At 36.8% G+C, this 68,089-nt stretch overlaps 1 pseudogene; it reads right to left on the bottom strand.

Moving 5' to 3' along the window:
• Positions 1-729: 729 nt before the first annotated feature.
• LOC101424471 (coenzyme Q-binding protein COQ10 homolog A, mitochondrial pseudogene) lies at positions 730-47,026 on the bottom strand (annotated as a pseudogene).
• Positions 47,027-68,089: the final 21,063 nt, after the last annotated feature.

A 68,089-nucleotide genomic window follows, 5' to 3' on the forward strand; every position in this document is an offset into this window, starting at 1 on the left:
AAATACTTTTCTTACATAGGCTCTAAATAATGAGCCACTTTAAGGTAACTCTGTATAGAATGACTTCTGTAGCAGAAGTGCATCACAGGATGTATGCTGTTAGAAATCCAAGCTTATTACTTTGATGTATCAAATGATGCTACAACTCAAAAATTCCTAAAGCTCTATCTATTTGGCATGCAATGAGGGAAGTGAGAAATAAAGACGTTCTAATATAGCCTTGTTGTCTCCATGCCAAGATGTATATAAAACAGAAAACTGCCTCCCATAAAAAATTATTTTGAGATACTTGTGTGAGCATGGGTCCTTGGGGAGATTATAAATATGTCCTTATTGCATGAGAGGTTAGCTTTAATAGAACATTAAATATTGTTAGTAAGTTATTCTGACAATGGTTACAAAGAATATAGGAGGTTGAACTGGTAAATTGAGAGGAGCAAGAGATGAAAATTTAAGACCACAGCAGTTATTTTAAATTAAGTAATAAAAAAGTAAAGGTATTAAAATATCTCTAAATAAACTAATTTAATATCTCTGGATATTAAAATATCTCTACATAAATTTTAAAATATTTTGATAACTTAATCATGAATTTTAAATAGTGAATCACCCCAAAATTCTTGGGGAGGGGAGATGGTGAGGAAATATATATGTAAATGTTTAAAAATCACCTCAACATTTTCAACTAAGAACTACAGTAAATTGAAATTGCTAAAATTCCACTTTTTTTTTTCACACTGTCACGATTGTTATTTATATTTTATAAAAACAGGCCAAATAGAAGAATAAGGTACAACTCAAGAGTATTTTGTCCAATGCCTTTTTTCTCCTCTGCCCTGTGGCACTGATGGTGAGAAAGCCCCTTGCTCTCCACTAGCCAGGTAGCATGGGAATACTCCTAGTGAGGTTATGTGTTCTGTGGGTTTCAGGGGGGCAGGTTGCCTTTTCTCCTGAGAAATCTCAGGGCAGAAGTTATTTGCCACCTAATACTTCCGTGCTAAAGGAGAAGGAAAAAGCTCAGCTGATTCAACCCTTAGAAAAGTTGCTGTCTTCCCCTGGTCAGACACTGAAGCACCATGTCTGGGTCCACAGACAACCCTACAGTCCAATTCAGTGTGAGAAGGCTGCAGGAATATGGAGCTGACCTTTTCCTAGGCATGGTCCTTCCTATACCCCTTGCTTTGTCCCTTCTTTCCACCCAGGATGTCCAGCCAGATTGGAAACCAATTTCTGGGGAATTGAGAGGACAATAATTGTACGAACACAGACTCCTCTCAGGCTGGAGCAGTAGCCAAATCAAATAAATAAGAGAACTGGGTGGGGAAAGGGAGTAGAAGAGAGGCCAGGGAACAATGCTTTGCCTCAAGTCTGGCGCACCTCATGAAACATCAATTCACGGGGGATGGCCGTTTCTGGACCAAACTTGGTGGCTGCCCGGCGCTCAAAGGCAGCGACGTTCTGTTTGACAACCTCATCAAAAAACATGGTGGCCAGCTGGGAGTGCAGCAGAGAACGAAATTCAAAGGAAATCGAAAAGTCCACAGTGCAAGTTCGGGGGTAGGCTGGAATACCAGGGCTGAATCGCCAAATGGTCTCTAAGTGGTTGAAGAGCTTGCCATCGGTGCAAACAGCCCCATGATCCTACGCTCCGAGTAAGCCTTCCGCTTGTTGGTGAAAGGGGCAGCAAAGCCCATGAAGGAACGGCTGGGAGGTAAACCAGCCTCACCCGCCAAGACCTGGGCAGCCCTGGGCAAGAGGAGGCAGCAGGCGGTCAGAAACCGGGCTAACTCCCACGTACAGCTCGCAAAAGCGTTTCCCAGGGCACACTGCCTTAGAGCCCAGCGCGCGACCGCTGCCGCCAGGCGCGCCTGCATCCCAGAGTGACAGCCCTCCTAGGCGGAATTCAGGGGTCCCGGGCCACCCCCTGCCCTCCAGAGCGGACGCCCCAAAATTCCACTTTTTAATGAAACCTGATTTAAGCAATGCTATTTGAACTGAGGTTTACACATAAATAATGTAAAATAATTTTAATTCTAACATTTTCAATAAGGAAAGCAAACTAACATAGCTAAAGGAGTGGGATAACCTAGGTTATAATATTTATTAGCTAATGGGTATTTTTTTTCTTTTTTTTCCCTTTTACTTATTTTTTTAATATTACATTAAAAAAATATGAGGTCCCCATATACCAAACCCCCTCACCCCACTCCTCCCCCCATAACAACAATCTCCTCCAGCATCATGAGACATTCATTGTATTTGGTGAATACATCTCACAGCACCGCTGCACGTCAGGGTCAATGGTCCACATCATCATCCACACTCTACCACGTTCCACCCAGTGGGCCATGGGAGGACATACAATGTCCAGTAACTGTCCCTACAGCATCACCCAGGATAATTCCAAGTCCCAAAAATGCCTCCACATCTCATCTCTTCCTCCCATTCTCTACCTCCAGCAGCCACCATGGCCACTTTCTCCACACCTATGCCACATTTTCTTCGATTACTAATCACAATAGTTCATGAATAGATTATCAGTAAGTCCACTCTTATCCATACTCTATTCTTCCATCCTGTGGACCTTGGAATGGTTGTGTCCACTCCACATCTGTAACAAGAAGGGGCTTAGATTCCACGTGGATGCTGGATGCAATCCTCCTGCTTTCAGTTGTAGGCACTCTTGGCTCCATGGTGTGGTGCTTGACCTTCTTCACCTCTGTGTTAGCTGAGTGGGGTAAGTCCAATAAACCAGAGTGTAGGAGCTGAAGTCTGTTAAGGCTCAGGGCCTGGCTATCACATGGTCAGTCCAGAGATTCAGGTCCCCTGGGTATATATTAAACCCCAGCACCAAATACAGTTCCAGTAAAAGTAAAAGGAGAGACTTGTGAAAAAAGACCACATCTGAGTCCAGTTCCATCACACAGAAACACAAACTCCAAAGTAGGGCCAACTGACATGGCACTGAACTCCATCTGCCATGACCATAGAACCTGTAGGTCTCTGTAGCACTCAGAAGAACCAATAACCGGGGTTGTATCTTCTTTATCTGTCTCTGGGTCTCTGCTGAGGTGTGCATAAGGGCATAATAACCTCCCAGCTCTTTTTGGAGACTCATAGCCATATAAACTCATTTATCTTTTCCATTTCCCCCTTGATTCAGGTCAAAAAGCATTTTTAACTCCTGGTATTATATGTAGATTGAGATATTCTGCTGGTCCAAGTTGACCCTTTTGTTCAAGGTCATTTTCTAGTTACATCATCAGCTGGTACTTGGTAGTAATCCCTTGGCACCAGGAAAGCTCACCCCTGGGAGTCATGTTCCACACTGGGGGTGGGAAGGCAACACATTTACATGCTGAGTTTGGCTTCGAGACTGGCCACATTTGAGCAACATGGAGGCTCTCAGGAGGGAACTCTTAGGCAACCTACAGCTCCATGCCTTGTTCTTATTTCAGGTGCACAGGCTCACAAGTATAGTCATTAGTATCAAGGGCTCATTGTTGGACCTTCCTTCTTTTTTGGTCTTAGCGTTGCACTTGGGGGATTGTTGCTGTTCCTTTAGGGACTGTGCTAGAGCTCCCCTGGCTAGGAACTCAGCACTCCCTCAGTTGTTGTTTTTAATAGTGCTGTGCCACGCAGGGGTGTCCCCTGCGTAGGGGAGCCCCACGCACAAGGAGTGTGCCCCATAAGGAGAACTGCCCAGCGTGAAACAAAGTGCAACCTGCCCAGGAATGGTGCCGTACACTCAGAGCGCTGACACAACAAGATGACGCAACAAAAAAAGAAACACAGTTTCCCATGCCGCTACAAAAACAGAAGCAGACAAAGACGCAGCAAATAGACACAGAGAACAGACAACCAGGGTGGGGGTGGGGGAAGGGGAGATAAATAAATAAATAAATAAATCTTTAAAAAAGAAAAGAAAAAAGAAAAGAAAGAAGGCCCATTGGAAGTCAAACCCACACAACTTCATTCTATATATTTCCATTTCAGATATTTCTTATATGACACACTTCTATCCATATACTTAATAATAACAATAATATAATGATAATATAAAAGGATAATGTTGAGGAAGAGAACCCTGAATTGAGAGAAGAGTGTTGAATTCAATCAACATACATTTGACAGAAAGATCTGGATTTTTCCAAGAGAGACTAGCTTATATTTTAAATCAGTTTTCAACATTGAGTAAATGGAAATGGCTAAATAAAATAAAACGTGTTTATCAGAAACAAACTGAATTCTGTGCTTCTTAACATCTTTGGAGTACAAAATAAGTAAATGTAAAAATATCTATGTTGCTCATTTTTTAATATTTTAAATACACAGTTTAAATAATGGAAATTTTTAAAGGGCTATTATGCTTACCAGTTTATAAATTAAAATTGAACATCACTTGAGTTATATTAATAGTTGCCCATGATTCACATAATAATTCATTTTCCTCTTGAACCATTACAAATTACTTTCTAAATCTTGATCAATGTAACATATAGGGCAGAACCCTTGGGAAAAATGGTACCAAAGTAGGGAGGGAGAAACTGCCTGAAGGGCATCTCCCAGCTCTCAGTAAATTATTGAGTATAGAGAACTTAGCGTGGAGTTTAATCACTGTCTGCTAATGAGTGAGAAATATATTTACTTATTTATCAATTCCTTTTGCAAAGAACATTTGCAGTATGTTTTGCTGCATATATCACCTGTCAGTGTGCTCTAAGCAACAGAAAAACCGGGAGTTTATGAACTTAAACCAGAATAATAGGACAGATTGAATCAAAGGTTTTAATGGATTTGAATTCCTCCTTTTCAATTAAGATATTTTGAATGACTTAACATTCTCTGTCTTCATTTGGGGGGACTTTAGTTTCTATCTTCAAAATAAAATGTCAGTAGCCATGTGGCCTTAGTTATAGCCTTAATAGCTAAGGACTCACAGATATATCCAGGGAGATAGATGAATCAATTGTCAAGTTATCTATATAGAAAATCCAAAATCAGAGTAGAATTTGGCAGTTGAAGAAAATTCTCTTTGAATTTCAAAACTTTCTATGTAAACAATATCCTTTTATCATTTGATAATGCTTGTGTTTTCATTGAAAATTACCATGTTATTATTGAAATGTTTTTGCCACAGTGAAGGAAAAAATAATTCTCTGAAAAATTCATAATTTGAGAAGGCGCAAACTATAATTACTATATCCTAATAAATCTCAACACAGTTTGCCCAATATTTTCTCTTTATATGTATAAAACAAAAGATATATAGAAATCTGTATAAAAATTAAACTGCTGGTGTATATCATTGGGGATATAGGTTCAGATGTTGAAAAATAAAAAGACATCCCTCCTAAAAATCAGTAGCTTAAATAGAGTATATTTTTTTCCTTTTACATCACCATCTGGAGATGAGTGACAGGTCAGATGACTCTGCTTCTTGAAATAAGTAGGGCACCAGGTTCCTCTTATATTTTTGTTTCACCATAGGCAAAGTATGATCTCATCTGCATTGTTGAAAGTCCATGCTATTACTATATTGTATTCTGTGGGGAGAGAAAAGCACTTCAAGCACAAGTAACTTTTGTTTAACAAGAGAGTTGGATGTGAATTCATTTTCACATTATATTGGAGGGAAAAATAGTCACAACTAGTTGCAAGGGACTGTGAAAATGTTTCGGCAATCTTGTGTCCAGGAAAAATCTACTTTAATGAAAGAATGTGCTCAGAGGAACAGAAAGTAGATGAACCAAAATATGTGTCTCCTTTCTTATTCCAAATGTAAACTCATTCCTCTATTTTATTGTAATTTTTTTATAACTTTATCATTTTTATTGTCTTTTTTGAAAAAAATACATAGATCACACAAAATGTTACATTAAATATATGAGGTTCCCATATACCCCACTCCCCACCCCACCTTCACTCCTCCCACATTACCAACCTCTTTCATCAGTGTGGCACATTCATTGCATTTGATGAATACAATTTGAAACACCACTACACCACATGGATTAAAGTTTACATTGAAATTTACATTCTCCCCCATTCCATTCAATGATTTATGGCAGGACATATAATGTCCTGCATGTGACACTGCAATATCACTCAGGACAACTCCAAGTTCCAAAAATACCCCCATATCACATCTTCTTCCCTCTCCCTGCCTTCAGCAACTCCCATGGCCACAGTCTGTACATCAATGATACAATTTCTTCCATTGCTAGAGTCACAATAATTCTATAGTAGAATACCAGTAAGTCCACTCTAATCCATATTTTATTTCTCCATCCTGAGGACACTGAGATGGCGATGTCCACTCCACTCTAAATCAAGAGGGGGCTTAGATCACCCATGGCTGATGGATAGGATTCTCCTATTTGCAGTTGTAGACTCTCTCGGTTCCCTGGTATGGTGGTTGACCATCCTCATCTCTTAGTGAAACATAGACCTTTCCATCAAGTCTAGATATAACTTTTGAAATCTGGTAATCTATAAATTAATAAATATTTTTCTGACCACCCATCACCCAATATGCCAAAGAAAAATAACTCTCTTCCATAGGCAAATTACCAGCTTTAATAGGCCAGAAATGTAGTTTGGTTTCCTTGGCAATCAAATTTCTCAAAAACAGTTTTTCACCAGGTTTTCTTACATAGTTTTTTTGGTAAAATAACCATACCCAAATATTTCTTCTAGACATACACCTCAAGGCTGCCAGTTCTTCTCTTTTATTTATTGTTTCTGGGATAGGTTCATCCACTTGCCATCGATGTAATGACAGCTAAATTGAGAAGATTCTGAAACAGTACAATTGAAAGGTGACTGCCTCAATCTGAGCTTTGCCACAAACTGACTGACTTTTCTGCTTAAAATATTTAATTTAAGGGTCTTGGAGAAAGGCTGCAAGAGGTAATCTCACCTTCATTGTTAGAATAAAAAAGCAGTTTATATTCCTCATGGTTTAAAGCTGTACATCCTTAGGAAAGAGAGTTCTTAAATTTAATCCACTCCTGCAGGTATGAACCCCTTGTATTTAGGAACTATAAGCACTGAGTGAATAAATTCCTGTGATTGAGCCAACCCATTCCATGGTATTTGCTTTGAGCAGCCTAGGAAACTAAAACGGATTTTTGCAGCATGAGAGTTTTATGGCAAATATTAATATTTGGTATAGAAAACACCAAAAATGTGGAAATGGCTTTGGAATTGGGCAAAAGGCTGGGGGAACTATGAGGTATTTGATAGAAATGACTTAGATTGCTTTGAAGAGACTGCTGGAAGAAATATGGATGCTAAAGTTACTTCCAATGAAATGAAATGGAAATGATGAATGTGTTCTTGGAAATTAGAGGAAAGGCAATCCTTGTTCTACAGTGGCAGAGAGAATTTGGCATAAGTGAGTTCTGATGTCAGATGGAAGAACTTGAGAGTGATTAACTTGGATATTTACCTGAGGAGATTTCCAAGCTAAGTATGAAAAGTGCAACGTGGTTTTTCAGGGATATGCTGAGAACTAAACTTCTGGGCACAAGGAAACCAGAAATTGATGGTTTCAAAATTTCAGAACTGGAAAGTGAGTCCTCAGAAAATAGTGCTCTATATCAGGGTTTAACTGAGCATGGAACCAGTCAGCAATTTCTGTGCAAATCAGGATTGAGATGCAGTTATTAAGAAAGGATCTGTGGAAAGTCCTACTGCCTGATGGTTTGAACTGCCATGTACTGCATGCAAAACTAATAACATATTTGCAAGATCTGTATGAATGGAGTCACTGACAATCTGGACTAAAAGGGTCAGAAAAGGGATAGAGTGAAGGAAAAATCACTCCAAGGTCAGAACCATAGAAGCTGAGGACTAGACCCAAGACATATCCAACCAAGAGAGCAATCTCACTCATGTGGAAAGGGCGAGGCTGCTCCAGCATTTGGAAAGGGCTGATCCTACACTCCCTTGTTCAGAAAGAGTCCTACCACCCCAGTGTTCTCAGAGCGTATGCCCCAGGTATTGCCGAGAGTCTGGTTGTCCTCCAGATGCTTGAAGAGGGTGGAACCTTAACCCCAGTGTTCAAGGAGAGTATGGCCACTGGACAAGCTCCTGGAAGGGGTGGGGCTGTTGCTTCATCAGGCCCAGAGGACTAAACATCATTCTGTAGATGACTTTCTGACCTTGAAATCTAAGGGAGTATGCCCTGCTACGTTTCAGAATTGTTTGGGACCTGTGACCCATGTTTTTCTTCCAATTTTTCCCTTCTAGAATGGAAATGTTTACCCTATGCTTATCCCTCCATTGTATATTGGAAGCAGAAAATTTTTTGCCTAAATTTCAGAATCACAGATGGTTGGGAATTGTGCCCCAGTGCAGAGCACACAGATAACCAATTCTGATGAGATTTTGTCCTAACAGTTGTTTCTGAAATGACTTAAGCTGTTGGGATATTGTGATGGAATGAATGTATTTTACATGTAGCAATAACATGTCTTTATGGTGTTCAAAATAGGTACAGTGTGGTGGTTTGAAGCTGTATGCCCCCCAAAAAAAATTATTCTTAAATTTTATCTTTTCCTGTGGCTATGAACTCATTGGAAACAGAACATACTGATGAGGATACATCAATTAAAGTATGACCCACATCAATCAGGATGGATCTTAATCCTCTTACTGGAATCTTTTATAAGGGAATGATATCCAGACACAGAAAGCTACAGGAAGCAAGAAGTTGAAAACAACAAAATCTTGAAGAGAAAGGAGAGAACCAGATACCACCAAGTGCCTTGCCATATGACAAAGTAGCCAAGATTTGCTGGCATCCAGACTTTGGGAAGAAAGCATTGCCTGACGATACCTTGATGTGGATATTTTCCTGGCCTCAAAACCCTGAGTCAACAAACTTCCATTGTTTAACCTGACCCATTTCATGGTATCTGCTCTGAGTAACTAGGAAACTAAATCAGAATTTTAATGTTTTTTGGGGTCCCAATTATTGGTTCTTCAGCCAGTATAATTGCAGGTTGCAGGTAGAGGTTGCCTCTCTTAGCACTTTGTTTTCTTCAATCAAAGATTGCAAAAATTGCTAGTTTTTCCCTGATCTTAGCTTTCTTTTCTAGGACATTGTTAAACAGAGTGAACAGCCAACACATATCAATAGTCTGGATTTTTCTAACAAGTTCCAATAAAGCTTGAAATTTGGTAAGCATATAGTCTGCCATCGAAGTTATCATAGGTGATAGCTTTACAAGTGTCTTACCATGTCCTAGAATGAGTCTTCACCTTTCCAATCTTACTCATGCCATCCTCTTTAGTCTTCTTAAAGCAAAGCCAGTGCCACATAATTGAGGGTTTCATTTAGTTAAACTTGAATTCCAGGTATCCTTTTCTGTATTAATTAAAGTATATTTGATTATGAATTGACCTAAAAATATATTGCCTATAATAAGACCATATGGTTTGAGGATGGTCCAGACTGGAAGGTAATATCTCTCTTTAATTTCCTTTTGATGAACTAACCCAGATTCCTTCTAGTTTGAAGCTCTTTCCTCACTCTCACCCCCAGGATATTGATTTCATATATATGGTGAGAATGAGTCTTTGTGATCCTTATTCCAGTTCTAGTGGAGCAGGAAAAATTCAGTTGAGTATAGTCAATTTCTTTTGAGTAAGGGGCTCAAATGTTGCTCAAATGATTTCTACTACTTATATTCTAATTGAGAAAACTTGATCATTTAGCCTCACATAGCTGCATTGAACGTGAGAAACATATTCTCTGGTTGGGAAGCTATATACCAAAGTATTATTTTATCATCACAGCAAAAAAGGAAAATGGATTAAGAGAAAAATCAGTGATCTGCCACAGATATAATTTAAGAATAAAATAAATCAAATGAAAGAATGAATACATCTTATTATCTATACAAAGCTATATACTAAACATTTATAGGAACCATTCTGAAAAATGAAAAATATTCAGAAAAGCATTTAATACATTTAAAGTATTTTTCAAATATAAGATATTATTAACTTTTCTTAATACCTAAAGGGAATTGTAGGAATGATTTCCTAATCTTTCACCATTTCATGTTATCATACTATAACATAAATCATTTTGCTTTTGAAATTTTAAATCGTTTCACAAACAAAAAAATAGAATATCTCAAGCAGTGTTAATCCTTATTCAGAAATATATTGAAACAGATAGCAATGGCTCTTAAAAATACTTTCATGAAACCAAAAGGACATGATCTATTACAATTCATCCTAGAGAACTATCACTGAATTTGGTTGGGATGCTTTGAAAGGAAACACAAGAAACCCTCAGGTCAGAGAATAAACTCTAAATAGACTGCAAAAAGTATTTTTACAAATATATACATATTTTTTTCCTTTCCAGTACTAATAGGTTTTTATTGTATTTATACATATTTATTGGGTCCTCTCATCCCCTGTATTGATGGGAAGGATTAAGTTCAATCATTATCTTAAGAACGCAATTTGATTTCTCTTAAGCAACCATTATATCTCACACATACTAAGTGTCATTTACTTATAATAAGTAGGACAAATGTGCAAAATGTATTATGCTTTCTTTCTAGAATTTAACTAATTTATTTAAAATGCATATTGATTACAACCTATAAAAACTATTATTGACATTGAAGTAATTTATCATGAGGCGAGATGATTGAGTTGGTAGAACAAATCATTCCCTATATTTGTTTCTTTCTAACTTCTTTACATATTTAAGCATGTGAATTCACATCCAACCACTTTCTGAAATTGTTATCTTATTTGTTTTTATAAGTAACAGCCTGTAGAAATAACGGTGTTTTTTTTAAAGGTTTCACTCTTATGGATAATGGTTTCAGTCAACTAGAAATCAAGTCTGTAAAACAAGGCACATGTGTTACACTACATTGAATATCATATCTTGGTTCCTTCATAAGTATAAATGTAACAAAGAAAAATATAAATAAGGTTAAGAAGAGGCATTTATGATAATATCTACTTTATGAAAATATCTATGTTTGAGAAAATGCATGTTTTCTTTTGTTTCCCTTAAATATTAATGAGAAGTTCTCACTTCTATGTTTAATAATCAGTGTGAAACAACAGAATTTATGTAATATTCCCATCTGATATTAATTAGAATGATACAAAGTGTTTGTTGTGCTATTGTTCACATCCATGAAGTGAAAATGAAGTTTTGCCCTTTGCAATTATAAGATTTTAAGACATAACTAAATCAGCCTTTTTTTTGTCTCCTGAATTTATCCATTCATCCATTCAAGTATTCTTTTACTCATTTGTTCTCTGATATATTACTGACCAAAAGTTCTTAAGAAGTTTTGAAAAATAAGTAATAAGATGAAATTTCTCACCTTCAAAAAGTTGTTTGTTTAATCTAGGGGACAAACACTAATAATGTTATAATATTTTATTGAAGGTTTTGTGAATCTATATTTACTTTATTGAATTAACAATTTGAATTTTCTGTTATTTAATTAATAGTACTTGGATTTTCAGGTCACATGATCTATATTTTATTTTTTGTTCTATCATTTATCAGATAAATAACTAAACAATTAAGATTAAGTCATGTAACCCTCTGAGCATAACTTTCTTCATAAGTATAACAAATAATACTTACGAATTGTCTTTGTAATTTCAGAAATGATCTAAAGATCAAATTAAGAAACAGCAGTGTTTAAATTTTTGTAAAGCAGTATGAAAACATAAGATTATAATAGCACCACATTTTACCATTCACATTGTATGTACATATATGTGTGTGTATAACTGTATCAATCACTTTCTCCAGAAAAGTACAACCAACAGTATATACACCAGAATATATATGTAAATATATTTATTTTTTCAAGGAGATTTATTTATTTAATCATGACAATAAGCATGCCATAAGTCAACCAGATACAGACAGCATCAACATATCCAAGATGGAAGTGGTACCTGTAGGATGAGTCACAAGCAGGTGCAGAGGGCAAAACCAAGCTGAGAGTTCCTGCCCTGATAAGTATCTTGGACTGCTGTTCCTGGTATACGGTCTGGTCAGGTCTTTCCATTAAACCCAACATCTCCCCTGGGTTTGTGTAATGGAAATGGCCTGAAATATCTGCATGCAATAGAAGGGGGGTGGGGGCAGTATGTGTGGGTCTGGTAAAGACTGCTGAGCATGTGTCTATGACTTTCCCAGCATCACCTTGCTTAAAGAAGTCCCTTGCAAGGGCAGCCCATATACAATGACTTATCCATGTGCAAATAAAAAGGTCTGTCTGCCTCACCAAAATTGAGGACAATTCTGAAGGCCTATTGAAGTGTCAGAGCCACTCATGGGCTTAGCCAAGAGTGACCAGGAGTGTAAATTTTCTCTCTTCCCATTTTTATTTCATCCCAGCTTCCACTGGGATTGTTGCCAAGAGCCCTGCTTAAAAAACATCCTGCATGACTGACAGAGGTAGAGGCTGGAAGATAGGTTACCAGGAGATAGAAACAGTAGATATGATGAGCCAGTATTCAATCTGAGCAGAATCTATAAAAGGTGGATGGTGGTGGCTTGGCAGTGGACAAGGGTGATGGTGGTACAATGATGTGAGTGAGGTCAATGGTGCTGGAGCATGCAGAGTGAGCAGGGTTGGGGGTGTGTGTTGGACTATCTATGGAGCTGGGGGAGAACTAGAGGAAGGAATGGGTGAACTCTGTGGAGGTTAGGGGTTGTGGTTGAGAATATAATTGTGGGAGTATTCTTTCAGCTCTATGGTGGGGGAGGATCACTGGTGCAGTGTGTCAGGGATGGGGAGATGTGTGGAGAAAAGTGCACCTCGGGTATGTCTCGATGGAATATGAATGTGTTCATGTTGTCATAATGTGTTATCTCAGTGGGTGGAGACCCACACAATAAATAACAAAATATTAAACTTTCATTATGGGGACTCCTGCTTCTTTCTCAAATAGAGAGGCAAGAATCTCTAGAGTACATGGGCAGTGCCTAATAAAAGAAAACAGATCAATATAACAAATCTTGGATACTAATGCTTGGATATTTGAACTCTCGTAAAATTGAAACAACCTAATGAAAGCTATCATCTAAAAGTTACTTCCTGAAAATCTTCTTGTTACTCAAATGTGCCCTTTCCTTAAGCCAAAATTAGCAATTAAACTTACTACTTTCCCCTAGGCATGGGACAAGACTCTTAGGGATTAGGAAATAAATGTGCTACCTTCCCCCACTCCCGCCTGGAGCATGGGACATGACTACTAGGGATGAGCCTTTCTGGCACCAAGGGATTAATACCAAGCACCAAACAGTCGTGCATTTGGAAAAAGACCTTGACCAAAAGGGGTAAATATAAAATACAAAAGAGTTTTTATGGCTAAGAGATTTCAAAGTGAGTTGGGAGTTTTTCCCAGAGATAATCCTTATGCATGCAACTGGCAGATCTCACTAACTGCCACAGTAAACAAAATCTCAAACAGGGGTGGTCTCAAGACCTCCAGAGACATCAGGACCTGAAAGGCAAGCCACATACCCTCATGAAATCAGCACACTGTTGTTGGGCCTTACCTTGGAATGGAATATATAATAACCTGTTTCCCCAGTGCAACAGAGTTTGACTCATTTATCATTTCCCTACATATGATACTTCTATCTTTTTTATATGAACCTATAATTTTTTTATTTGAACAATATACCTACTAAATATTTGTCCCAGATACTTAAATCTCCACTCTGTTCATATGCCAGGTAAGTCCTGAATCTGAGCAGATTTATAACTAATGCATACTCTCCAGTTCATCTGACTTGCCTAGGACAATGAACAAAATGATGATGATGGACAACCCCATTCAAAAAAAAAAAAAAAGTATCTACAACTACAAGCAAAACAGCTCCTTCCATCTGCCCCATAAGATCTAAGACCCCTCTCAATCTGAAGCAGAGTGGTCATCACCATCCCAAAATCCTCAAGTTTGAGGAATGAGCAAACATAAGGGAGTAATGCAACCATGGATCAAAATAGGCTTATTATTGTTATAGTAAAAAAAGAACTTGAACACTGATATAAAGATAGTGGTTACCAGAGGTTCTGAGGGTGAAAGGAGGGGAAAAGAGGTGAACATAAGGCATTTTTAGGGCATTGGAATAGTTCTGCTTGGTATTGCAGTGGGAGATACAGACCATTATATATTTTGTCAAAACCTATAGAACTGTATAGTGTAAAGTATAAACTTTAATGTACATATACTATAGACCTTAATTAGTAGCAATGCTTCAATACTTGTTCATCAAGTGTAACAAATGCACCACACTAATGTAAGATTTGTTAATAGGGGGAAATGTGAGTGGGGGAGGAAAGGGGTTTATGAGAATTCTGTATACTTTTTAAAATTATCTTTCTTTTTCTTTAAAGGTACATATATCACACACAATGTTACATTAAAAAATATAAGAGGTTCCATATACCCTCCCCCACTCCTCCCACATCAACAACTTCTTTCATTAGTGTGGCACTTTCATTGCATTTATTTGAGTTGCAATTTAAATTTTATTTTGTCATTTTTCTTTTTTTTATTAGAGAACTTAAGAGTTTACAAAATAATCTTTCATACCATTCAGGATTCCCATACATTGTCCACCACAAACAAATTGCATTGAGGTGGAACACTTGGTATAGATGATGAAAAAGCATTGTTATAATACATTCACTGCATTTGATAAATACATTTGGAGCACCACTAACTGGGGTTGTATCTACTTTGGCTGTCTCTGAGATCCTGCTGAGATGTGTGTAAGCATGACCCCTCTGATGACCTCCCGACTCATTTTGAAGTCTCTTAGCCTTTTAAACTTGTTTGTCTTTACCATTTCCCCCTTTTATTCCAGGCCTTTTTCTAGTTGCATCATAAGCCAGTGCTTGGTAGCAGTCCCTCAGTGCCTGGGAGGCTCATCCCCAGGAGTCTTGCTCCACACTGGGGAGAAGGTAATGCATCTACATGCTGAGTTTGGCTTAGAAAGTGGCCACATTTGAGCAACATGGAGTCTCCCAGGAGGTAACTCTTTGGCACCTGAAGCTCCAGGCCTAGTTCATATTTCAGGCACACAGGCTCATAAGCATAGTAATCAGTATCAAGGGCCTATCATTGGACCATTCTTCTTCACTGGTCTTTGCCCTTGTACTTTGGGGATTGTTGCTGTTCCATTGAGGAATGCAACAGACACCCCAGGGTGTGAACTCAGCACACCCTCAGTTGTTGTGTGAAACTCTACCCACTATGTCAATACCCAATGAACAGGGAAGCAAATTTGACTCAACTGATAGAGCATCTGCCTATGACATAGGAGGTCCAGGGCTCAAACCCAGGGCCTCCTAACCCTTGTGGCCCAAGTGCAGTGCTGATGTGAACAAAGAGTGCTGTGCCACACAGGGGTGTCCCCCACGTAGGGGAGCCCCACACACAAGGAGTGCACCCTGTGTAAGGAGAGACACCCTGCGTGAAAAAAGTACAGCCTAATCTATAAAACCTACATACACGCCCTGGCAAACTCTCTCCCACTCATGCATCCCCCATCAATGACACTCCCCACCAATGCTCCTCTCTTGCCATATTTGAACCCCTCTGTGATCCAAAACTCTGTGATCCTTGTGTGTGAGCCCCACACACAAGGAGTGCACCCTGTAAGGAGAGACACCCTGCATGAAAAAAGTACAGCCTAATCTATAAAACCTACATACACACCCTGGCAAACTCTCTCCCACTCATGCATCCCCCATCAATGACACTCCCCACCAATGCTCCTCCCTTGCCATATTTGAACCCCTCTGTGATCCAAAACCACTCTGTGATCTTCAATAATGAAGTCTACATATATTGCCAAATTCGGTTAACAGGAAAATGAAATAGTAATGGTAGGTTTAAAGATTAGAAATAAAATACATAATAATTTAGAAAAACTAAAATAAAGTTAAAAATAAATTGAGGTATTAAAAAATGAAAAATGTCATAAATTTTTTTGACATTTTGCCTTTCATCACTGTAATAGGTGTCCTGTATGTACAGTGACAAGGCAATCTCTTCCATTTCTTAGTGTCTTACATCTTTTTTTTATTATTATGTCTTCAAAAGAGTTTTAGGTCACAGTAAAGTCACATATAGAATAGAGGGGACTCCCATATACCCAACATCCTCCCCCTTTCCCCCCTTCCCCAGCAATGATGATTTTACTTGTGGATCTTACATTTGCTACAACTGATGTACAAATATTGACACATAGCTCCTAAATATGGTTACATTATGGTTTACATTATGGTTTACATTTTATACTATACACTTTTATAAATTTTTGGTGAAATTTAACATGGCCTGTATCCATCACTGCATGATCATGCAGAAACTTCCATTGCCCTCCAGATACCCCTCTTCCATCTATTCTATTCCTCTCTCCCCCTCCCCTCAGGGCCCACACTGACACGCAAACTTCACTGCTTGAATGAGAAGATTCATAGATACTTGAAACAATGCTGAGGGCTTGATACACTAGCCTGTCCTCACCCACTGGAAGCCACCCATGCTCTAAAGAGACACCCACCCCTTTTTTGAGAAAATCAGTCCTCCCCAGGATGGGAAAAAAACACCTACCTGCTCATTGTATGGGTCTCTACCCATTGATATAGCACACTATAACAAGATGAGCACCACACACTCCCTAGAAGCCTGCCCCAGGTGTACCCTGTGCCAGATGCCCCCCATCAAACACCTTAAATCAGTAACCCTTCCTTATTATTTTTTCTAAAGAGTTTTCTTGACATAGTTTCAACCATGTACCTGACTATCTCTCATGTTTACCTGCAATCCCCATCCTTCCCCCCAATTCCATGGACCATCTGGCCCATCCTCCCAACTCTAGCCCCCCTCAAGCCTCCAAAGCCATACCCAGTAATATGCCTGTGCCCCTGTCTTATCCTTTCACTGCATAACTACTCACTTCCCCCTATCATAGATTTCACCCATGTGGACATTGGCTCATAACCTCCTCCCTTTCTAGTTCCTATAAACCTATCTTGAAGTCTCTAGCTCTCTGAGACAACTCAATTTGCATAATTCATATCAGAGAGGTCTTGTAGTATTCGTCCTTCAATGCCTGACTTGCTTCATTCAACATAAGGTCCTCAAGATTCATCATGTTATCCCATGTGTCAGTACTGTATTCCTTCTTACAGCTGAGTAGTATTCCATTGTATGGATATACCATATTTTGTTGATGGGCATTTGGGTTGATTCCAACTTTTGGCAATAGTGAATAATACTGCTATGAACATTGGTGTGCATATATCAGTTCATGACTTTGTTTTCAGTTTTCTGGGTATATACCCAGCAGTGGAATTGCAGGGTCATATGGCAAATCTATAGCTAGTTTTTTGAGGAACCGCTAAACTGTCCTCCACAAGGCTGGGTCCTTCTGCATTCCCACCAGCAATGGATGAGAGTTCCCAATTCTCCACATCCTCTCCAAGACTTGTAGTCCTCTGTTTTTTAATATTCACCAGTCTAATGGGTATAAGATAATATCTCCCTGTAGTTTTGATTTGCAAGTCCCTAATAGCTAGTGATGTTGAACAGCTTTTCATGTGCTTTTTACCATTTGTATTTCTTCATCGGAGAAGCATCTTTTCAAATCTCTTGCCCATTTTTTAAATGGGTTGTTTGTCTTTATATTTGAGATATAGGATTTCTTTATATATTCTGGATATTAGACTCCTATTAGATATATGGTTACTAAATATTTTCTCCCACTGTGTAGGCTGTCTTTTCACTTTCTTGATAAACCCCTTTTAGGTGCAAAAGGTTTTAATTTTGAGGAGGTCCCATTTTTATTTTTTCTTTGGTTGCTCGTGCTTTGGCTGTGAAGTTCATGAAGGCTTTTCCTATTACAAGGTTCTGTAGATGCTTCGCTGCATTGTCTTCCAAAGTCTTTATGGTCTTATCTCTTATAATCAGGTCTTTGCTCCATCTTGCATTGATTTTTTTTTTAAAGATTTATTTATTTATTTATTTCTCTCCCCCTCCCCACCCCCCCAATTGTCTGTTCTCTGTGTCTATTTGCTGTGTCTTCTTTGTCTGCTTCTGTTGTTGCCAGCAGCATGGGAATCCGTGTTTCTTTTTGGTTGTGTCATCTTGTGTCATCTCTCCATGTGGGCAGCGCCATTCTTAGGCAGGCTGCACTTTCTTTCACACTGGGTGGCTCTCCTTATGGGGCACATTCCTTGCGCATTGGGCTCCCCTATGCAGGGGACACCCCTGCGTGGTATGGCACTCCTTGCGCGCATCAGCACTGCACATGGGCCAGCTCTACACGGGTCAAGGAGGCCTGGGGTTTGAACCGTGAACCTCCCAGGTGGTAGACAGATGCCCTAACCACTGGGCCAAGTCCGCTTCCCTTGCATTGCTTTTTGTATAAGGTGTGAGATGGTAATCCTCTCTCATTCTTTTGTATGTAGATATCCAATTCTCTAGGCACCATTTGTTGAAGAGGCCATTCTCTCCCAGTTTAGTGGGCTTAGTGGCCTTGTCAAATATCAATTGACTGTATATGTGAGGATTTGTATCAGAACTCTCAATTTGGTTCCATCAGTCAGTATGTCTATCCTTGTGCCAGTACCGTGCCATTTTGAACACTATAGTTTTACAGTATGTTTTAAAGTTAGGTAGTATGATTCCTGCAATTCATTTTTCTTTTCAGTATGTCTTTGTTTATTCAGGGCCTCTTGCCCTTCCAAATAAATTTCATAGTTAGTTTTTCCAGTTCATTAAAATGTGCTGTGTTGATTTTTATTGGGATTGCATTAAATCTGTAGATCAGGTTGCATAGGATAGACACCTTAATAATATTTAGTATTCTTATCCATGAACAGGAAATATTCTTCCATTTATTTAAGTTTTCTTTGATTTCCTTTGATAGCATTTTGTAGTTTTCTGTGTATAAGTCTTTTACATCTTTAGTTAAATTTATTCCTAGGTATTTGATTTTTTTTTAATTTCCTATAATAAATGGTATTTTTTTCTTCATTTCTTCTTCAGATTGCTCATTATTAATGTACAGAAATACTACTGGTTTCTGTGCATTGATCTTATGACCTGCAACTTTACTGAACTCATTTATAAGTTCTAGAAGCTTTGTTGTAGATTTCTCAGGGTTTTCTATGTATAGAATCATATAATCTGCAAATAGTGAAATTTTGACTTTTTCCTTTCAAATTCGGATACCTTTTTTATCTATTTCTTGCCTCAGTGCTTGAACAAGAACAGTGTTAAATAGGAGGGGTAATAATGGGCCTCCTTGTCTTGTTCCTCATCTTAGAGTGAAAGATTTTAAGATTTCGTCATTGTATATGATGTTAGCTGCAGGTTTTTCATACATACCTTTTATCATATTCAGAAAATTTCCTTCTATTCCTACCTTTTGCAGTGTTTCTATCAGGAAAGGGTGTTGCATTTTGTCAAATGTTTTTTCTGTGTCTATATATATGATCATGTAATTTTTTTTCTTTTGATCTGTTTATGTGGTGTATTACCTTGATTGATTTTCTTATGTTGAACCATCCTTGCATACCAGGGATGAAACCCACTTGGTCATGTTGCATAATCCATTTGATGTGTTGTTGAATATGATTAACAAGTATTTTGTTGATGATTTTAGCATCTAGGTTCATTAAAGGGGTTGGTCTGTAATTTCCCTTCTTTGTAGTATCTTTGTTTGGCTTTGATATTAGGGTAATGTTGGCATCATAGAATAAGTTAGGCAATATTCCTTCTATTTCAAGTTTTTGGAGGAGTTTAAGTAAGATTGGTATTAGTTCTTTCCAGAATGTTTGGTAGAATTCACCTCTGACCCTGGGCTCTTCTTAGTTAGGAGGTTTTTAAATTAGTGATTCTACCTCTTAACTGGTGATTGGTTTGTTGAGATAATCAATTTCTACTTTTGTCAATGTAGGCTGTTTATTTATTTCTAGGAATTTGTCCATTTCCTCTAAATTGTCCTTCTTGTTGGAATATAGTTTTTCAAAGTATCCTCTTACGATACTCTTTATTTCTGTGGGGTCAGTGGTGATATCCCCTTTCTCATTTCTTATTTTGTGTATTTGCATTTTCTCTTTTTTCCTTTGTTAGTCTAGCCAAGGGTTTGTCAATTTTATTGATTTCAGAGAACCAGCTCTTTGTTTTGTTTATTTTTTCTAGTGCTTTCTTATTTTCTGTTTGATTTAGTTCTGCTCTAATCTTTGTTCTTTCTTTCTTTCTTCTTCCTTTGGGGTTAGTTTGTTGTTTTTTTACTAATTCCTCCAAGTGTGCAGTTTGATCTTTGATTTTAGCTCTTTCTTCTTTTTTGATATATGAATTTATGCCTTTGAATTTCCTTCTCAGTACAGTTTTTGCACCATCCCATAGGTTTTAATATGCTATGCTGTCATTTTCATTCATTTCAAAGTAGATATTGACTTCTTTTGAAATTTCCTCCTTGACCCATTGTTTCTCTAAGAATGTGTTGCTTAACTTCTATATCTTTGTGCCTAAACTGGTTCTCTGGCCCTTGCAGATTTCCAGCTTCAGTACATTATGGTCAGAGAATTTATTTTTTATGATTTCAATCTTTCTGGATTCATTTAGACTTTCTCTGTGACCTAGCATGTGGTCTATCTTGCAGAATGATCCATGTGTGCTTGAGACGAATTTATATTCTGCAGTATTTGGGTTAGTGTTCTATATATATCTATTAAGTCCAGATCCTCTAATATATTATTCAAAGTCTTTGTTTCTTTATTGATTCTCTGTCAAGATGTTCTGTCTAATGGTGATAATGGTGTATTAAAGTCCCCCACTATAATTGTAGAGACTTCTAGGCATCTATTCTTCCACTTACTTTTTCTAGTATTTGCTTCACATATTTTGAGGTGCCCTGGTTAGATGCATAAATATTAATGATTGTTCTTCCTTCTTGAAAGATTACCCCTTTCACTAATATATAGTGTCCATCTTTGTCTCTCACAATAGTTTTGCACTTAAAGTCTATTTTATCCGATGCTAGTATCACTACTCCTGCCTTTTTCGGTTATTGTTTGCTTGTAAGATTGTTTGACAGCCTTTCACTTTCAACCTCCTTGAATTCCTGAGTCTAAGGTGGGTTTCTTGTAGACAGCATATAAATGGGTCATATTTCCTTATCCATTCTGCCCATCTGTGTCTCTTGACTGGTGAATTTAATCAATTAACACTCAGTGTTATTACTCTTAAGGAATTACTTACATTAGCCATATTTTCTTTGGATTTATGGACATCGTATGTTGTTTTTAATTCTCTGTCTCTTTTTTTTTTGTTCTTACACTCTCCTCCAACTCTCTTTCCTGGTTGTTTCTTTCAACCTGCCAAACTCCCTTTAGTATTTCTTGAAGGGAAGTTTACTTATTGGCATACTCTCTTAGTTTCTGTTTATCTGTGAATATTTTGAACAGATAGAGTGCTCTTGGCTGGATATTTTTTTTTTCTTTTCTTATCTTGACTATGTCATGCCATTGTCTTCTCGCCTCCATGATTTCAGATGAGAAATCAGCACATAATTTTATTGAGTTTCCCTTGTATGTGATAGTTCTCTTTTCTCTTGTTGTCTTCAGTATTTTCTCTTTGTCTTGAGAATTGGATAATTTGACAAGTATACATCTTGGAGTAGGTCTGTTGGGATTTATACTGTTTGGGGTGCACTTCCTGAACATATACATCTATCTACCTCAATAGGTTTGGTAAGTTTTCTGCCATTATTTCCTCCAACAACCTGTCTGTCCTCTTTCCCTCTCTTCTTCTGCTGGGATGCATATAATGCATATGTTTATGTGTTTTGTGTTGATTAAAATCTCTAAGTCCCTGCTGGATCTTTTCTATCTTTTTATCTATCTATACTACTATCCGTTTGATTTCAGATGTACTGGCCTCCACATGCTTATTCAAACATGCTGTTATTTGCTGAGAGTGTATTTTTTGTTTCTTGGATTGTGCCAGTCATCACTATCATATCCATTATTTTTTTGCATATGTTTACAGTTTCTTCAGTATGCTCTCCAAGTGTTTTCTTAATATCCTCAATCTCTTCCTTCACTTCACTAAGGTGGCCCATGATATTTGTTTGGACAGCTTTGATTAGTTGTTCAATGTTCTGCTCCTCTTCATGGTTTTTAGTTTGTTCATTGGACTTAGCCATGTCTTCCTGTTGATTGGTAGGTTTTTAATTTTTTGTTGCTGTCTGATCATCATTTTTTTCTGATGGCTTTGTTCAGTTGATTAGCTTCTCCCTCTTTTCTCAGGTTTTGTTTAAGTGCTGTTTTGCATGTGTGTTAAGTTTTTCTTTGACACTTTGTTCTTCTTATTCTACTTCCTTATTGTTGTCTAAGTTCCCTTGAAGGAAAAAGATTAGGGCTAGGGAAAGCAAGCGAGGTAAGAAAAGAAAAAGTATAATATTAATATTGATAGTAAAAGTTAGCAGAAGAACCATATAAGACCTAGGAGAATGAATATTAAGTTCATGTAAGCAGTGTAGAGCTATAGGAATAAAAAAGTGGCATACCTATAATGAAATGGGAAACTGTATATGGAGAAGAATATAGTATGAATTAAAAGGCCAGTGTGATGAGGAGAGAGGGAAAGAGAAAAGAAAGGACAAAAACAGAAAGAGTTAATAAAAGATTAAAAAAAAGAATAGAAGTGTTAGAAATAAAAAGACAGAAAAATTGGAGGATAAACAAAGAAAGGTGAAATGTAAAAGCAACAACAGAGGGCAGAAGATAGAAAGACATAGGAAGGAAAAGAAATAGCATTGGTAGCCAGAAACAGTACACACAGAAAAGAGGAATTCGAGGAAGAGGAAACACAGCAAACAAGAAACAAACCAGCAGCACCTAATTTTAAAAAGGGGGTGTGGGGGGGATAAACAGGAAGGAAAGACAAGAAAACAAACAAAAAAACCACAGACAAACCCACAAGTAAGGAATCAACCAAACACTAAGAAAAAACAGACTTCCTTCTTAAGCTCCCGTGAAGCTGCTTGTCTGGCTGCCAGTGTTTATCAATTACCCTGCAGCTTTCTTGCTGCAGATTTTGAAATGGGTTTTAGTGAGTAAACTAAGTTTAATCATATAATAAAAGTAAACTTATTTTTTTTTTTTAGGAAAAAAAAGAGACCCAAGGGAAGCTAATACAAGGATAATGTCTGTGTTTTCCCTGTCCTAAAGTATCAGCTAGATGTTTAATATTCCAATGGGTCACTACTCTAAGAGGAGCTGGAAACTGAAATAGAGACCTTGGATATTCAAGGATGAAACTCCTCCACTGAGCTAAACTTTCTTGCTGGGTTGATTAGCTATTCTGAAAGAGTCCAGAACCCTAAATATGCTCTTGGAGGCTTACTGAGCACTTCCTACAGTCCTCCTCCCTTAGGTGAGTTGTACAGGACTAGTTAATTGCCTTATTTCATCTTCTCCTAGACCAATTTTCCTTATCCTAGGGAGGTTAGGTAAATCAGGCTGCCTCAGCATATTTGCCTTTCCCCTTTTCCTGGTTTCTCCTCAGGCCAGCCAGTATACTCCTCAAAGCTCAAAAAAGGGGGTCCAGACAATTGAATGCACACTTGGGGAAACCCTCTCCACCTTTCATAAGAACCCTTCCACTCTCAGAGTTTGTCTCCTCCAGCTGGCTGAAGAGCAAGGCTCAGGGAACACCACAGCTTCCTGTCCTAAGGGAGGGGCTTAGCCAACCCATAGCTCCAGCCTCAAAACCCAGAATCTCCGTTTGACCTTGAGGAATCACTCTTTTTGTCACACTCTCTCCAGATCAATGCCCTGAAGTCTCCTGCTTCCCAAGACAGCTCACTCAGGCAGGATTTTGCTTCCACTTAGCCATTTTTTGTAGGAAAGATGATGTGGGTGCTCTTAATCTGACACCATCTTGTCCCCTCCCCTATATATGTTTGCTTTTAAAGCCTAAGCAGGCTTCCTCTCCCCCCTCCTGCCCCTTGTGGCTTGCCTGCTGTCTGTTTTCTGTGTCCATTTGCTGTGCATTCTTTCTATGTGTCTGTATTTTTTATTTATCCCCCCCTTGTGGCTTGCTTTTTGTCTGCTCTCTGTATCCATTCACTGCATGCTCTTCTGTGTTTTTACTTGTCTCCCTTTTCTGTTGCATTACCTTACTGAGTTGACTCTCCACAGTGCTTGCAGGCTGGGCGACACTCAGCAGCGCTTGCAGGTCAGTGGCTCTCTGTGGCGTGCAGGTGGGCCTGCTTTCACAAGGAGGCCCCAGGATGTGAACCCAGGGCCTCTCATATGGTAAATGGGAACCCAACTGATTGAACCACAGCTGCTTCCCCTCTTCTATACTTTTGATATAACTTTTCTGTAATCTAAACTTCTTTATAAATAAATTTTATTATATTTTTTAAAAATCCTTTACAATAAACTCTGTTTCAGAAACAGCTTCATCAGGAACTCAAAAAAACAACAGGTATTTTATTTTTTCAACACATATATAAATTTATCTTTCCATGGTTTAGCTAGACTCATCAAAGCCAATACAATAGATGCCCTATATATGCTTTCCACCTGATTAAGATTACCATAAGTAAAGAAAATTTTCTCAAATAAAGAAATGTTGTCTGCCCTTAACCTTGTGACTACCATTTCAATTACACATGGTGAAGAAAAAAAAACCACGGTTTTCCACTTTCAATGTATGTTGCCAGGCCCCCTTACACTACGTTATTATATTTTTATCCAATAGCTACTACCTAATAATATAACCAGAATGCTCGTAATCCCTTCCTTCCAAATTCATGTCAATTTATTGGACAACAGAAATTCTCCTCTCCTTTCTGATTCTATTTAACAGTACTAGCTACAGTGTAAATGGCTTGTGCCAAACCTAATATATCAGATGCCACTACAGACTAAATAAGGAAACCTTTGGTCAGCCTAATAAGCAATGCTTATAAAAGAAAGAAATGCATGCATGGGAAGGAACATGAGGTCTTTGGGTTTCACAAGATGAGGAAATTGCAGCTATTTTCTTCCTTCTTTAATGGTAAATGATGGGGGATGATGAGTAGAAGGTTGTCAGTGGAAATACAAGCCCCTTTCTCTTTAATTCAGTAGAAAGATGTTCCCAGAACAGGGGAAGAAAGAAGGGTGGTAAATTCCTGCAGGTCAAAAGACAAGATTCATTCTGAATATCCCATAATATTTCTGTACTGCCATTATATTTTTGAGTCAAATGAAAGCCAAAATTTTAATACATTCTACATTACATAAATTACCATTGTGTATTTTGCTATTTTGACCTTTTCAGCATTCCTTCATAATTTGATTGGGCAGCTATTATACTTGCTTTCTGTTTATAACATTTAACCTGAAAGGAAGAGAAATATTGATCCAAACAAGCAAAATACAAAAATAACGCAGAGACTTAATTAGAAGTATAATATGCTTCAATTTAGGGAACCAAAATGCCAGTAACTCTGAAACTGCCTTGTGAGTTTTGTGATTGACAGAGACAGGAAGGGAAGGGTAGTGATAAGTAAAGTGAGGACAACTAAAGCCAATTGTTGGTATTATTTAAATGTCATTTTTCGATAATATATTAGATGCAGTAATGATTTTTAAAATGAATAAATAGTTGAGATTGCAGAAAGTAAAGAAGTTACAAAGGCATTGCCTTGGATAAAAGCAGGATTTTTCAGACCAAATCCACTTCTCAAAAGGTGACACTTCTTGAGTTATTGGAATGTACAAATCACCAGTTTAGGAACTGAGAGTAAATAAATATAAATATAAAACATGTTTCAAACACCTTGCAATCTCCAGCTGAGACTGCAAACAGTGAATAGAATATGTAGTAACACAAATTCATACAGTTGAGTGATATTTGCTAAGAACATTCAGAAAATTGAATGAAGAAGCATAGGTGATAAACAGCTGGATTGATCAAGGGTTGAACTTTACCAGCCCATGGAGCAGAAAGATTAGGAGACAAGGAAGTTGAAGCTATTTGTAAGTTGGTAGTTTCAGCAAGTTCTATGGGTATGATGAGTGGAATATAGCATGAAGAAGGGGAATAAAGAGACAGTGAACAGTGAAGAGATGTTGGAAAGAATAAAGCAGAGATTAGTCTGGGAATGAGTATAAGAGAAATAATGTGCATCTAGTACTTACATTTCAGTGTTGACCAAGAAAGACATATATATGAGGCATGATGGTTTATCTTTTAAAAAGCACGTGCTTTAAAAAGAAAAACAAGAATTCAAATTAAGACATGAAATGGAATAGCTCATCTCTAGATTTGACTCTCTGTAACTTTAATGTACAGTGCCTCTGAAATTAATCCAAAATGTATTCTATCCTTGCATATTCTAGCATAATGGGAGTACAGATAGTCTAAAGGGACCTCTATGAAAAAACAATTCCTGGTTAAAATTTATTTCATGTGTTAATGGGCTTCCAAGAAGCAAGGGAAATCACCAAGAAGCCTACACTCAGAAAAGAGAAATTGAGACTTGGATTTATAGAAAAATAAAAGTAGGTATCTTTCCTCTATCTCTCCATCTAAGTAAAATTAAAACCTCAGATAGGTAGAACAAGCAAGACTGACTAGGTAACTAGGGAGTCAAACTGGTCTATTTAAGGATCACAACAGGAGTGTTCTGGCCCAACACGGTTCTACCAACTTGCTACATGACCACTGACAAATTCTATAAACTCTCTTTACATTAGTGTTTCTCATTTCCGAAATAAAAAAGTTATGCTAAATGATCTTTAAGGCCTTTGTGGCTCTACAGTTATTCTATATTCAAAGATTGCTCAAGGATTTCCCATCTTAGAAAGCTAATATTGCCATTTATAAGTTTAGGAAAATTATTGTATATGTTCCATCTATAGAGGTGGCATGGTGTAGTGGAAATATTTTTGCTCTGGAGACACAGAACATGATTTTTTTTTTATATACTAGCTCTGCTACTTACAGAATATATCACCATGATACTTAATCTCCATGAGCTTTAGAGTAAATTTTGGAAAATGAAATCTACTTCATAGTTTCATTCCGTGAATTAAAGAATATATAAAAATAACTCAAACACTCTCTCACCAAATCTGACTTGGTGCCCAAATCTGATCTGCCTGGGAAGTTTTGTAAAATGTATATTCATTCCTAAGCAGCATCCCAACATTCATGAGTTAGAATTACTAGAGGGATGGGGAGAGGTAAGTTTTCTAGGCTGCTGAAAGCAGATACAATGATATGGTTTGGCTTAACAAGGGGAATTTTTTAGCTTACAGTTTTGAGATTGAGAAAAAGGCCCAAATCAATGCACCATCAAGGCAAAGCTTTCTTCCTGAAGATAGGCTACCAACGACCCTTGATTTTTCTGCTTCATTGCAAGGCACAGGGAGGTGTCTGCTAGTCTAGTCTCTCCCATACCTTCCAGGATCTTTACTTTCAACTCTCTCTCTCTCTCTCTCTCTCTGAATTCATTCTATTTATACAGGACTTCAATAATAGGATTAAGTTCTATCCTGAATGAAGTGGGCCACATCTTAACTGAAGTAACTTCTTCTTACAGGAGGTCCATATCCATAGGAATGGATCAAAATTATGGACATGTTTTCTGGGGTACACCACAGAGGGTTTTCATGAATCAATACTTTAATTTATTCCCTGGTGATAGTAAGATACAGTAGCCACATTATTGTCACTTTTTGAATCTCTTTTGAGAAACCGCTTATTTAAATGGCAATGGTTTCATTGTTGATCTAAATGAAAGTTTTACCTCCATAATGGAGAACTATTGTTTTCAAATTTGAAGCACTCTCAAGGATTATAACTCATTTCTTAAGTTTACTATTATCCTCTTTAAAGAAAATCTACCCACACCTCTGCAAATTATTTTATATCTATTATTTATAAATGAGAATTTTTCAACCAAAATTCTAAAGTTTGAATATTCAAATAAATAATTGTGTCTAAAAGTCTCTGCTAATCTCTCAAGAGAGCCACAAGTAGCTTAACTACTCACAACAAGCTATTCAATAATTTTGGTTATTAGCATTTCACAATTTGCATTTTAAGCTTCAATGATATTTTCTCAGAAATATTGTAACTATCATAATAATCTTTTTTTCGTAAAAGTCTTTAAATATTTTTTTTTGCTTTCTCTTATTAAAATCACTATAAGGTTAAATTATTTTATCTGAGGTAGGATCAGGTCATTTTGCATGCTAAAACTTACATTTGTTAAATTTGTATTTTTATTGACATATAAAAGCATGTACTTATGAAACTGGCTCAAACGTCGTTCTTGAATGTATAAAAGTGATGAAAACAGTGATGTAAATATTATAAATTGTACTTATCATAAGTGTAGGCAGTGAATTGGATATCAGGATTAATGTAGATTATGGCTATTACTTGGAGAAAATGAAATTGTGTGTGTGATGATTTTAAACCAACAGTTTAAATGACTTAAAAGACATAGAACTGAAAAGTGGATTATATTGAACTAAAATTCATTACTTCAATTATTAAATGTTACTTAGGAACTTTCTAAAAATAAAAATAAATTCTTGGAAATTAAAATTTTTATTTTAAATATTAAGAATTCAATGGAAATTAAATAATAAATTCCAGTAATTAGAGCTAAAAACTTTTTCTAGCCATTAGAACTAAAAGAAATTAATTGGAAAGTTCAAAAGTAAAGAGTATTGTGATAAATATTCTAAAAAGCTGGTTCCCAAGAATTCCTCTCATCCTTGTATATCCATGTCACTCCTACTATAAGGAGATGGAGTCTATTTCCAGTCCCCTTGAATCTTGGCTGGTTCTGGAATTTGCTTTAATCAGCAGAATTTGGGAGAAGAAAAAAAAAGGATAGCAAGTCTAATAATAATAATAATAATAACTGATGCATTACCAAATTGGCCAAGGCTTTACAATAAATAACAAAGAGGGATATTAAGCTTCAGCACCTTAGTATGATATACATGAAAAGAAAGATTAAGTATTTATCTATTAATTCCTCATTATCTCCTTTCAGTGTTCAAAATTCACCCTATTAAGTGTTAACTTTCCTGCAGTTGTAGGCTGTTATTGATCACTCTGGGAAGTTACTAGGGAAGTCAGAACTCTCCCCATAAAGAGGTATTTTAATCTGAGCCTGAAAATGGTGAAAAGTGATTGTGTCTATTGGTTCACACCCAGCAGGAGGAGAAGTAGCTCAAGGCATTGGGCACTCACTTTCCACATGGGAGGCCCCAAACCCAGGGCCTCCTAGAGAAGATGAGCAGACAGACGAAGGTGCCATCTTGGGGTGGGGGTAATAAAAAAAAAATTTTTTTTAAGTTATTAAGTTATCATAGAAGCTCTTTGATTGTGACAAGAGTTAAATTAGCAATTAGATTTTTTAAGCCTTATAACCATAGGCTTATAACCATAAAGCCTTATAACCATACGACATTATAAAGTGTTTTTCATTGGCCTCATTCTGATCAACTCTACTTGTTTTATACTTATATCTCTGATGAAAACATGACTATAATGTCCCTGAATGCAAAGGGTTATTAACCCCCTTCTTATCAGGAAAAACATGACCCTATTTCATTTGAACATCATCAAGTCAGCTCTGAAATGCCACCGGCAGGTCTACTTTCCAGAGTCAGTTTTAGTCAATTGTTTCAGCCCAAGAGCCCTTGAAAATGTGGCTTTAACTTAGGCTTGCATGCTAATGCTTTTTGAGAGATGAAATCCCAGGTAGCAAGAGGGAAGTAAAAATGACCATGCACCAAAAATGGAAAGAAAGCAAATAATAAGGTACCACATCTGAGCTTAGACTTTGGAAGTCCTGCAGCTCCCACTGCTGTGGAAATGTTGGGGACTGCCTTGTCCTTACCTGATGTTTAGTGAAGAAGAGGTGCTTGCTGTGGCCATAGTCCACTGTTAAGCAAGGAAAAAGAAGGCAAGAGGCACTTAGAACCTAGGTGTGTGCATAAACTGAGCCGGATAAAATAAGGTAGAAAGACTAAATGTAAATTGTGAACATTGCACTTGGAATAATAGTTTGACTATTATTGTTAGTTTACCCCAGACAGACCTGTAGTAGTTGGTATAATTTTATTCAGATGTTCTGGATAGTAGGAATTTACATACATTTTCTTTGATCGTCACTCCAACTATAATACATGTATTATTATCACCAGTTTAGATTCCTAGTAATTGAAGTTAAGAGAGAGTAAATAACATTTCAATATCAGAAAATTAGTACTTGTGATTTCAATCTATGTCTGCCTGAGTCTAAATTCCATGCTTTTTCCACTATGCTATAACTCAAAGAAAATCAAATTGCTGCTTGTTTATTGCTTTATATCTAAAAAAAATTATGAATACACATTTTCTCCTTTAAAACTTGTAGACTAAGTATAGCATAAGTCATTGCCCTTATTTTATAAGTATGAACTCTGAAGCTCAAAGAAGTTGAACATCTAACTCAAGTGCACATTCCTGGAGAGCAAAATAAGGAAGGTTTTCTATCATCAATAGGAAAATTCAGTTAAGCCACCACAAGGAATCTAAGAAACCAAAAACATTTCATAATGTGGCTCAATTTTCTATACAAGCATCATATTTGCCAATGCTGATTCCTCACATCTATATACTAGTTTGACTTTTTTGCCCAAAGGAAAAGGAAACCAAAATGCTTCAGGCTACCATAATATAGACCTCACTCAGAAAGCCTTCCTTCTAATGGAAAACCACAAAAATATACAGTAATTCATAATGTCTAAGAGGAAGGAGTCTCTAAATTCTTTTGCGCTGAGTAATAAATCAGTTTTCTCTACTTGTGTTAATAGAAAAGTTGTAGATGTAACTGGGTGGTCTGTGCTTTCAGAGTTTGTAGGGAGGTTGCCAAATATAAATATTTGCTCTGGGGGCAGACATCTGGCATCTAAATATTGTTCAGTCACCTAACAACTATGAGATATAGGGGAAGTTAATGAAACCTCGTTTTCTAATACATAAAATGGAGATATCTAACTTGCACATAAAGTGGAGAAATTTAACTTGAGCCAATGCAAGGTATTATTTGCAATGAATTTAGTAGGTTGTTAGTTCCAGAATCCTCAACACCTGGGAGCTTGTCCTGTGCTTTAATTTCAGCAATTAAAATACCCTTCTTATTGTTCATATATTTCAGAAAAGGCAAGGTTTTCATTCATTTCACTTTCAGCCCTCATACATTCTCACAAAGTTGGACATTAATAAGGTTAACTTTCAGTTGCTAACTAATTAATCTGAAAATGCTAAATACCCACGTGAATTAAATCCTTGTTTTCATCATGAGTCACTCACTTAAAAGGAAGAGCTGTTTAAGGTTGTGTAAAACATTGATTAATTATCTATCAAAAATAAGAGTCCAGGGATATTTAAACTCTTAGCATTTCAATAGCAGAGTGATTAACGCAAATCACTAAACTAAGTCATTTTATGATTGAGGATGAGAAAAATGAGCTCTTGACTATGAGAAAAGGGTAACATGACACAGGAGAATGACCCTTTTCTCTGCCTATGTGGCTCCATGCGAAGTGTGTTGCTGTGAAGTGAGCAAACAAAATCACATATGGAGAGAGGCAACAGCTGTCTCCATCAAGTCTCTGGCCTCCTGCTGCCCTCCATCCTAGAGGCAGACGGGGTGGTTGATGGCTGCCCACCATGCTATACTTTATTGCTTCATTGACTCTGTTGCAAATGCTGACAACAATTTACCAGCCCCAAAGAAATTATTTGATTTACTCAAGTTCCTTTGCTACTATTCCAGAGTCTTGTGTGTCCTTGGTTAAATGGTGCCCTTGCAAAATTGCAAGGCAAAAAATAAACTGTTTTCCCCTTAACCAAATAGATATAGTGCTGTGATGTGAAATTACTGAAAAAAAAAATGTGATTTGGGGAAATTACAGTTCCTTGTTTAGTATGTATTGTGCATGCCCTACAGCCTTCCCTAACCAGTAGCTCCCAATTTCATTTAAATTGTAATGATTTCCTTTAAGGACAATTAAGTTGCCTAAGAGCAGTGCATGCATACTAATGCGGCAGAAGTAAGGCTCAGTGTAGAAGAGAGTAATAACTGTTTATTAATATGATAATTAAGTGTTAATGCTTAGCAACCTAATGATATCTGTTAAATAACTTACATTTTGGAGCCAAATCCTGGCAAATGGAATTCTATTAAAAATAACAAAATGCAATGGATATAAAAATAAATGATGCTAATCTGCTATTAAATCACATATATTTCTGATTTGCATCTCATATGAGAGAAGCCTCCTATTCTCTCTCTTCTACCAAATATGCGAAACCAGTATAATTTTCTGTGCCTGTTTCAGAAAGTGTTTTAGACTTGTGGATGTTTGTATAAATATTCAAAAGCAAGAAGTAATAATAAAAAGAAGAGAATAAGATGAATACCATTTTAGAATATTCATTTTTAAAATATTCTTTTGAAAATGGGCATATTCTGGATTTTCAAAAATTTCTGAAATAAGAAATGAAACATCACAATTTGGACACTTTATATGGGTCCTAATTCTCCAGCCTGCAAATTTTCTTTCATCTTTCCATAGACTTTTCCATAAATAATAAATGTTTCCAATTTCCCCAGGATTATCTGCATTTTTTTAAAACTCACTTTTAACTTTTGAAATGTATATCCTTATTCCTTCATTGTTATTGCACCTTTAATGACATATAGGTTTGACGGTGTGGCTAAGTATTCACTGTCAGTTTAAACAGGATTCCAGCAATAATAAATGTAGGAGAACAAATAGAAATTCTCATTGCTCTTGCAAAATAGGTAACAGGGAAGATTAGTACTGCACGTGTGAGGTCACACTTCCATAAATTTCATGAACAAAGCTTTCCTATGTTACTTCCTTTCAGGCGTTTACAAACTACTGCTTATGTTGAAGTGAGATACCTCAATATCTTATTCACTGAGCGATTTTTGGTCTTTGTTCTGCAGTCCAAACTCAACAATAAAAAGAAGAAACTATTTGCCATCCAAAACCACATTCCTGAAATCCATTTTTTCTTGTACTCTCTCAGACTTCTCTCCTTATTATCATTCTGCTACCCATGTGGTAAAATACGCACAAACAGGCTGAGGAGAGTCCTTTGAAAAAGATAAAAATGGCTAATAAAGTCCTTTCCAAACAGAGAGAGTGGCATGTACAAATGTATATCAAAAGAAGAAAAATATCAAATGCTTGGGTGATTAAGTGAAAATGAGGACTAGAAATATTCATTGGATTAAACTGAATTACAAACAAATTAAGACAAAATAATAAGTAAGTTTCAAGAAGCATGGCTATAAAGGGAGGGATAGATGTAGAGAATTAGCTAGAGGAAGACTACAGAATGGCTACATTGCAGAAAGAGTATACTTTTATTTAACTGTCTTTAGATGTTAAAGGAATAGCAACTGGAAAATAGATGTTGAAGATTAGCAGGAAAGAGTAATAAGTGATAGAACAAGTTCCCTGAAGAAGTGGGAGGGGATGTGACGAAGGGCACAAAGAGTGAGAATAGTCTTGAATCCTTCCTTTCTTGAATTCAGAAAGAACATCTCTTTCTGAAACTGAATAATGGTGTGTGTGGGGGGGGGTGTTTGTTTTATTTGTAGTTGTGAAGGCAGGAATTCCATGTCAGATTGCCTGAAATATCTCAGTGAAATGAAATAAAATTTAAAACACTGCTATTTAACAACTTCTCCATTACAAGTAATTTTAGGTTTGATATATTTCTTTCAAAAAATACCAAGCAGTGGAATTTTCAAAATATAAACTTTTACAGCATAGCTCTCATTACTCCTCTTCAGTCTGAAGACCTCTCAACCTCGAAGGTTGTGACTGGTCTAGTTAGTCTTTCCTATTTTCAGCTTCTGACTCAAGTTACTGCATTAGGTCTCACTTTGGTTCTCTTAGGTAGTAAAGAATTCTTTCTTATTTGGTTCCAAGTTCATCCCTTTGGCTTCCAGTTAAAATTATACTGACATACTGTCTAACTTCTTGCAAACTTGACTGGTATTCATAATGCTGGCTGGAGAAGACTTCTGTCTCTTGGCTAATAGTTCTATTCAGACAGGGGCACAAATCCTGCTCCTTCCATTAAAACTGCCTACGTATTCTGTTTTTCTCCTTTTTCTGTGTGACTTTAGCACTTCATATTTACCTTTTACAAGATGCAGTAAAGAAAAAAAAGTGCAGATAGAGAAAAGAGATAGTTTACATTAGAAATGCCAGTTAGCTTTTCATGTTGAGTAGTTTTGGGGAATTTATCAGAGCTTGAACTTTTCATCAATATTCCAAAAGCTTGGAAATTTGTTGTCATCTAATGCAAGTTTCCTGAACAAAGAGAACAAGTGAGGGATTAGGATGCAGAGCTCTGGAAGTGAGCATAATAGTTTGACTGAGTTGAAGTTTTAAATGACTTCCTACATTTTATGATTGGGTAGAATTTATGTGTAAGAAAAATTACACACTCAAATAAAATGTTTTCAAAGAGGGTCATGGAGGGGGTCAAACTCAGCTCAGGCAAAGTGAAAAAATCTAGAGTTCTGAGTGGAGATATACGTATCATCAAAAGTTTTCCTTGTGAACCTGGCAAATGAATGCATGTGTCAATTGCTTGGGGTTAGGTAAATGAATATGTTTAGGTGACTTTACTAAATAACTCTAAATGCACACTAGAAATCTATTTCTCAGGGTCAGATGTTTATGTTATATTTATTGTATTTTGTTTAATCAGATTTATTAGGATTACTTCGTTAGAGTATGTATAAAAAATTGCATGAACACTGCCCAGACCAATTGAGGTAAATTGTTTTAGGTAGATCAAATTTCAAGAAGGTCATAAGACACTAAATCAGAGTCCAAGGTAGAGAGTCTAGTAGGAAACTGTAAGGAGACATTTCTCCACTTAAGTGTTAGGCCTTGACTACACCAAAAACTACAAAAAGGAAAAGTCTTCAACAAAGCAGTGAAATTTCCAAATCAGACTAATCTCTGCATTAACCCCTTTCCTTTATCTTGCATTTACACTGAAAGTGTTTCTCAATATCCCACTGGCAGAAGATGAAGGAGTAGAGAGACTGTAGAGCAGTAGGCAGAGTTTGGATCAAAGGTTTAAGGAACCCCACTAGCACCCTTCACTGAAAGCATCCAGATACTGCATTCATTTCCAAACTTTACCTCTTCAAGACAGCATGCCAGCTTCCATCACCAGAGGAATGTTTTACCCCACGCAAGAGCTCACTTGGAGAATTCCCTAAGCATAGGAAGATAATTAAAGTAGTGAGTAACCAAAGAGTTCACTATTTTGCTCATATCTTCCATTTGTATATATTTTAAATCATAACATAGTCCAAACTTGTACCTGCCATGTTATCTAAACCTATCACAATAAAACTAGAAACTAACAACAAAAAGCTAAACAAAACAACTAACCACTTAGAAATTTAATAGCACTTCTTTATAAATCTGAGATGAAAAACTAATTCAAAAATTAAACTACAGAAATACACACCAAGGCAACTGCCACCTGGTGATGGAACTGGAAAAAGACCTTGGATAAAAGGGGGAAATAGTAAAGACCAATTAGTTTATGTGGCTAAAAGACTTCAAAATAAGTCAGGAAGTCTTCAGATAGGTACGTTTATGTGTCTCAGCAGATCTCATAGACAGCCAAAATAGATACTACTCCAAATAGTGGGGCTCCTGAGAGCTCCAGAGACACCCAGGTCCTATGGTGATGGCAGATAGCTCTGGAGTTTGGTGCCTTGCTAGTGGGAAATACTTTAGACTTTGTGCTCCCAAGTGTGTCAGAGATGGACTCAGATGTGGCTTCTCTACACGTCTCTTCTGTCCTTTTCATTGAACCTATAGTTGATGCTGGAGTTGGTAGATGTGTATCCAAGAGACTTGAATCTCTCAGCTGTCCATGTGCTAACCAGCCCTGAGTGTTAGAGGAGTTGCAACACCTATACCTACGCTTCAGTTCATTGGACTCACCAAGGACAACTAACAAAGAGGTGAGGATGGACAACCACCACAGCAAGGAACGGAGAAAGTCTACAACTGCAAGTAAGAGAGTCTCATCCATCAGCCATATGGGATTGAAGCCCTCTTTCAGTTAGAGGTGGAGTGGGCATCACCGTTCCAGAATCCTCAGGATTGGGGAATAAAATGTGAACTAGAGTAGACTTACTGGTATTCTACTATAGACTTGTGATTCTAACAATGGAAGAAATTATATCACTGATGTGGAGACAGTGGCCACTAGAGTTGCTGAAGGCAAGGAGAGGGAAAAAGAGGTGTAATAGGGGGCATTTTTGGGACTTAGAATTATCGAATATGACATTGCAAAGACAGATACAGGCCATTATATATCCTACTATAACCTACAGAATGGAGTGGGAGAGAGTGTAAACTACAATGTAAACTGTAATCCATTCTGTGTGGCAATACTCCAAAATGTGTTCATCAGTTGCAATGTACCACACTAATGAAAGAAGTTGTTAATGTGGAAAAGTGGGAGGTGTGAGGAGTGGGGCCCATGAGAATCCCCTTCATTTTTTTAATGTAGCATTTTATGTAATCTATGTATCTTTTAAAAATATAAAAATATATTAAAAATGTATTTTTTAAAAAACTAATTCAAAAATTAAGCTACAGAAATACACTCCAAAGGGACTGCAGCAGAAATGAGAGCTAATCTGCCCTTCAAAATCTCAGAGAGGCACTGAGCTGGATACCAGCACCTAGCATGGAGAGCCAGAGTGAGAACCAGGGCTGAAAACTGGAGGATTAATTTAAAGTCTATAAAAGGAACAACTGTACATAATACATGTCATCACCCCACCACTAAACACACAAAGAGAACGTAACTTCTGACAAAGGAAAAGTAGCTCTTCTCTAAAGAAATTGAAATAGTAATAAGGTGAGAACAAAGGTTTCTAACAGAGTGTTGAGGCCTCAGAGAAATGTCCTCCAGTCTAGAGATTTCAGAGTTCCTAGCCTGACACTAGCTACCTGTCTGTTTATCATACAGTACAGACTGCCAGTCACCAGAACTTTTCCCCACACATGAAAGTCCCAGCAGACTTCTCAGTCAGGGGTGCTGAGAATTAATTCTTGTATTTTTGCCAGAAGAAGAAACCCATGCCACATTTCCAGGGCTAAATTATAAAATATTAATGGGCAACTAGAGATCACCAGGTAGATATATAAAGAAAGCAATTAGCATGAAAGAAAACGGCCAAATTCAACATAAGAAAAGCTATTTCTGAGGGGAAAATGTAATTCAAAAGAAGATATTGCAAATATCTGATCAGTATATCGAAGAAGAGTAGGAAAAATATCATACAGTTAACAGAATTAATAGAGTGCTGAGGGGAAGAACAGGGGAGAAGTCAGAGAACAGACTATATGTGAATATGAGTTTTGTGTGCAAAACATGGTATATTTATTATTTCATCCACTCAGCAATTACTCATGGAATGTCTGCTCTCTGCCACGGGCACCTTCTCCCCATGTCCTTCTTGGACTTGAAATTGTTTGGATTCATCCACGCCAAAAATACAAATTTAAAATGTCATTTTCCAAAATATCCATCAATGTGCAAATGACAAAATTTTAACTGAGGGAAGCTGGTCACTAGAGGGAGAGGATAGAGCAAAAGCCTATGGGAAAAAAGATAAACGTGCAGTAAAGAAGGATACTAGGGACTAAAGAAATTTGCTTAATTCAAGCCACTTGTGACCGAGCTGCGAGCACCTGCGGTGGCGGAAAGCAGTCGTTCTGGCAGGTTGCCCACACCTGGATAGGGTGTTCTAAACACTTCACCCAGGCCTCCATTCCAGTTGTACTAAACCAGAATTTCCAGGCACAGGGTCCTAGTTAAAATCTGGAATCCAGTCACTAACTGTGGAGGGAAAGGAGGCAGAGAAGACAGACCGACCCTCAAAATCCATAAAATTTAGCTCCAGGGACCTTGAATCTCCCAGCCTACCAACCTCAGCCACCCATGCCCCCTCTCTTTCTGACTTATTTCTGCCCCTGCCTATAACGTTAGCTTCTCTAAATTTGAAATTCAAACTCTACAAAAGGAAGGACCTGGTTGTTTTGATCTCGGAGAGTTCACTTTACTGTTCTAACCATCAGTCTTGTTTAAAATGGGAACGTTAGTACCTGTTATGGAGTGATGCTGTGAATATTTAATAAAAGGACAATATAAGGACTACCTGGCATAGTGCCTCATGTACACGGGGCACTCACTAAGAGGGAACTATTAATACCTGCGTATGTGTGGCTCCTATTAAATATTGTAGCCATTTTAGTGATTTTTCTCTACAAATATTTTTCACTTTACTTTCTTCTGGAAATATTCAGGAATACTTAAATACTGATTTTAACTACTAAAAATAAAAATAAAAGTAAAAATAAACTGCTACAGCTACTGTTTTCGTTTCTTTACTCAATTCTCAATGTGTCGGAACTTTCTACAGCAAAAAGCATAAGTTAAAACAATGCATAATCATACTTAATTAAGGAAAATTTCCTTTTATCAACAGAAGAAACTTCAAGGCAGTTGAGAAAATTTTGTATACATAAGAACCAGTTGGAAAACTTGTCACAGAATAGAGGCCCCTCCTCCAGAGTTTCTGATTTGATGGTTGGAGTAATTCACACAGAACCTACAGTTCCCCAATTCTACACTTGCAGAATCAGTCCTTGTGTATGAATTGTTGAAAAATTAAAATATCTTCTTATGTCTCTAAGTCAGCTATTTCTGGCTGAGCCATTTATTACATTTTAAACTATTAATAGAGTTTAATATCCCCATTTTTACTCTTCCTTTAATTCAGAAGGAAGAGAGATCTGCTGTAGGGGAGTCAATTAAACCACTCATTACTATAAATATGATGAAGGCTGAATTTTTTTTATATTATCATAACTCCTGTAAGGAACTTTCAGGCAGATTTAAGAGAATCTTAGCAGAATATTTATGTTGCTTCCAACTTCACGGGTACAAACTGTGTAAATCTACAGTTGAGTGTATTTGATGGGTGCTAGTACTGTGTTTGTGATGGCTCAATACACAAAAATGGGCTTGAATAAATTGAGAGGCTACAAAGGGTAGAACGCAGTCAAACTGTCGTTTCTGGTTCTTTAGGGATCCATAAAAGCAAAGTCATTGACTTTAACTTTCAATCTGTTGCTTTGCTATCCAGAAGCTATTAGATCATTTGCTGATTCAGTAAATAACTACTAAGTACCTACCAAGTGTCAGGGAACATATAACAGGTTAATTTATCTTATTCTTACCCAAATGCATTTAATGAAAACTTATACAGTTCATTATTGCCAGGAACAAGGAAAATACCAGTGATGTTTGTGGTGGCTTGAAGTTATATGTACCCCAGGAAAGCATGTTCTTAAATCTAATCCATTCCTGTGAGTCTAAACGCATTGCAAATAGGATCTTCTGATAATGCTACTTTCATTCATGTGTGACTGACCTGATTAGAATGGGTGCTGATCCCCTTACTAGAGTCCTTTATAAGGGAATGGAATTCAGACACACAGAGAGAAAGCCACAGAAGCAAGAAGCTGAGAGCAATGAAATCTGGAAGAGAAGGGAGAGACTAGCAGACCCAGCCATGTGCCTTACCATTTGGCAGAGGTGGAAATGATCACCAGCAGCAGGTCTTTGGGAAGAAAGCATCACCTTGATGATGCCTTGATCTGGAAATTTTCCAGCCTCAAAATTGTAGGCAAATGAATTCTCATTGTTTAAGCCAAATCTATTTCATGGTATCTGCTTTAAGCAGCCTAGGAAACAAAACAATATTAAAGAGGAAAATAAGGTAAGTCTATTTCTATTTGAAACCTATTTCAAATTCTCTTTGCAAGTCTGCCCACAGGGAAAGCACATGGGTAGACAGATTCTTGAACTGTGCATTTATGAGCCTTAGCAGTTACATGCAGATTATCAATTTATCAACAGAAATAACCACACAAATTATTTAATTCTAATCCACAGTTTGATTTGTTTATCAAAGGTTTCTCTCTGTTTTAAAGCCTCAGTATTCTTTCAGTTCTCCACAGGTCCTCTTATAGAGGGCTACAGGAAAGAATAAAAGTCTCCACAAACATGTCCATTTTAATTACTTACCAAAAGAAAAAAGCACTTCAGAAATTTTTAACCTAGTAAAAATATTTCTTTCCTATTTCTCTCAAAATAAATATGTCTGGAAATATTCAGATAATAAGATTTAAAATCACAAACTATGATAACTACTAAGTCAATGCTCAGTAATATAGTAAGTAAAATTGTGTATGATTGGTAAGCTTGTTGCCCAATTAATACATTTGAGAAGAGTTACTATCAGATTTTTAAAAATCATTCATACTTGATTAAATATAAAATAAATGGGCATTTCTTTCATTTATTTAAAAAAATTCAGCACAATGCCTGTCAGAAATATTTTACCATTATTTCTATAGGAATATCAAGTTTGATTTACATCATTTTGACTTAAGGAAACTTTTACGGGTCTGCTACACCCCTTAAGCATCAGGATTATTCTTGCCTTACTACTTTTTTATTTTTTATTTTTGCAAATCCAACGCAGTTCAACATTTTTCAAGGATATCAACAATATAAGAACTACATCATCTGAGGAAAACAGAAATGGAACTTTGAAATGACCTGGAAAGATTAAAATGCCTGTCTGAATACAATGAGGTACAGGTAATAAAACTGGTAGAAGGAAATAAATCTGATCAGATATATAGATAGTAATCTGCTAATGGAAACAATCTAGGAGAGATAACGGAAAATAGAATGAATAAGACCTTCCAGAGAGAAAGCCACTTTGATGACATATTGATTCTAATAATTAGAAATTTTGATACTAAAAAAAATAATCAGATAGAAACAAGGAAATGATGGCAACTTGAAGGTATGACTTTTGCAAAGTTAAAACTGTGACCCCTACTAGGTCGCTATGTTGATTATAGACGACTCTAAGTAACCACCCTGTTTCAGTGAGTCTAGGATTAAAATGTGAAAGGATTCATGGAAAGAGTTAATGAGAAGCAATTTAAAATTTTACAAATGAATTAGAACTGTTTCAAAAAGAGAAATTCCTCAAGCCAGGAGAATAAATGCTGGAAGAGTATAACGAAAATACTGTCATATGTATAGCACTTTACAAAAAGCTGTACATTCTTCAACCTTTTGCATCTTATCCCCACATCAACCAGTAAGAGAGATGAGGAAGATATCCCTTCTACAGATGAAAAGACTGAGGCTCAAGGAGGCTAAATTTTCCAGACTGTCTTCGTAAGTTCCTCTCTTTTTCACCAATAATTGCCAGCATTCTTTAGGTAATTTTTCTCCTTTGCCTCCTTCTGCTATGCTTGTTTTTCTGTTTTGCTTTGTTTTGTGTTTTCTGGTGCCAGAAGACAACAGGTAACATGATGGATATATTCTCTGGGATCTCTGATGGCTTCCTTCCAACAGAACAAAATTGAATGGTGACACTAGCAGATCTGAGGTTTTCTACAATACATAGTAGTAGAGAGAGACTCCTGTTTCAGTTGTAGTTCATGTCTGTGTCTGTGCGCTGCTTCTCTCTATACTCCAGACACACTTCCTTCTAAATTTTGTGGTGGAAGATTGTCTTCAATTTGTTTTCCCACCTACCTTTCTTTAGGAGGTTGAGATTGCTAAAAATAATTTTCCCCTTTTCTTTCCTACCCAAGTTCTAAACTAACTTAGGGACTTGAAATGATGGTGTTCAAAATGAATATGTCAGTAACAGAAGTGCTGGAGAACACAGGTCGGGGTGAAAGGAAATGGGCTGCTAACCTCATTTTCCGGTAACTTGTCACTGCCCCCTTGAGAATAGATTTGAGTCTGTATAGCAGAAGAGTTACTCAAACTACGACCTCTCCCTGGCCTTAGTTAGGGAGGGATGGAAAGAGAACCCTCTACTTAAGAACTTAAACTGGTGTGCCCAATTGAGCAAAAGAAGAGTAACATAAGGGAAGGAACATTTCACTAATTAATTTCCTTTCCACATCAGGAATGAGATTAATTTTAGCTGTGAAAGAATACGAATTAAAGTGGCTTAAACATGACAGAAGTTTGAATTCTTTATCTAAATCCTGTATGTAGTACAGGATTGAGAGGGCATCTCCAGGACCCTAAGAGAACCAACCTTTTCTAAACTGAGTCTCTTTCATCCATTTTACTCAGTCTCTGCCTTGTGGTTCAAGAAAACTGCTCCAGTTTCAACCCCTGCATCCACTAGCCAAGAGAAATGAAGAAAGAAGAGAGGAAAGTCTCTCCTCAAGAGCACCTACCTAAAAAATGCACATATTACTTTATTCTGCACTCCACTGGCCAGAACTAAATCGGGTTTTCAATGCCTATTTCTAGAACACTAGAAAGTATAGTCTTTATCTTGTGTGCCTCTGCTCCCAGCTAATATTTTGATTTCTGTTACTAAGAAAAGGAAAATGGGTAATGGGGCAGCCAGCAGTTTCTATCACACCCACGAGAAACTTCTTACATACTACCATGCATAGGTAATATTTATTCATAGATTTTCTTTCTGTCTGTGGTCAATAATTTTTCAACTATCTGATACGAAATTTTACCCTTGATTAGTTAGCTACCTATATTCCAAATCAATTCAACATCATTCAAAATATGTGATTAAAACCTTTTGGACCGTGTAAATAGCAGTCAAAACACACAGGAAAAACAACAACAACAAATTTTTACTAATTTGACTCCGTAGTTTTACATCACAAATTGATGCATAAAATAATGGAGATAATTGGCCTTTCTAGGTCCGTTTATTTCTTTAAATAATGCAAATATACCCAGTTCTCTTGCTTTCATGTAAACAACAAAGCAAATGATAAGGAAAATAAGTTCTTGTACTCTCATATCAAAAGACAAATCTCTGGCGAATGTTACCAGTATATGCACATTACCTAAGAATAGGCATGGTTTAATGAACTCTGAGGCTCACTAGCTGATGTGGCTTGAAATTTTTTTCACCACATTAAGTATACTCATAATACAAGACATAGATTTTTCAAATAAATAATACTGTCTTAATGTTGTCATGACTCTTTTGAAACTTCCTGTTCTTCATAAAACTAAGAAAACTATATAAAAAGGGTTGCCCAAACTTTTGTGATACATAAGCAGGGAAAGGCTTCAGGAAGATCAGAGATTTGGACACTTCACCTAACTGAATTATTCAAAAGTGTTATGTGAAATAGTTTAGAGAAAGTTTTAGTTTGCCAAAAGGTGTACCAATGCAAAGTACCAGCAATGTATTGGCTTTTATAAAGGGTAATTTTTGGGGGTAAAAGCTTACAGTTCCAGGATCATGAAAAGTCCAACTCAAGGCACCATAGGATGTGCTTTCTCACCAAAGTCAGATACCATATGTTGAAGCAAGATGGCAGGTGAGTTCTGTCTGATCTCTGCCTTCCCCTCTGAGCTTCCACTCTCTGGGTTGGCTGCCAACCTTTTTCCCAATTTCAGTTGCAATCTATCAGGCATACGGCTGGTCTCTCCCTGGGGCCTTAGCTTCTGAGTCTCTCTTTTCTGTCACATGGCAGGGTCAAAAATGGCAGAACTTCTCTTCCTATGTGCCTCCATTTTTATCAGACCCAGCAAGAGGGCAGAGTCAACCTGAGTCATGCCTCACTCAAACTGCCACAGAGACTATTAAATAATATTTCTTTGGACAGTGAAACCAAGTAAAAGATTTTTACTCAAACTATTTTCTCCACCTTCTTATTCTAAACAAATAAATATTCATTTTATCTTCATTTGAATGTAACTCTCTATTGTATGTGTTGGCTACCAATATTATCAATATGACTATTATCATCTAATATTTGAATACTGCTTAACACACGGCAGTTTGGATGCCATCATTGGTCATTAGGGTCTTTTCCACTAGATAGGTATGATATATATAGGTATGTGAAGGCATAATCAATAAGGCTATCACTATCAAAGTATACAAAGTTAGTATGTACTTTAAAGAAAAAGCTATATATCAACAAAGATCATACATCATTGCACTTTCACTTTTGTTTTAATTACTACTGTATTAGTCAGCCAAAGGAGTGCTGATGCAAGAAACCAAAATCTGCTGGCTTTTATAAAGGCTATTTGGGGTAGAAGCTTACAGTTACCAGACCATAAAGCATAAATTACTTCCCTCACCAGTCTTTTGCCATGTGTTCGAGCAAGATGGCTGCCGATGTCTGCAAGGGTTCAGGCTTCCTGGGTTCCTCTCTTCCCAGGGCTAGTTTTTCTCTGAACTTAGCTGCTCCTCTGTCGCTCCACAAGGCCAGCTGTAAACTGTCAAGCAAACGGCTGGTCTCTCTTCTCTGGGCCTCTGCTGTATCTATTCGAGCCTTCTGCTTCTCTGTGTGTTTACTTCCCAGGTCTCCAGCATTAAAACTCCAACTAACTCTTGTGCCTTGTGGTTTTCTCAGTGAGTTCCCCCTCCCTCGTGTGAGTTCTCACCCACCACGGGGGCAGGGACTCAACATTCCAATGATGTGGCCCAATCAAAGCCCTAATCATAATTCAATCAAGTAAAAGTAAAATCTCCCACAGACCAGCTTACAAATATAATCCAATATCTATTTTTGGAATTCATAAATAATACCAAACTGTTACATCTACTAACAAAGCTATACTGGGGTTTCTATAGTGAATGGAGTGGAGTACAATAGTGGGAATATTAAAAATTTATTTAGGCAATACTGGATCTCTGTGTCCCAAGGATTAGGTAAGTTTGTAGAGAATTATGGTGTACTGGGGAAGGTGCAGGCAGGATGATTACCAGGCTGATGGGAGAAACCTGATATAGCTATTTGTTTTTTCTGGAAATTCAGTTTGGTGGCACAATTGCCCACTTGTTGTAAAGACTTTTTATAAAAGTTGTCATCAGGATCAGGAAAGACACTGGGAAAATTGAGATATTTACAAAGACTATTTCCATAGGCTTGTCAAAGAAGACTAAAAACAGGACAAATAATTGAACCAGCTCCATTTGATTTTAGAAATGGTCAGCAACAGGTTTTCTATGATGTCAGGAGCAAGTTAATTATCCAGGATTCAGATAGGTATGGAAGGCAGAATCCCAATATTAAAGAAGTGAGGGACAGAGTGAAGCTTTAACCAGGAACCAAACTTCAGGAATGATTTCCCATCTTGGAATATAACTAGAAGTCCAAGATGCAGTCAATTTCCACTTATAAAGTCATCGCAGTGAGGGAAGTAGAAAAGTGTGACTTGGGGGCAAATAGACTCCTACGTTTTATCTGTAAGTTTCTATTGTAGGTCTAGATGTGAGCCAAGGAGAGATGGGCATCAGTGAGGAAAACTGTCCGTCAAGATTGCAGTGGCAGAGCACCAGTCATTCCAGACAGGAGAGGCTTAGGAAAGTAGAACCAGAGAAAATAAGATGGGCAGCTGAAAAGCAGAAGAGGATCAATACTCAGCATTTTCTTTTGCATAGAATTAGAAATGACAACATTAAAAAAAGCTGAAAACGAGAAATTGAGTATTTTTAGATTTAACAGAAATGCTGAAGGGAAATAGTAGGCAGAACAACTATTTTAACAAAAACACTTTCCAATCAATTATATGGAATTTGAGATACATTTAAACTGAGAATAAAGAGTTAAAATTGCAGTAGCCAAAAAGGAAATTATGATATATTTTGTAGTTATTACGATTTGGAAAGACATGCTACTTGTGATTTAGAGGAGTTTTAGGGACAACGGGAAACTGCAACTCGACTATGCCAGCAAGTTTAGGGCTGTTTCCAACATTTAAGTTACAATTAGAAGCAAGCCTGATAAAGGTTTAGTATAAAGAAATACAAGAATAGTTTGTTTATAGGCAATAGCTGGCCTAGAACTGCTTATCAAATATAGGTTTTATTTTCATTTTCATTACAACTTAGCCATCTAAATATCTTTTCCTGCACCAATAAGAAGGTTAATCTTCAATAGTTATCATTAATATCCAGCCTTGCTCATCTTCTTTAGCAATATTCAGGCTTTCGGAGCTAAGGAAATCTCAGCTTTGTAGTCATTAGTGATCATTATCCTTAAATGAAAATGTACTGGAAATAACTTTTATATCGTTCCTGTTGGGTAATCTAAGGAAGAAAATGAGTATATTAATGTTGAAAAAGTAGAGTGTAATAGCCACAAAGCCTCCTGAATAGAATCTTGAACTACAAGGGATCTCACCAGGGGAAAAAGGTGTCCTTGTCCAATGCTTCATGCAAGATCTGTACTATTCCATTGCCCTTAACAGAAAAACTAGTACCTGTCTTTCAAAGCAGAGTAAATGAATGCTGACTGATTCACCTTAACACCAAAGTGATGGTGACTTAAAATATCAGCAGTGTGTAATAACTGCCAGATTAAGTTATTTATTAAGCCTTGAATTCTCCATCTTTTAATTTATAACTCGATAGAACTTTTATCCCTCAGATTGACCAAGCGTTCATACACAGGAAACCCTGCTTGGTAGATGATGCATTTACGCTTCAGTGGAAACAGAGCCCTCAATGCTTCTGTAACTTTGCGGTACCCCACAGGCCTTGGCTCAACAGTCAATGGGATTTAGCAAATCTAGGCCCCAACAGTGAAAGCAACCCAGTGACTTGCCGTGAAGAAAGAAACAGGACAAGGCACTCACCCCTGTTGCACATAGATGTAGATTGTGCAGCACCCATTGAGATCACGCCACATACCAATATGTGCTGCAGGCTCAGCTCAGCAACACTGTCTCTCTCATAGGCACTGACATTCCACGGAGCCATTTGGCCCTAAGTCATTTAACATTCATGGGCTGAATCCATCCATAGCGCACATCTCTGCAATTCCTGACACTTGAATATCCTCCACTTGCCATTTTTCCCATTCTCTTATTCATATATGGCTTTCTACTTCTCTGCCTTTTTATATAATCCAACTTCATTCCATTTCAAAAGAAAATTCCCTTATTCTCAGTCCTTTTATAGAATCTTATATTCGCATCCTTCCTATAACTGAAACCTGAAAGACTCCTAGAAATCATTCCTTTTTCACCAGTCTCTACTGGGGGAAACTGGTCATTCTCTGTCACATCACATTACTATTATTATTTTTTAAAGATTTATTTTTTATTTATTTCTTCCTCCCCCCTCCCCCAGTTGTTTGCTCTCTATGTCCATTCGCTGTGTGTTCTTCTGTAACCTCTTCTATCCTTATCGGCAGCACGGGAATCTGTGTTTCTTTTTGTTGCGTCATCTTGTTGTGTCAGCTCTCCGTGTGTGCAGCACCCTTCTTGGGCAGGCTGCACTTTCTTTCGCCCTGGGCGGCTCTCCTTATGGAGAGCACTCCTTGCGTGTGGGGCTCCCTAACACAGGGGACACCCCTGTGTGGCACGGCACTCCTTGTGCGCATCAGTACTGCACATGGGCCAGCTCCACACAGGTCAAGGAGACCCGGGGTTTGAACTGCAGACCTCCATGTGGTAGGCGGACACCCTAACCACTGGGCCAAGTCCACTTCCCCACCTCACATTATTAACCATGAAGCCAGGAGGTAAAGGCAGTATCATTCCAACCATACTTTTCAAAGTCTGGTGATTATTCTTTCACCCTCAAATATACCTCTCTCCTTCTTTCAAATTAACAACTGCTTGCTGTCTTTATCATTAATATATTGATGGGATTTTTTGCCCATATTCATGGGGCGTTAAACTGAAGTACAGCCTTTTTCATCATCCCCAGTCCTGCCCTAATACTGACAATTATGCATATCTGTTTGTATGATCCATCAAACGACAAAGTCCAATCTTTTCTCTTTTTTCCTTCATTCAGTGCCCTCTGTCACCACTCTATTTCAGCAGCTCACTCCCTGAGCACACCTTAAACTTTATCACTCAAAACTACTACAATTTAAAAATCATACCCATCATTATCCTCATTTCTCACCACAAATTTCTATCCTTTCATGACTTTAAATTTTGTAGAATGCTGAGTACATAATAGAGGGTTTTAAGTATTTTATTTTAAATGAGAAAAAATAGATGAGAAATTATCTTAAACTTTCAGCAGAATATAAATGTCAGAGTAATCTTGAAGCTGTAGCAAGAGGACATAAGAAATAAACAATTAAATTTTTAAAAAGATTTAATAGAGCACAATAAAATGCCAAAAATCTAATTACTTATAATGTCTAATAAAATAGAAATATCACTGGGGAGATTAATCAAGCAAAGCACTGGGAAGACAAAGGTAAAAAGCAACATAATCATACCTAAAGAGAGATTTAAAATAAATATGAGAGAATGCCATAAAACATATATCAATAAATCAAAAATGTAGGCAAATGGGCAACTTCATAAAGAATAGAGTTCACCAAAACTGATGGGGAAGTAAAGGAGAACCCAATAAGTCAATCAGCACTATCGAAACTGAATCAGTAACTAAAAATTTATATCCTAGAGGCAAATAAAACACAGTAGGCCCAGAGAGTATTTCTTGCTCTCTATCACACTATTTTCAAACTTTAAAAGAAAATTTCTAAAAGAAAATTTTAGGGGTCAATATTTCTCGCTGAATATGGTTTTAATTTTTCAGTGAAAAATACTTCTGGGAAAATGAAATCCCCGTGGGCCACAAATGAAGTTTAAAGCAAGGGTGGTGAATTGCATGTTCGCAAGATGCCAGTCTTCATAATTGCTCCAGTTACTGTGGCTGCAAAACAAACTACCCCAGAACTTAGCAGCTTAAAACAACAGCAACATTTAGATTGCCCACGAATCTGCTACCTGGGAGGAATGTCAGAGAAATTACTGACATTTCTCAAAAGCACTACAGTAACAAAGGAGCGGGGTTTTTAAAGGACTTGAATGGATAGAAATAAGATGGAGGCTTAGAACTTGGACTTTCCCCAAAGAGAATGAGAACCTAAAAGAGTTTAATCCTCAATGAAGAGTGTTGCAGGGAAAACCAACCCACCTGAAGAGAGACAACATAAGAAACACATGTCTCAGCCAGTAGTCTACACTGAAAAACAAATCACCTTTTCTACCTTCCTGAATTTGTAACCATTGATCCAGCCCTAACTGGTGTTTGGAGTTTGATTCCTGATGAACCTGAGTTCACAATCCAAAATTGCCAAACATACAGAAAAATATCTACTTTGATGAATGTAAGAAGTTAGCCCCAAATTTTCCAGAAAAAGAAATAACAAGCACATCTCATTTTCTACTCAATATTCTTTCATCCCTTCCTTCTCATGAACAGAATCTCAAATTTGTCGGGATAGCAATGTTCCAAGACATTCTTCAAGTTCCCTTGTAGATAGAGGTTGGTCTAAGCAGAGGTTATTGAATTGGGATTCCGGGAAGCCTTGGTAAAAGAGGGCAGACTCAACTGTGCTTGCTCTTTTATCCTTTTCCCTTTTCCTTCTCCTTGTCTAGACTGCAGATTTCATAACTAGAACTCTCAAAGTCCTCTTTGGGGCCTGAAGATAAGCTTTTTAATTCATCTACATTAAAAATCTTTCATTTCCTCTTTCTAAACAACCAGGATTTACTCTCTTTCCTCCTCTTCTGCTCACTCTTTCTTTTTGCTTGTGTTTACCACAATATAATTGAAAAGCACACACAAACCATTCCAGAAAGAATTTATTTTTGGCATGCTATAAGATGCCAATAATGTCTTAGGCACCACCCACTTACTGAACATGCAATCTTTGAAAAGGAGCTTTTATTCAATTGCAACATGGAATCTCCACTCCAGGCAGTACAATCACATTCCATAAGATAAAAGGGGAATAAGGAAGTGTAAAAAGTAGAGGACAGCTGAATCTATCTCTCTTAATCTAGGAATAAACAGCTTCCCTAGTAAACCTAATCAGTATAGCTCTTCTTCCATTTCATGGGCCAGAAATGTGTCACTTAATCCATACTAAGATAGGCGGCATGCACGAAGTCAAGTATTTAGCTGGGCACCTGAAATATTTCACACAGAATAGGGTTTCTGTTAATAAGAAAAGGACAGAATGAATATTGAGTAGGCAGCTAGCACTGACTAGTATACAATCCCTCTTTCCTTAACACTCTGTTCTTTTATGTGCTTGTTTGTTTAATGACATGTAGAAGTCAAAGTCATTGGAGTAATGCATATTTAGTCCAAATTAGCCAAATGGATGTGATTTTCAAGATAAAAAAAAAAAAAACATGGACTTTCAGTAATGATTTTAATTATTGTTATCCGCAGATCATCAGGCCAGTCTTTGAAAGGGATCTCATTAGAGTGAGTGGAAGGATTCAAATTATTATATTTATTTGGCATTTAATCAGCCTTCTGCCACGTTTAGTAAAAGAATACTTGGACACCTGTGTCTAACTTCCCAGTGAAAACTTTTGAATACTACTATATTCATAGCTCAAATGTCCTTATTATATTTTCCCTAGGCGTTTAGCCATTTCGTTATATCTTACAACAGCAATAATTCTCTATTCTATAAAAATGGAATTTTACAAGCAAGACAAACAGTTCCATAAATTATGAGGAATACCTGCCTATGCTGAAACAACACATTTCTTTCTTATTCACACTTTTGTAATGTATTTGTCTTGGAATCACACTCTCATTTTTCTTAAATTTACAACTTCTTTTTATGAGTTGAAAATCCAGTAAAAACTTGGGTGACACCTAGAATACCAAGAAGCAAAGAATTTATAAGTAAAACACATACATCAGAAATGAATGTTTTCACAAAAGATATAGCCCATTCTAAAATGTTCCTGAAAGAGTTAGCAAGATTTTTCTCTCAACACACTTTCCAACACATACACATAGTCACACGTGCAATTGTGAATTATTTCTTAAATATCCCATACAGAGGGATTTCATTAGCATATTATACTATTTTTCCTTCAGAGAAAATCTACTAATATGAATTGAAATCTATGTATGACTTAAAGGTGAAGGAAACTAAATTGTAGAAACAGTAGTATAGTACCAATAAATAACTTATACTTTACATTTCAAAGAAGTTGCATGATTTACCAGATTTTTTTCTCACGTGTTAGAACTGAGGCAGCTGAATCAGGATGGGTAAGCACTTTTCCCATTTGAATTATTGCTTATTGACAGAGTTAGGAATGGAATCAGGTGCTTTACACAAGTCAGACACTTCAAGGAGCTGAGCCAATACTATGGAAATCCCTGAAAATATCATTTGTGGAAATGTAGCTTTCTGACATTACTTTGTCCACTTATTCTTACGTGTAATAAATGCCAAGAAAATGTGAAGAGAAAGTATAAAAGTACCAAAAATACTTTCTTTAAAATATTTGAAAACTTTTTGGAATTAAAAAATTGCAAAATCAGCAATAATTATATACTTAGCTTAAGGTTTTTAACTTTAAGTTTCTGAAATATTGCTCTTCTAATGTTTGGAGAAAAATCTCTTCTTTCCAAAATCCAAGACAAATTTACATTTTTAGAGGTATGTGGTTCCTGTCTTTGACCTTGAAAAATGTCTCTGCAGTTGGATCAGACTTGATTCAAAATATATATATTTAATAACAAGTTATGCTTGGCACAGTGCTTATTGAAGAAAAGATTGTAAGTTTAACTAAACTTTCGTTAAAATTTTTAAAACTCCAGGATTGCAGGAGTGAAATTTTAAAGCTAAAATTAGTTTTGCATTTATACCTCCTATGATTTTTTTTTCAATGAAGGCTTAATGCTCTATTTCTATTTCTGTTTCAGATTAAATACAGATACAGGACCTGAGAGAAAGTTTACTAATCCTTTCCTATATTCGAAAAGCATGGGTTCTCTCCAGTCAACAAATGCTTTTAAATGTCTGCTGGAAAATTTGCTAGGTGCTTAAACAGATAAAAAATGAAAAAGACTCTGGCCTCCAGCACTTAGAATCTAGCTGGGGGAAAAAAAAAAAAGTTATTATACTACAAAGAGAAATGGTTGGTGAAATTTTTTGTTACAGGTATTCACAAGAGAGAGAGTATGAGTGTGTTCAGAAGAGGGGAGAATAGGTTTCTCTTTGGGACATCAGAAAATTGCTTTACATATTTAATCCTCACAATGGACTTGCAAATGTAAACCTTCTGATTCAAACTCTAAATAACTTGCAGAGTCTCAATTAATCTGGGTCTCTGGGAAACTTTGTGGAGCAAAACCCTTCCCCCACCTCCTTGCCCTCTTCAACAAACTGCATTAAACATAAAATGTTAGCAAGAAATAAACTTCTGTTAAGTTATGTCACATTGATTTGGGGGTTGTTTTCTGCAATGCAACCTAGAATATCCTCAAGCAAAGGCATTCTGTGTAGAAGAAACAGTGAAAGTAAATGTTTAAATGAGCACATTAGATAGGTCTGTAAAATGGTGAGATGAGTTTGGCTAGAGTATATCACCTGCAAGGTTACTAATGAGCAATCAAACTGTAAAGGCCATCTGGATCTATGGTACGGAAGTCCATGAACACGAGATGGGAACATCTATACTCAATTCTGTCGGCAATGGTGTTTAGGCAGCAGGTCAACACGATCATGGCATCTTAATCATCAGCAAAACATAGAAGAAAAATGCCTTCTAGACTAATGACTCTGTTTTCCTATATTTTAAAGATGTTCTCTCTATTCTTTCCTAAGTACATATAAATAATCCTTCCCTAAAATGGTTTTCATAAAAGATATGCAATGAAATAAACTGCAAATAACCATTTGGTATAATAAAATTATTTTGGAATATCATAAATAAATACATGTGTATGTAGTAATTATATTTTATATGTGGGTTATATATAATAAATACACAAATATAAATAAGTATTAGTCATATTTATTAAACTATTAAATTACAATAAGAAATATTACTAGAAATGTATGTATTATTATACTAAGTTAGTCTTAGTGTCTATTCAGTTAACAGATATTTAAAGAAATGCCAAGGGCTATTTTGATAAATATAAGGTTTTTCCCACTTAAATCATTGCTAAGGTTATTGATACATTTTTTTTTCTTTTTTCTTTCTTTTTATTTATTTATTTATTTATTTTTTGAGGTACTAGGGTCCAGGGATTGAACCCAGGACCTTGTATATGAAAAACCAGTGTTTAACCACTGAGCCACATAGACTACCCTGAGTTGGTTTTTTCATTTGTTTTGCTTGTTGTTTGGTTTGTGTTTTTTTTTCCTGTGTGGAAAACAAGTGCTCAACTCTTGAGCCACATCCACTCGCATATTGATACACTTTAAAAGATGTCTTGCCATGGCGAGGATTCCATCAGCAGTCATTCACTAGTTACTATTTGCAGTGTAATATATATCTAAAGGTTGGGCCATCCCTCAAACCAGAGTCACACACACAGGTGGATATAGGACTGGCAGAAACTGACGCTACTGCAAATGAAAACTGAAGAGGTGGAATCTGGAATAAAAATAGAAAGAGGTGGTGCCCCATGATTTATGGCAATTGAAAATATTGTTGCAGATTGCTATCCAGCAAACAGCAAGAGATAGGGATGAGAGCATTTTGCAGCCTATGTAGGTAGACACCCAGGAAGTTTTTAGAGAGGTAGCACAGCTCTGCAAGACACACCACCTCCCCAAATCCCCACATAGGTGATTATAAATAGAACTATATGTGATGGAGTCACAAGAGCGCAGAAAATAAAGTGCCATCGAGGTCCATAAGGAGATTGGAGATACTATAACAGGGACTGAAACAAGACTTTGGAAAGAAGATAAGAGCCGAAATAGTAAAATTTTTAAAAATTATGACAGGTAAATTTGGAACAGTAATCCACTGTGATATAGCCTGTAAAAGCATATATTTTTGGTACATTTAATTTGGTTTGAACTTAGGAAGCAAAACTGAAATTGATATATTTTACTAATCCATGCATTTTGCTAAACTTGATTCTAAGGAAACCCTAGGATCAAAAGACTATTAATTCATTCTCTAAGACCTTCATTCAAGTGAACATTGGAATTGGTCTGTATTCACTTCCTGTAATATCATACTATAATTATGATATTAAAGTTACCATAATGTCCCACAGTAAAGAAATTATTATCTTCAACTTGATTTGAGTTAAGTAAATATATTCACCCAAGGGAATTCTTTTTATTTGGTTGTTTCTTGAAAAGCAACCCTAGTAACACACCCTTAATACTAATTTGAGAAGTGCCACTCTAGAATGCTTAAACTAGAGTATCTCAGCTATGGTGCTCTTGACAGTTTGGGCCTGCATTTGCTTCCACTGGCTGTGTACCAGCTCTTCACAAATTTGGTGGCTTTAAACACCACCATTTATTAGTTCACAGCTTGGCAGTCAGAATCTAGTATGGTGTGGCTGAGTTCTTTGTTCAGGTTGGAATCAGGGTGGTGGCAAGGCTGCATTCTCATGTGGAGGCCCCACGTCTTCTTACAAGTTCATTCCTGTTACTGGCTGAATTTAGCTCTTTGCAGTCGTGGAAATAAAGTCTCATTTTCCTGCTGGATATCAGCAGCAGACAGCTCTCAGCTCCCGAAGTCCACTCACAGGCCCTTGCCCGGTGGCTCTCTCCATCTCAGCAACAAAGAACCTCTCTCCCGTTGAATCCCTTTCACTCTGAACCACTCTGATTTCCTCTCCTCTGACTGTCAAGAAAAAAGCTCTCTGCTTAGAAAGGGCTCATGATTTGGTCAGGCCTGACAACATAATCTCCCTTATTTTAGAGTCAATTGTACCATGTGATAACATAATCATGGGAGTAAAATCTTACTTTATTCTGAGTCCCGCGATCATCCAGAATGTGTTACACCAGGAACATGGTAAATCATGAGGGACATCTTAGAGTCCTACCTACCAGAGGGCTGGAAAATTATTTATTAAGAAGGCAGTCCCATACATTGTAGGATATTTAGCAGCATCCCTACCAATAGCACAATATGCCACTAGCACCCTGTACTTAGAGTTGTGGGGAAAAAAATGCCTCCAGACCTTGCCAAAAGTCTCTTTGAGACAACATTATCCATGATTGAGAACTATTGGTTGAAACCCTAATTCTACTATCCTTGAAACTCAGTCCCAAATTTAAAAAATAATTTAAAGCTGAGCCCTGATTTTTAAAAAATTCCAGTCAATATGCATTGTGGTCAAGCAGAATTTTATTTAAAACTTGGTGCTGATTTTTAAGTATATTACTTATTCCATAGCTAAGATCAGTACAATATACACTTCCACTCACATGGACAGCAATTGGTTTAATTTTGCTAGTGGTACAGCAACCATGATTTTTAAAAACCCTAGTTATTAAAAAGAAAGCATATAGGAGTCAGTATAGGGGAGTTCAGGAACTTCAAAGAAATTGGACTCTACTTAAATTATTGAGATACCTCATTAATAAAAGTCATAGCTTGGAGCTATATCTGCCTTCAAGTCCTAGTTTCCCTTCAATTTGTTATGGATTTTCCAACTATGAAATTTTCTCTATCCCCTTCGGATTTATTTATATCTCCAACATCAAGTATTTTCAAGTTTTAAGTCCCACAGCTTTACAACTAGCTCTGTAAAATAGAAGTGTCTTTTATTAGTTCTAAAAAGTGTCTTTTGTGAGTTTCTGGGGACAGCGTCTTCAAATGTTCTGGGATTTAATGAAAATTTTCCTGGCCATCCTCTCATAATATTTTTGAATTTATGGACTTTATAACGCCTTCTTGACGTTTATATCTCCAGGTTGAAGAATTCAATTAAAAAAAAAATCCCTACTGTACGGAAGCATTTTTGGCTCTCTAATTCATGAGGCTTAAGCATCTGTGGTGAGGGTCAAGTTTGTTCATGTAGAGCTGTACCATCAGTAGTGTGGGGAGAAGGCTTATGAGCTGACCCTGCCATCACACACACTAACAAGCTCTGGAACTTTAGAAAACTTCAACTCCAATCCTCATTGGCCTTATCTAACCCAGGGATTATATCAACTTCCTCCAAGGATTGTTGAAAATTAACAGCTCACAGAAAGCACTAGTGAATTTATTCATTCATTGAAGAATTATGTGTTGAAAACTCGACTATGGTAATGCTGAGTATTTAGGAGTTGAAAACACACACACACAAACAAGTATGGCCTTGTTCCTCATTGACCTAGTAATTTGCATCTTTATATGAGGGTAAAGAGGAGGAAAAAGATGAAGATGCTGATTATGATGTACTTGCCTACTCATGGGGCACTTGTTGAGATTTAAGAAGCCACCACACATGACTTGGCACTAATGACAATTTGCATTGTTCTGTCGTTACAGAGAACTATTAGTAAGCAGTAGACTACTAGTTTATTTCCTAATGATGTTCAACATCTGTGACAGATTTTAGGAAACATAGATATGCAGGCCACATCCAAAAGTAATGACTCATCAAGCTTCTAGTGTGGAATAAACAGCAGAATTTTTAAATGGGCCACAGATGATGTTGGTGCATAATTGAAGTCCATAAACTACAGGCATGAAGGCAATGATTTATAGCTACGTATCGAGCATCACCTATTAACCAATCGAGTATTACCATCCTAACAATTTATTGAATTGTTATGAACTTTCCCAGTGTGATCATTTCTTGCCTAAAGGGCAGTTTTCAGAAATACATATAGTATTTCAAGTCTGGAAGTAGCAATATTTTATAGAATTGTAGGGTAATATTTTCTGTTTTACGTTCAACATTCCCCATCAAGAGGTCTTAACTTCCTGTTATATCGTGATGATACCTTAATGGAAAAGTTGGTATTAACTGCTTTATCTCAGCATATATCTGATTTATAGAGAATCAAGTAAAAATGAAAACAATTTCCCCATATTTTGCATATTTATGTTGAAATTTGTATGCTTGTCCTCCCTCAATTCCTATAATCTTTCCTAATCATTATAATTTTTTGCAACCCATTTTCCATTCATTCTCCAGAAGATACAGTGACTATAATTCTACTTAACTAATCACTTTAGAAATAGCATAAAAGGCGACGGACTTGGCCCAGTGATTAGGGCGTCCGTCTACCACATGGGAGGTCAGTGGTTCAAACCCGGGCCTCCTTGACCTGTGTGGAGCTGGCCCATGCGCAGTGCTGATGCGTGCAAGGAGTGCCCTGCCACACAGGGGTGTCCCCCGTGTAGGGGAGCCCCACGCGCAAGGAGTGCGCCCCATAAAGAGAGCCGCCCAGAGTGAAAGAAAGTTCAGCCTGCCCAGGAATGGTGCTGCATACAGGAAGAGCTGACACGGCAAGATGACGCAACAAAAAGAAACACAGATTCCCGTGCCGCTGACAACAATGGAAGCAGACAAAGAAGACACAGAGAACAGACAACCAGGGTGGGGGGGAAGGGGAGAGAAATAAATAAATAAATCTTTAAAAAAAGAGAGAGAAATAGTATAAAAATAGGAAATAATAGTGGTCTCACAATCAATTTTTAGACTCTTCCATTCACCATTTTCATCATATTTTTCTCTCTAATCTTTGTTCATTGGCTTTAATTAATTGTATAACCATAACTACTGTTTGCTTGTTTCCCCTAAGCATTAGATTATTTGATTGATTAATTTTTCATTGCTTAAATGTTGTTAGACTAGGGTTAGTCTAATTGTTCCCCCTTTGTTCCAAAAAGCAAACAAATCAATAATTAACAAAATAAAACAAAATATTTCAAATGATTAATCAAGAAAGATTTTTGCTTACAAAAATTTTATTATGTTTCCTTATCGAACTCCATAAATGCCTCATAATCCTACTTTATATTCATCCTATAAAATGAGATAGTATGCAAATGAAACTAAATGGGCTATAACTCATTAAGTTTTCCCAGAAGCTCATCTCAGGAATAAAATCAATCAGTATTTGTTGGATTGATTCATGTCCCCCATAAAGACATGTTGAAGTGTTAATCCTTGTTCCTGTGGTATAAACACATTTGTAACTAGGTCTTTTGAAACTGATATTATTGTTAAGGCATGGTTTCTTTTGTAATAAGATCTACAAAGATGCTTTTTGGATGAGAGAAAATTGAATTAGGGTAGACCTTAATCTATATAATGGGAGGTCTTAATAAGAGAAGAAATTTGTAGGCTGTCAGTCAAAGAAAGCCACAGGAAGAAACCAGAAGTCAGCAGAAGTCAAGAGCAGACAAAGGAAAAAAAGACAGAAAGAGTGCAAGAGCACCATATGAGGGGATGCAAGCCAGCACTAGAATGCCACAGACATCAGGGAAAAGTCATGGCCTCGCTAACCCCTTGATTTTGGGATTTTAATCATGAGAAAATGAATTATCTCTGTTAAGCCAATCAGTGTGTACTATTTATTATAGCAGTCTTGGGAAACTAAGACAGTATGCTTAGAGGATCTATTTGTTAATCACATGCACCACATTTGTATATTTTTACCCTTACATGTTTTTTTCTATAATTTTTGGGTAATTGACTATTTGGTCTTCTCTAGTCTTTCCTTAAAATTTTTAAAATATATTTATCATGGCAATAAATAATATATATAATTTAATAAAGAATGTCCAACACAATGGATAACCAAAGACACCATCTTGACCTTGCTTACAAACTTCCCTCCAATATGCTCGGTGGGTAATAGTAGCCCCAATTTGTGGTGTAACCCAATGAAGAAGCTCCAGGAATGAGTATCACTGAGCTTCTCACTGACCTTACCAAATGGGCATCCAGAATTAGATTTGTTTTGCTTTGAAAAAATAAAGACATGTCATATTCCTTCCACTTCTATTCATGGAGCATTAAAACCCTTTCCAATGCAATTCACTTTGGTTATTTATGCTTTCTTCTCTTATTGTTTTATACTGCTTCTGAAACATGACAAATTTTTTCTAGAAACCCAAGGTCACATTCTCTCACTGAATTGAAACTGGGTGTGATTTGTGCTTTTGGAGCACTCTAGAAGTGGTGTCTATATGATGCTCACATTACGATGATGGATGGAATTCTAGAAAGAATTCTAAGGTTGGTGATTTTTTTTTAAGAAGAAAAGTAAGGCTATTTGCCTGAGACTATTTACAAAAAGCACTAAAAGTCATTTATTTTTACAAAGGTTATGCAAGGCAAAAATAGTTTTGGATTTTCTCTTTTAAATATAAAAAGTATCTGCTGTATTTTCTAGGAGGATGATGAATTGCTTCCAAAAATATATACTTTTGAATTGAAATGACTCACACTTGAAGAAAGCCTAAAGGCAAATAAAGTTTAGATATTTGAATTTACCAAGTTTCATATGCTACCTTACATCATCAACTGATATATATGCTATGTTAAAATATGTAAATATCAGTAAAAGATTCTTACTTTCTCACAAAGAGTTTTTATCTCTACTCCTAGAAATGTTATACTTTCATAGTTAAAAATTAGTACTCATAAAATTAAGTTGATCAGCACAATAGGAATGAGAGTCACAGAAATGAGATGGAAATGCCACTGTCCAAAGATTAAACATTTGCTGAATTATGTCATTAAACAAAATACAGTAAAGACTTCAGTACCTTTTTTAATCTACTTCCTTCTGTGATCTTATCATAGGACACCCTATTCAAACAGCAGCCCTAATGAAAACATATTGAGAAAGGACAAAAAAGTCATTAAAATACATGTAAAAATGGGAAATAGGCTGCAAAAATTCTTTTAACTATCGACATTCAGTACTGTGAGGTTCTCTTTTATGTGATCATTTTGGTTTTTGCAGCTGTTTTCACTTAAAACTTATCAAGTAATAAATATATTTTTAGGCACAGTAATGTTACTAAGCAAATGCAGGGTTTTTTCTGCCCCATGTGCTCCAATGACTAATTCCTGAGACACCAGTGTTTCAGAAAGAGTATATAACTGATTGGCAAAGCAAGGAGATCAGAGGGTCTATTGGCCTAAAATCTGTCTCCCCCAACTGCAGTAATTCTGATAGTTTTATAGTATCCGAAGACAGGCAGGTTTTATGCTAATGAATAAAGGGACTTGAGATGATGAAGTTAAAGATAATCTAATTATTGAGCATGCACAGATTGATTCCATGTGTAGTCACAGAAGCTACTCATGCAAGGTGGGCCAATTTTGGTAAAGACTAGCTTTGCCTAGTAAAATATTCTGGGAATTGTGGTGGGTTAGTTCTGGCCTGATCCGGGTTCCTTCATTAATGAACATTAGGGGCCTGCTAGTGATCATACGACTTCAAGATTGTAAAACAGGACAGAGATTTGTCAGCTTGAAGCTGGGTAGATGCCAAAAAATTCTGTTCTTACAGCTAGTCCATTCCTGTTCATGGAAACCTATTACAGTAGGAACTTTTGATTAACTTATTCAGTAGGAACTTTTGATTAACTTATTTCAGCTAAAGGCTTGTAATTAGACTGCAGGACTCAAGGTGGGTCTTAATCTTCTTATGTCCTTTAAAATGGAGGAATAAAAAAAAGCACAGACCCAGAAAAAAGCTTCAGAGACAGAGAAAAGCCTCCCAAAGTTGAAACTCACAAACCAGGGAGAGGAAAAGCCACAGATTCCGCCTGTTCCTATGGCCCACAGCTGAACTTGGGAGAAAGTAGGCTGGAGAAGAAGGCAGAGACTGGCAGAGCTGCCACTGTGCCTGCCGGTGGCAGGAATCCAGGACCAACAGCAGCCCTTCCTCAGGGAGAAAAACATCACCAGATGAAGCCTTGATTTGGACATTTTCACACCCTCAGAACTGTAAGCTTTTAACCGAATCAATTCCTGTTCTAAAAGTCAACCCATTTCTGGTATGTTACTCCCAGGAGCTGTTATCAAACTAAAAAATGGGGGTACAAATAGGTGCAAGTCACAAGGTTTTTACAATCCCAAGATAAATATTATATAGTTTCATAATTATTATCAGAGATCAAAGCGTCTAAGTTGTAGTTCAGCAAGTTTTAGTAATTTCAGGTATTTACTTACGGTTATTCTACAATATACTGGAGAGTGAAAAAGGCATCTATATAAAGATTTAGTAATCATGATCATTTGTTAATTCTTAACCCTTGGTTACAGATATATGAGCTTCACTTTTTTTTTTTTTTAATGACTAACTACTTTAGGGAACACTATTTAGTGAGGAACTGACATAGAAACTAAGAAGCATAATATATTGACTTAATTGCTACAAATTTGGAAGGCAGTCTGTCTTAGAGTAATAGCCTGAGCTTTGAAGTGAAAATGAAGTGTTTTTAAATCTCTGTTCTGCCACCAACAAGCTGCATTAATTCGCAATGTCACTTAACCTTTCTAAATATGGTTGTTCATCTGCAAAATGAAGACCTAAGTTCCTAGAGGTGTGAAGATGCTTACAGGAGAGATGACATTTTTAAAGTACTTAGTTGAGCGCCTAACACATGGTAAGCATTCAACAAATGATTGCTATTATTTTCAGCAGTGAGTAATTTTGCCCAGGGGTGAAGGTATTAGGAATGCATGGTAGGAAGGATTTCACTGAGAAGATCTTATTGAAGCTTAACCTAGGAGGATGGTTTATATATGCAGTCTGCCTTTGATAACTAGTTTGCTCTAAAGTTATACTTGGTCTGACATTTGAACTCCTATAAAATGGATACAGCATAATGAAAGCAAAAAGCTACCATAAGGTTCATTTAAAACTTTAAGTTGTGCAATGGAGATCAAAATATGATCATCAAGAACAGCTTATTAAAAATACAAAAAGTGATACTGAACTAACTAATTTCAACATATTGGAGTCCTAGCACCTTTGAATTATACATTACTTCAAATAAACCAACATTGACTTGATAAATTTTATCAGATATTAAAGTGTCTAGAATCAGGACAACTTCAACTGTGTTTTAATAGCTTTCCTGAACATATCCAGAAATAAATTACTAAGGTTGAAAATAGGGAAATGAATTTAATTTCCTGGTTGAAATTGGAAAATTAAGTGACTACAACCCTGCCACTTGGAGTCCGTATTGGTCTATCAATATCCAAACTATCCTGAGACCTTGTTCTTTTACCCTTTTATAGAGAGGGATGGGAAGAAACATTTGGAATTAGGATAGTGGTTATTATTGTGTTTTTAGAGAGGTTAGAAATGGGTGGAAAAGTTTAAAAGAGCTAAGATCAAAAACATAATGTAAAGAATGACAAGTTTCTGATCCTTATCTAAGTTTTGCTCTGTGAGTAAGTGCTCAGTTTTCTTGCTGGATTATATGGGAGTATTCCCATTATTTAAACAATCACTCATCAAACACATAATTATTAAGTACCTGTTAGGTGTCCAGTACTAAGTTGAGAGCTTACAGAGCATCAAAAAGGAAAAGGGGACTGTCTAGCACACTCTTCTTACACTTTAGAACTGAGATTGTTAGGTCAATGGAAGTGAGGTTATGTACTGATAAATATGTATAGAAGGCATTCAGTGAGATAGAGAAACAGAATGACAAGAGAGAACAGAAAGCAACTGGTGACGGTTAGTGGTTCAAGGGAAGAAGGGAATGTTTCTGGAAAGTCTATCAATTTTCTGAATGAAGTGATCCCTTGGTCAAGATTTCCTTGCCATGAACAAGGTAAGAAAACGAGAAGGGGAAAGCAGCATTCCAGGAAGAATGCCAACTTAAGAGAAACGGCACTGGTAGACAGCTAAACCCTGAACTGATTAAGTAGATATTCAAAATGCACATTCTTAAATAAGTAAAGACTGTTATACTTTTAATTGAAAAACTTTAGTCCTATCTTCCTTCCAACCCTGTGCCTATACTATATAAACCTTTATCTTGGGATTTTAAAAACCTTGTGACTTGCACCCATTTGTATCCCCCTTTTTAGTTTGCTAACTATTCAATACAGTGGGGTCACAGTAAAAAATATAGTTCAAATATGGAAAGGAAGAATCCATAATTTCTTGCTCAACTGAAAGTATTGTGTGAATTTATACTGCCATCTCATGTAGTACAAGAGGTTTGGCTTCTGTACCTTTCACAGCAACTCTGTCTCTCTAGGTAAACAGAGGGTTTATGAGTGTTTTGCATTATTGAAGAGAACTTGTCCACATGAAGTACTTCAGATGGGCTGAGCAAAGATTCAGACACAAAAGTTATAGACACCAAAGAACTTTCAGGAAAAGATAGGCAAGACTACTATAAGAGAGGTCCTTGCAGGACAGAAATGATATATACAAATTGAGTAGTTCCTTTGCCATGTGGTTGGGGGTAGTACAGGCATACCTCTGAGAAACTGTGCTTTGGGCTCCAAACTATTGCAATAAAGCTAACAGAGCAATAAAGCAGGTCACATGAAATTTTTGGTTACCCATTGCATATAAAATTTATGTTTACACTATCTTATAGTCTAGGAAGTATAAAATAGTGTTATGTCTAAAAAATATACAAGCCTTAGTTAAAAATATTTTATGACTAAAAAAAATGCTAAATGTCATTTGAGGCTTCAAAAAGTCATAATCTTCTGCTGGTAGAGGGTGTTGCTTAAATGGTGATGGCTGCTTACTGGTCAAGTTCATGGTTATTCAAGATTGGGGTATCTCTGGCAGTATCTTAACTTAGACAAGGACGTTTGCCACATCAACTCTTCCTTACATGAAAGATTTCTCTTTAGCATGCAATGCTGCTTGATAGCATTTACCCACATTATCCACATTTCAAAATTAGAATCAATTCTCTCAAACCCTTCCACTGTTTTACCAACTAAGTTTATGTCATATTCTAAATCCTTGGTTGTCATTTCAACAGTATTCACCAGGAGTAAATTCTATCTCAAGAAATGACTTTCTTTGTTAATAAGAAGCAACTCCTCATCCATTTAAGTTTTATCATCAGATTGCAGCAATTCAGTCATGTATTCAGGTGCCACTTCTAATTCTAGTCTGCTTACTATTTCTACCACATCTGCAGTTTCTTTCTCCACTGATATCTTGAACCTCTCATAGTCATCCATGAGAGTTAGAATCAACTTCTTCCAAACTCTTGAGGAAATTGATATTTTGACCTCCCCCCATGAATCTAGAATAGATTCCTTGATACATGGACTCCTTGATACATGGGCTGCAGAATGGATGTTGTGTTAGCAAGTATATTAGTCAGCCAAAGGGGCGCTGATGCAAAATACCAGAAATTGGTTGGTTTTCATAAACAGTATTTATTTGGGGTAGGGTAGGAGCTTACAGATACCAGACCATAAAGCATAAGTTACTTCCCTCAACAAAATCTATTTTCACGTGTTGGAGCAAGATGTCTGTCAACATCTGTGAGGGTTCAGGCTTCCTGGGGTTCTCCCTTCCAGGATCTTGCTTCTCTTTGGGCTCAGGGCTCCTCTCTTCCTCGGGCTTGCTTCTCTTTCCTCTGTGAGCTTATTTCCTGGGGCTCCAGGTTAAGGCTTCAGGATCAAACACCAACATCAAAAACCCTCAACTCTGTCCTTTGCATGCCTTTTTTCTATGAGTCCCCACCCCTTGGTGGGTCCTAATGATGTGGCCCAATCAAAGCCCTAATCATAACTTAATCATGCCCAGGTACAGACCAGATTATAAACATAATCCAATATCTATTTTTGGAATTCATAACCATAATATACTTCTACAGCAGGCATGAAAAACAAACATTAATCTTGTTGTATATCTCCATCAGAATCTTGGGTTGCCAGGTACATTTTCAATGAGCATAGTAATCTTTTGAAAGGAATCTTTTTTTCTAAGCAGTAGGTCTCAACAGTGTGCTTAAAATATTCAGTAAACAGACATGCGATAATCTGAGATTTGTTGTTCCATTTATAGAACACAGGCAGAGTAGACTTAGCATAATAACACAGGCAGAGTAGATTTAGCATAATTCTTAAGGATCCTAAGATTTTCAGAATAGTAAATGAGCATTGGCTTCAACTTTGTCACCAGCTGTATTAGCCTCTAAGAAGAAAGTCAGCCTGTCTTTTGAAGCATTGAAGCAAGACATTGACTTTGCCACTGTGGTTATGAAAGTCCTGAGTGACATCTTCTTTCAATAAAGGCTGTTTCCTCTACATTGAAAGTCTGTTGCTTAGTGTAGCCACCTTCATCAATTACCCTAGGTAGATCTTCTGAATGACTTGCTTCAGTCTCTACATCTGCATTAACAATTTTACCTTGCACATTTTGTTGTGGAAGTAGCTTCTTTCCTTAAACCGCATGAACCAACCTCTGTAAGCTTCATATTTTTCTTCTGCAGCATCCTCACCTCTCCAAACCTTCGATATGTATAGATATTGAAGAGTTAGGGCCTTGCTCTGGATTAGGCTTTGGCTTAAGGTAATGTTGTGACAGTTTGATCTTCTATCCAGGTCACTAAAACTTTCTCCATATGGATAATGAGGCTGTCTCACTTTTTTAACATCCGTGTGCTCACTGGAGTAGACTTTTAATTTCCTTCAAGAACTTTAATGTTATGTTCACAACTTGGCTAAGTGGCATAAGAGGCCTAGCTTTTGGCTTATCTCAGTTTTTGACAAGCTCTCCTCACTAAGCGTAATCATCTTTAGCTTTTGATTTCATGTGAGAGATGTGTGACTTTTCCTCTCACTTGAATACTTAGAGGGCATCGCAATTTTCAGTACTGTTGTTCTTAGAGAATAGGAAGACCTAAGGAAAGGGAGGCAGATAGGAAATGGCTGATAGGTGGAACCATCAGAACACCCACACATTTATTGATTGGTTTGTCATCGTATATGAATATGGTTTGTGGTGCCTCCAAACAATTACAATAGTAACATAAAAGATCACTGGTCACAGATTGCATAATAGATATAATAACATTGAAAAAGTTTGAATTAACAAAGTGTGCCACAGAGATGTGAAGTAAGAGCATGCTATTGAAAAAAAAATGGTGCCAATAGAATTGTTCAACTCAGTTGCCACAAACTTCAATTTGTAAAATTAAAAATTAAAAAAATAAAATCTGAGAAGTAAAAGAAGTGAATCACAATAGAACAAGGCGTGCCTGTACTCACTCACATAAGAGGGATTACTTGCTTGGCTTCTTCGCCATCTGCCACCAGGGAGAGTTGGTGCTTGATCACTTTAATCTGGCATAGACTTTCCCCTGCCACCCCCCAGATGGCTCCCTTGTCTGTTTGCTTGTTGTTTTTGCTCATTGTCTGTGTGTTGGTTTTTTTCCTTGTCTGCTCATTGTCTGTTTGTTTTGTCTTTAGGAGCCCTGGGAACTGAATCTAGGATCTCCCAGTTGGGAGATGAGTGCTTAACTGCTTGAGCCACATCTGCTTCCTGCTAGTCTGTTTTTGCTTGTTTTCTGCTCATTGTTTGTTTGTCTTGCTCATTGTTGTTGGGGTTTTTTTGCTCATTGTCTGTTCGTTGTTTTTGCTCGTTGTCTGCTCATTATTTTTTTTTGCCCATTGCTCATTGTTTTTGCTTGATATCTGCTCTTTGTCTGCTCTTGTTTATCTTCTTTAGGAGGCACTGGGAACCAACCTGCAACCTTCAAAGTGGGAGGTGGGTGGTCAACTGCTTAAGCTACTTCCACTCCTCCTGACATAGACTTTTAAAGGACCATTCCACTGGTGCTCACATCTAAGGCCCTATAGAATTTTAGAGCTTAACTCTTAAATCCAAGGTCTTGGAGCTCAATTTTTTTTTCTCTCAAATTAATGCTTTGAGATGAAATTTAGAAGCATATTTTGAAGTCAAAAGATAAACCCTTCTGTTTATCTACAATTTTCCATTGTAGCATCTGTTTTAATCTCCTCGGTTGCTTAAGGCAAATACACTGAAATGGTTCAACTTAAACGATAGGAATTTATTAGCTTCCTGTTTTGAGGTTGGGAAAATGTCCAAATCAAGACATCATCAAAGTGATGTGGTTTTTTTTTTTCCCAGAAGACCAGGTCTGGCGATCCTTGTCTTCTGTGTCACTTGGTAAGGCAGATGACAGTGTCTGCTGGTCTTTTTCTTCTCTTCTGGGTTTTGATGATTTCAGCTTCTTACTTCCATAGCCTTTTCGCTCTGTATTCATTCCATTTATAAAGGATGCCAGTGACCCATCCTGAATGAGATGGGCCACACCTTAACTGAAGTAGCCTCATTAAAATGTCCTACATACAATCGGTTCACAGACATAGGGATGGATTAACTTTATTTTTCTGGGTGCCTATATCTTCAAAACACCACAGCATTGTTTCCTTGGGGTAGGCAAGGTAGAAAACCAGAATTACCCAGACTACAGAGTAATTGTATAAATAAATGCACACATATACATATACACATACATATAGAAATGAATATGTTTTTATAAAACATATAAGAAATATAATACATTATAAATATATGTATATATATATTAATCTTTCATCAAACATCATTTGTAATTGCTGCCTCTTGGTAAAAGTGTTCCATCAATAAACAAATTTGAGAAACATTTTGTTTACTTTTTAGTAAGTCATAATAGATATTAGCATATAAAATATATCTATAGGTGCTTAATTAGTATGTTTTTAATGATCTTGGGAAGAGTAAGGCTCTTGTAGATATGATGTGAAACTTAGAATTTGAAATGAAACATAACAGGTGCATTTGATTTGATTACATTGAAATTTAATCTGTGTCTATTTAAAAATATATCATAAGTCGAAAGACAAACAACAGACAAAAATAGTCTCACTATCAGAAACTTTATTATCCATAATATATATATAAAAAATCATTATCAGTTATATATATAAAGAATATAAATTTAACTTACAAAGCAATAGATGGAGACAATGCATTGGAAAAAGTACCATGAAAAGGCAACTGCAAATGAAGTGCAAAAAACGAATGTACCTTTTCAAAATATCAAATTAACTAAAAATTAAATCATTATAAATTTG

The sequence above is a fragment of the Dasypus novemcinctus genome, chromosome 15, assembly GCF_030445035.2.
Source record: "Dasypus novemcinctus isolate mDasNov1 chromosome 15, mDasNov1.1.hap2, whole genome shotgun sequence".
Classification (NCBI taxonomy): Eukaryota; Metazoa; Chordata; class Mammalia; order Cingulata; family Dasypodidae; genus Dasypus; species Dasypus novemcinctus.